Here is a 72,089-nt window from a genome sequence, read left to right as displayed (position 1 = left end):
CAGCGAGGTAGCCAGCTGGATCTGTCCGACCGGTTGAACTTCGTTACCAGTAAACCCGTAGAGCGGAGTTGTCATGGGTAACAGCTCGGCTCGATCAATTTGCAGCTGATCGAACGCCTTCTTGAATATGATGTTGACTGAGCTCCCTGTGTCAACAAATACGCAGTGAATAGTGTAATTGACTATTACCGCTTTGATGAGCAGAGCATCGTCATGGGGTACTTCAACTCCTTCCAAGTCCCCGGGCCCGAAACTAATTTCGGGTCCTTCCGCTCGTTCACGGCTACAGCCGACTGCATGAATCTGGAGCTGCCGGACGCTCGCCTTTCTAGCTCGGTTGGAGTCTCCTCCGGTCGGTCCGCCAGCAATAACATTGATTTCGCCTCGGGAAGTATTGCTTCTATTTTCCTCTTCCCGAGCGGACGGTAGGGACCGTTCTCTTGACGCTCGACGATTCTCTTGCCTTGGAGAACGATGCCGATCGGGAATCTGTTGCTGTGGCCTATCAGCTCGCATCCGATCGGCTTCATGAGTTCTTTGTCGCCTGTCGACTGAGGGAGACCGTCGTCCGGCATTCCGGGGCACAGGATGAGCCACGAAGGGAAGACTTCGACAATCCCTTGTGTTGTGCGTATCCGTCCGGTGGAAGGAGCAGAACATCGGGGTCCATCTCTTCTTTGGCTTGGGTCGGGCGGCAGCTACTTCTTGCACATGGGACCTGGCGTGGGGGGATCGGATGGCTTCGGCCCTTGGTCCTCTAGGCGGCTGATGAGCGGCGTGCTGTTTCCGCTCGGCAGGAGGAGCCCGCTCGGTTGGAGTTTCTTTTTTCCTGGCCGCTTGTGCTTCTTCCACGTTGATGTATTCACTCGCCCGGTGTAGCATGTGATCATAGTCTCGGGGCGGCTTTCGGATGAGAGATCGGAAGAAATCCCCATCCACTAGGCCTTGTGTGAAGGCATTCATCATGGTTTCCGAGATGGCCGTTGGAATGTCCATCGCCACTTGGTTGAACCGCTGGATGTAAGCTCGAAGCGATTCACGAGCTTCTTGCTTGACGGCGAACAGGCTCACGCTCGTTTTCTGGTAGCGTCGGCTGCTTGCAAAATGGTGGAGGAAGGCCGTTAGAAAGTCCTTGAAGCTTGTGATGGACCCATCCGGCAACCTCCGAAACCACCGTTGAGCCGATCCCGAGAGAGTGGTGAGAAAAACTCGGCACTTTACTCCATCTGTGTATTGATGGAGAGTAGCTGTGTTATCGAACTTACTCAGATGATCATCTGGGTCGGTTGTCCCATTATACTCGCCGATCATCGGAGGCACGTAGTGCTTCGGCAGAGGATCTCGCAGAATAGCCTCTGAAAATTGGCGATTAATCCTCTCGGGCGATGCGTCCGCTCGGGGGGCTTTCCCCTTTCTATCATCTCGTCTTGGCATTTCATCCGAAGAAGATCCCCTATCTCTATGAGTTGTTGCGGCTTCAGGGGTGCGGAATATGGCTCGATGAAATGCAACGGTGGCCGGCGGTGCCTCCGCTCGACCGCCAGACGCTGACGTTGCTTGCTGCTCCGGCCGCTCGGCTGGGGCTTTCTGTTTTTGTTCCACGAGCTTGGCGGCCCTTATCTCGATCAGAGCGTCGAGTTCCTCGTTCGAAAGCGCCACCATGTGTTGTCGTCCAGCCTCGTCCATTGTTTCCGCTCGGATGCAGGAGCGTTCCCACAGACGGTGCCAAATTGATCCTGTCCGAATCGCCGAACCAAAGGACGCTGGGCACGTGGCGCGCTCCTAGTCGATGGAGTAGGCGTTTGAAGCTCCGGCGAACCTGCACATAAGTCGGGCCGGGAAGGGATTCCCGGCGGCGACCCTCCGACGCTCAAGTCAGGCAAGCAAACAGTGGAAAAGAGTGGCTCCAAAGCTTGTAGAACGCGTACCTCTGGCGAAGTCTACGGCTCTTTATATAGAGCGGTGAAAGAGATGCTACACGTCCACCGAGGTGCATACATGTCCGCAGCCCATACCTCGGTACGTTTCTGTCAGAAAGCTTACCTGATACCATACTGCTACAGTCCGACCACGTCTTCGATGGGACAACAGAACACCTTGTTGTCAGACTTAGAGTATGGCCTAGCCATAGGACTTGACGACTGTCAGAAGATGTTCCTATCCTTCACCCACCGCCCGGCCGGGACGTCCGTCCGGTCGGCCGACGCGAAGAGCGTCGTCCGGACGGCCTTAATTCCCTGCGCCGGCCGGCCGGCGCGCCCATTATGTCCTGCCTCCTCTTAGGCCTTCCGCTCGGCCATTATTTAGTGTTTCATTGAGCATCGGAACCCCGACCCCTGTCAGGGCGTATTTTATTATCAGATGTTTACGGGCAAACTGATCGGCCTGCCCTTTTCTCATACGTCCGGTCGGCTCACTCTTCTTCGACGAACCACCTGGCCCTTTGACCTCCACGTGGCGTTGACCCCTCGTTAGGGGGTCCCGGGCTCTTACCACCGGATCAGCAAGCGAAGGGGACATTATCGGAGCCAATGTCCGAGGGGGAGGCAATCTCACAAGGACAAGAGACCGAGCACATCGATAGGGGGAGCTAAGGCAAACCCTAAGGTAATCTCTAAGGCACATTATTGCAATACTAGTAAGATGCATGCTAGTAGTTTGATTGCAATTGACAATAATGATAAGCATGATAATTATAGAAATCGATACACATGCTTAGGTGCCAAACATGTGAGCCTAGATAAGGATAACACTAGGAAAGCCAACCCTAGGATCAACTCATCTAAGGTTAAGGATAACCTAGGTAGAAATCCCAAAACAACTAGACATATGCCTAGGAATACCTCAAAGACAAATGACAAGTTAAAACTTGAGGCCTTAGAAAAGGAAAATCAAGTCTTGAGGTCAAGACTTGACTCTTTAGAAAAGACCCTTAAAAATTTGGAAAAGTCAAATATAGGGTCTAAGGGGCAAAAACCAAAGCCCAAGGACATGAAAGGTTTGGGTCACAAACCTAAGTCCCAAGTGGTCAAGCCCACTTATCACAATGTTCCATTAGATTATGGAACAAAATCTAGGGTAAGGAAGACCATCACCAAGGTCACAAGGGGAGTCACCCCTAGAGTTGATCTTGATGAGTCCCAAATGACCAAGGCTTCAAAGCCTAGGAGGGTCATTAGAAGGGTTGCTAGGGAAGTCATCCCTAGTGAATACTTAGTGAACCCAATGAGCTCCAATAGGTATTGGGTTCCTAGGAGCGTGATTCCATCACGCTGTGCCAACCTTACTTGAATAGGTAGTTAACCTAATCATGGCAAAAGGTGACACCTTAGGAATTTTCAAGGTCTAATCAAGCCTTGAAAATGAAAGTGAAAATTATTCCTAAGATAATTAGGATGTGCCAACCACATTTGAGGAATTTTCTAGAGTCAATCTAGTTGGCACATAGTGATCTAAAAATCTTTTGTATTTGATTTTAGGTCTATTACACTTAGGAATATAGAATTTATGGCAAAATGATCAAAATTATCAAAAATGGCAACTAATGCTAGAATTAGATATTTTCTATACCTTGACATGTTATTTGCCATATATTGTTTGCCATATGCCATGTCATGACATCATATTTAATCTATGATCATTTGAAATGTCATGATAATGCTTAGGTTATTTATATGTCATGCTTTATTTAAGTTTCATACTTTATGCCATGACATCATGACATTGGCACATGTTATTATGTATGATATCATTTTATGCCATGTCATCATTTATTGCATTTATAATCAATGAAATTGATTTAAGGTTAAAAACACAATTTGATATGGAGATCAAATTGATGTTTAGAAAATGCATGAGACCTTAGCCTAAGATAACCTAAACCCATATCTCACATCAAAATTGACTTGGATGTGTTTGATACACCTTAGATGTGTGTGAGATATTAGGATGATGAGTTAGGAACAAGGTGCATAGTTCTTGTACCTAGATGAGCCTAATTCAAAATTGGGGATCATAGGAAAAGCTTATGTACAAGTCATGTACATTTAGCCCAAAGATTGTGGTTCTAAATTAAATGGTTTAAAATCATTTCAAAATTGATTTGAAAAACCTTGATGAAGCTTTTCTAGTGATAGCATTCATCATTGAGCAAAGTGATACAAAGATGAGTTAACTTTGAGCTATTTCAAAGACTTTTGAACTTTGTATCAAGATTTGAAAAGGGAACTTATTTTCATAGAAAACTATTTTTCCATGATAGTATATGTTATGAGGAGTGTATCCTCAAAATTTTACAATTTTTAGAATTTTTTGTGATTTTCTAGAGGTTTCTGAATTTCGGGAGAAGAAATCAGAAATCAGAAATCAGAGTTGTGGACCGATCAGAGGGTGACCGATCCAGGGAATCCCTGATCGGTCTGGTGACCGATCAGGGCGTGCCAAGTTGCTGATTTTTCGACTGTTGTCTGAAATTTCAGCTGGGAGTTGGTGTTTTGGATTTCTAAAGGCTTGAAACTCTCCAAGACATTGTTGGCGCAATGATCAAGGGGGAGTTGACCTTTAGGGGGAGTTTTACCTATTAGTCAAGGGGGAGTTGACTTTTAGGGGGAGTTGACTTTAAGGGCGAGTTTTTACTCCTAAAGACTTGAGTGATATGGGATTATCACTAAGTTAATTGTTGACCTTAGTATCAAGGGGGAAATTAAGGGTTTCAATGAAAGGTATGGGACCTTCATTAGAAAGAAACTCTTGACCTTGATTCACTCTTTTTGATGTGTGTCAAAAAGGGGGAGAGTGTAGGTTTGGGGAGAATGTTCAAGGAAGAACATTAGAAAACCTAAGTTAGGTTATGGTTTTGTCAAACATCAAAAAAGGGGAGATTGTTGGTGCAACCTTAGGTCAAGGTTGACCTGGTTGACCCGACTCGAGTTGACCTGACTCGAGTTGTATTTTGATGTTTGACGAGAACATGATGGGAGATTGTTGGTGCAACCTTAGGTCAAGGTTGACCTGACTCGAGTTGACCTGACTCAAGTTGTATCTTGATATTTGACAAGAACAGAAACTTGGGAGGTTGTGGGTGCAACCCTTGGTCAAGGTTGACCTGGTTGACCCGAGGTGAGTTGACTTGGCACGGGAAAGTCCAAGCAGGGAGCTTGGCACGGGAAAAGTCCAAGCAGGGAGCTTGGCACGGGAGAAAGTCCAAGTATGGAGACTTAGCACGGAGAAGTCCAAGTATGGGAACTTGGCAAGTGGAAGTCGAAGAGGGCTCGGTAGCTCGTTCTCCGGACTAGGTCAGAGAGGGCTCGGTAGCTCGTTCTCTGGACCGGAAGTGAAAGACGGAGAGGGCTCGGTAGCTCGTTCTTCGGACTAGGTCAGAGAGGGCTCGGTAGCTCGTTCTCTAGATCAGGAAGGCAGATGGAGAATCCTGGTGAGTGAAGCCAGGTGAAAATCCTGGTGAGTGAAGCCAGGTGAAAGTCCTGGTGAGTGAAGCCAGACAGATGGAAAGTCCTGGTGAGTGAAGCCAGGGAAAAAGTCCCGTGAGTGAAGCAGGCAGTGTGAAATCCTGGTGAGTGAAGCGGTGAAACCCTAGTGAGTGAAGCTAGGTGAAAGTGAAAGTCCAGTGAGTGAAGCTTGGTGAAAGTCCCGGTGAGTGAAGCGCAAGGGAAAGTCCCGTGAGTGAAGCCGAGGCGGTTGGGAAGTCCGTGAGTGAAGCCGAGGCAGGAAAAATCCAGATGGATCAAGGATGATCAGACATCTGGTGTTGAGAATGTCAAGTAGGTCAAGGGAGTGACCGGATACTTGGCACGAAGAGAAAAGTCCAAGTGGGTCAAAGGGATTGACCGGACACTTGGTGGGGAGTCTTAGCAGGTCAAGGGAGTGACCGGATGCTAAGCATGATGTACCAACATGTCAAGGTTGACCGGATGTTGGTGTGGGAGACTTGGGACTTGATATTGGGAAAAACCAAGCTCTGGATCGATCTGGGGACCGATCCAGTGATACGGCTGATCGGTCTGGTGACCGATCAGTAACCAAACAGAATGCTTCTGTGGATTATCTGATCGGTCTGAAGACCGATCAGGAAGCAAACAGAAGAGAAGAAGGAGAAAGCCTGATCGGTCCAGGACTAGACGTTGTGAGTGACAACGGCTAGATCTAGGTTCTTCTGCTGTCTTTGGCCTCTGTTCTTCTCGCAGGTGGATGCAGGCTATAAAAGGGCTGAGGGCTTCTACAGTGGACTCTCCCTCTTACTCTTCTTCTTCCTCTCTGTTCCTTCTTGCTGCTATTTTTTCTCTAGAGCTTTGCTGAGCTCTCGTCTAAGCTTCGCGTGAGCTTCCTTTCGGCTGGGTTCTTGCTGTTGTAGGCGTCGCTTGAAGCTGCTGCTTCATCCAGTCGAAGAGAAGGCAAGTAAGCAAAGGTTTTACAGTTGTATTATATTTTGCTTCTTGCTGTACTTGTACTCCTTCTTGCTGTTGTAAGTTTTTGTGGCGAGGTTTCTCCACCCATAAGGAGTTTATATTAGCCGGTTTTCCGGGGACTCATCCACCGACGGATTGATAGGCTTCGTCCACCTTACGAACACGCCGAGGAGTAGGAGTATCATCTCCGAACCTCGTTACATCGCTGCGTGTTGAGGTTTGATCTTCTTGTCTTTGTTTCTTTGTTTTATTTTCCGCTGCGCTAACGTCAACTTGTAGAAAGAAACGAAGAATTTGAGGTCGGCTATTCACACCCCCCCTCTCTAGCCGCGTCCATCGATCCTAACAGCGTTCCCCGTAGAGGGAACAGTAGGCGTCGAGTCGACCTAGGGTTTCCGGTTGGGAATCCGAAGTCAGACTCGGACAGTCCGAAGACTGTCAGCTCTTTTTCACTTATGAATTATCAAATTCTAACATTGTCTTGCAGGGTATGAAATTGCTCGGACTAACCTTGTTTTGCAGGAGAAGCGTCTCCTGGAAAAAGGAGGTCCGGGCGCCCGGAACAGGTCCGGGCGCCCGGGACCAAATTTTATCCCCTGCGCGACTTCACCACGTGGAGCAACCTAGTTGGCTGGCCACGTCACACTCCAGGCGCTCGAAAAGTTCCCAGGCGCCCGTAACCTCATATAAAAAGAGGGTTGAGGTGCAGCTTCAAGGACAACCATCTTCTAAGCATTCTCCGTGCGACAAGCTGCTAACGTCTCGACTCAGAAGTGCTGCAACGACAATTCGGAACTTCAGCTTTATTCTTTTTATTGTCGGTACAATATTCTTTCCTGCTTGAATTGTACTTAGCGTGTAATAGATTTTACGAATTATAGTTGTTGCCCACCAGAAGCGATCAAGGATTGCGGGCCTTCGAGTAGGAGTCGTCACAGGCTCCGAACGAAGTAAATCCTTCGTGTCTACGTTATTTACTTTTCCGCTGCGTTATTTCTGAACAAGCTTTTACGATTTCGAAAAACGAAATAGCCACGAGCACTATTCACCCCCCTCTAGCGCTTTCGATCCATTAATTGGTATCAGAGCGGGGTTATTTTGAATCGGTGCAACCACCATTCAAAATATTTTTTTTCGTGGTATTTTTTTTTCGTGGTATTTTTTTTTCGGAGTCGATTAGAATTTAGCCTCATAGCTATATTCTAATTCTTTTTCCCTCGAATCGGTTTTTCTCGGAATTGGTGCAACACCACCCGAGTTCGTGATCCATTCTTTTTCCCTACCGCACTACTAAGCCAGGACCAAGTCCTGGGATATTTTTTTGGTTGTTTTTCGCTTTAGGTAAAACTGAAATGGCCCTTCAAGAAGGCTACAGTACTGCCCGCCCTCCGCTATTCACCGGAGACGACTTCGGGTACTGGAAAGGTCGGATGGAGGCATATCTCCAGACTCACTTTGAAGTCTGGATGATTGTCAAAATCGGATTCGAACGACCATCTGACAGCGCCGGCAAACCACTACCGTACGAGGACTGGGATGCATCTTTGATCAAGAAAGTGGAAGCTAATGCCAAGGCAACCTGCACCCTCCAGTGTGGCCTATCAAAAGAAGAACTCAACCGCGTCGGCCCCTTCAACAGTGCCAAAGAGTTGTGGGAGAAACTAATTGAACTTCACGAAGGGACATCCGACACCAAAGTAAGTAAAAGAGACCTAATTTTTAATAAATTATTTAACATCAAATTGCAGGAAGGTGAAACAGCTGCCCAACTCCATGCCCGGATTCAAGACCTGCTCAATAGGCTTCATGCAATTGGACAGAAGGTAGACAACCGGGACATCATAAGGTATTCTCTAAACGCATTTCCAAGGAACACCTTGTGGGCATCCATGGTAGATGCCTACAAGGTCTCCAATGACTTATCTACCATTAAATTAGATGAACTTTTTGCAGAACTCGAACTTCATGAACAGACTAATGCACGCCCGACCAAGAAAGGGTTGGCTTTGGTTGCAGGAACAGGGAGATCGCGTGAGTCAAAAAACAAGCGGAGAACCGAACCTGAGTCAGAAGAAGAATCAGATTCAGAAGATGACGATGAACTTACAACCGAAATAGTCAACTTAGTAAAGAAGCTCTGCAAAAAGAAGGGCTTCAACAAAAAGGATCTCAGAAAGGCCATTCAGTTTAAAGAATCCTAACCAAGCTCGAAGGTTAAATTCGAAGTGACCTGCTACGGATGCAATCAAAAGGGTCACATCAAGGCAAATTGCCCGAACCAGAAGGATCCAAAGAAACCCAAAAGAAAGAAAGCATTGAAGGCAACATGGGACGAGTCTTCTTCCGAGGAATCCGACGATGAAGAACTAGAACAGACGAACTTTCTCGCCTTGACAGCCCGGGACTACACCAACGGATCTAGAAGTGAGGACGAATCGGAAACCGAGTCCGAGAGAAGCCACGGATCCGCATCCGTTTCCGAAGGACCGAACCTCTCTGTAAGTAAAAATCGTTTATATAGCTTAATTAATTATTTAATGCATAAAGTAGCTAAGTCCAAGATTCGAATCAAAACGCTTCTAAAGGAGGTAACGCTCCTTAAAGAAACGACAAACAACGAATCCTTAACCGATCAAGTTCAGACTGGAACCTCAACTCAAGTTTAAAAACTTGAGGAAGAGAATTCCAATCTGAAAAGTCAGGTAAAGGATTTGAAAACTACCCTAGAACGATTCTCCTTGGGATCCAAGAATCTTAACTTGATTCTTGGAACACAAAGGGCAATCTACAATCGAACTGGACTAGGATATAAAAAGAAATATAAATCTTACCTATCCTTAATAAACAAACCAAATAGAAAAATGGTCCAAGCATGGGTTGCCAAGTCCAACCTGATCAATCAAGTTGGACTTGGACATTATTGGGTTCCTAAGGATCAAATACATTACCTCAATAAACCTTATCGAGGCTATGATCCAGGGGGAGCCAAAACAATAAAGATTCGAAATTAATCTAAAACTCAAATTTAAAAAATTCGAAATTAATCTAAAACTCAAATTTAAAAATTCAAAATTAATCTAAAACTCAAATTTAAAAAAAAATCGAAATTAATCTAAAACTCAAATTTAAAAATTCAGAATTAAAATTTAAAATTCAAAAATCAAATAGAAGGAGGGTCCAGAATAGCTGGCAACTTCGAAATCTATTTACCCGACAGGGTAACCGAACTTAATCTACCCGAAATGGGTAAACAAGAGTAGATTACCCGGATGGGTAAATAAGGATAGATCAAAAAGAGTTAAATTTTAACTTGAAGCACAGTACTGGTGAAGTTTTTGGATGATAGTACGTTGGGAAAACTTGGCCATCGCATGTCTAGGAAGATATGGCTTCGACCTGGTGCATTTGGCCAAGTGGAACTAACCGAAGCTACCCTTAAATGGATCCTAACTAGTTAGACCAAGGTTTAGTATTAAGCTCAATGGGTAGGACTATTTGGGAAACCTCGAAGGCATGGTTACTTTAATGAGCTCCTTGTGACTCACCATAGTCCAGAAGTTTATCCAAAGAACGCTTACTTGTTGAACCCAAAGCTAAACCCGAATCTAACATAAAGTTAAACAAAACCCTATAAATTGAACTAATTCATCTCACAAAATAATAGGATCCCCTGATTGAAAACATACATCGGGTGAGATGACTAAGTAAATTAAAATTTAAATATTCCTCCAAATTACTTAACTTAAACATCTTCAAATCAAATTAACTTAAACAATTTCAAAATTGAATTAATTTAAAACAATTCTCAATTAAACATGTTTAAAATCAAATTAACTTAAACGTTTTTAAGTTAAAACATTAAAAAAAAAAAAAGGGAACGAACAAACAAGGGTCAAAAACCGGGGGCGGGCGCCCCCGGTATTCGGACTCAGGGCGCCCGCAGAGAACCCGGGCGCCCCGCCTCACACGACCCCGGGCGCCCGGAACAGGTCCGGGCGCCCGGACTCCCTTATATATAGGGGGCAGGGGGCGCCCCCTACCCTTGCACCTTCAAGTCTTCCTTAAGCTTTTTGGCTTCCCTGCGAAGACTTTTAAAATTTAAATTTTCCGCGGTTGATACGGAGTCGTGACTCAACCGAGGTCGTCAGTTCAAAAATTTCTTACAATGGCTCCTCGGTAAAATGTCTATCCCCTCCTAAACTTTATTTCTTATAATGCTTGTTCTTTTCTTAGTGTAATATTAGTTTGAAATTTAGGAAGCGTTCTAAATCTGGTGTTGGGCCCTCTACACCTAGCATTGACCCTAGGTTTCCCACCGACGAACTTAGGATTAAGTTTATGTCAACAAATTACATGGCCATTAGAACCAAATGTATAGATAGATCGTTCTTTCTACGCTCTTGTATTCCAGTCACCGAGGCTATAAACCACTATAGGTTGCGAAACCTTGTTGAGTGCACCAGCCCAATAAACATAAGTTTATGTGCCAAATTTTACAACAACCTAGTAAAAGTAGACGACTTCACCTATACCACTAGGGCAGCTGGCACGGATATCACATTATCTCCCACTACCATTCGTGAGTTTCTAGGGTTACGAGAGTCACCCTGCACCTTTTTATGCTATCCTCCTAGGGAGCTACCTTTTGGAGATCCCTACTCACATATTACCCTCGATACAATCTATTCATATTTCTTTGAGGACCAGCGTGATCCCACTGAGACCCAGTTTAGGTCAGTTAACCTTAGAATTCAGGACTACGCCCTTTATAGGGTTCTAGTGCTTTGTATTCTACCGCTGACCACTCACGACATTGCGGTGATGCGTCCATTTCACTCCTTTCTTCTCTATGCCCTGTGTCATAGGTTAGACATAGACATCAGCCTACACATCTTTTCCACTATTATTTACGTAGCTGGATACGTGACCAGCAGACGAGTACATATGCCTTACTGTCACATTCTGACAGCTTACATGTCCTCATTGCACATTGATGTCACCGGAGGTGACATCCGCCACATGACCGAGTTTGACATCATAGGAGCTAGGAACTTTTCCCTAGCAAATATCCATATAGACGATGAGGGTACCATGTCCTGGCGTAGGGGGGCATAGCACCAGCCGGCGGGGGAGGCAGAGCAAGATGAGTTCATGTTGGCACTATTTCCTGAGGAGGCTGCTCCTGCCCCACCACCACCTCGAGCACCACACCCAGCTCCCCGCACTCTAGCTGATCGAGTTTCCGGACTAGAGAGGGCTATGTCGAGTCTCCAGAACGAGAGCTCCGAGTTTCATCAGGCCATGCGGCGTGAGGTCTCCGATCTTCGACGAGAGGTCCGACAGGAGGTCTCCGACTTACGACGAGACGTACGACAGGAGCTCTCCGACCTGCGTCGAGATCTACAAGAGGACGATCGGGCTCGTCACACTGAGCTCCTGACACTACTCCGGTCGCTGGGTTCCGGACCACCTCCCTCATCATCTCAGTAGCTCCGACTGTAGCTCTATTATGACTCTAGTACAGCATGTAGCAGCTCTATTATGACTCTTATATCTATGTCGACTGTTTAATCTAATAGACTGTTTTACTTCAGACTTGATTGACTATATCTTAATCTAATAGATCAGTCTTTTAATTACATTTCTGAAATTCTAGGCAAAACTGATTTTTCAAAATCCCTACTTTACTAGACTTTCAAAAGTTGGATCTAGCCTAGGATTTCCCCTAGAAATCATGTTCCCCCAGGACTCAGCCAGAGCATCTCACAAACACCTAGGTTTACCTTGATTGTGTTTGTAAAACATAGAACGGTGTGAGATGCATAGGGTACAGCCTGGACTTGAGAATGCTTATTTCTGTGCATCAATATGAGTCTGGGCGTTAAATACGTGATTAAAAGTAAATCAAGTCTTCCAGCCTTAGTCAAATCTAACTGGATCAATTGACTTGACTTGACTAACCAAGTGAACACTGTTGCCCTCTAGGCAATCAGAAAGTAGCTAAACGGTTAGACAGTTGGTGAAGGAAATAATAAGTTTAAGCATGTCTGTACTTAAGGGATCTGATACCTGATCAAAACAAATCTTGACTCATGCTTGGACTTTAGGGCTCTGATACCTTACTAAAACAAATGGAAAGCTATTAAAAAATAAGGTTATCGCTTCTCCTTTGCCTTAAGTATTCTTGAAATTCATTTCAAAAACATGCCTTAAGCAGCTTTCTCAAAAACTTTCTCCAAATTTAAAACTTTCAAGTGTCCTCTACTTTGAAAATTTTTGTTCTTGTTAGAAAGATATTTAAGCTGAACCTTTTTCGAAAATTCGTTAAGTTAAAAAAAAAAAGTTTTTTAGAAAATTATTTAAAACTTTGAAATTTTTTTTTTAAATTAAATTTTTTCTTTCCTTGGAAAATTTCTTTAAAAACCTGAATATTTTTTTCAAGAAAATTTCTGAAGTTGAAAATTGTGTTTTGAAAATTTTCCTGTGAAAATTTTGGAAACTCCTCAAAATACACTAAGTTAAAAAGAGCTCCTTTTTGCTATATCTCTTCAAGCAAAATCAATTCTAAGGTGTTGCCTTTCACTTGCTCCTTGCCTAAGATAAAATGTTTTCTGCTAAATTCTATCTTGAAAAGTTAAGTTTTTCAAAACTAGCTCATTTTTTATATATGGCAAAGGGGGAGAGTAGAGAAATTCAAAAAGAAAATATTTTAAAGGGAGCTTGTATTAAGGGGGAGCTATGGCCATTAGTAAAAAATTCAAAGAGAATAACTTATATTAAGGGGGAGCTATGTTTATGCTTATCTTGCTATCACGCTTATCGTGGTTCTTGTGCTTATACATAACTGCATATTTTTTACTTAACATTGAATTTCGGTTGCCATTATCAAAAAGGGGGAGATTGTTGGTGCGGGAAGCATCCGACGATCGAACCTTAGTTTTGATAATGGCAAAAGATTCAAAGTTAAGTTAGTGTGTGATCTAACATGTTTGAATGAGTGTTTCAGGAAAGTCCTAGCTGCGGTTAGGCAGGTGAAAAACCCTAAGGGGAGGTAACCTTAGGTCCTAGGGGGCGGTAACCCTAGGTGGAGGAAAACCCTAAGGGGCGGTAACCTTAGGTCCTAGGGGGCGGTAACCTAGGTGGAGAAAAACCCTAAGGGGCGGTAACCTTAGGTCCTAGGGGGTGGTAACCCTAGGCGAAAAGTCCAGTCGGTCTGGAGGACCGGACTGACATCAGGTAAATCTCCTGAGTGGAGTAGGTGAGGACGCGTTCCCTGTAGAGGGAACAGTAGGCGTCGAGTCGACCTAGGGTTTCCGGTTGGGAATCCGAAGTCAGACTCGGACAGTCCGAAGACTGTCAGCTCTTTTTCACTTATGAATTATCAGATTCTAACATTGTCTTGTAGGGTATGAAATTGCTCGGACTAACCTTGTTTTGCAGGAGAAGCGGCTCCTGGAAAAAGGAGGTCCGGGCGCCCGGGACCAAATTTTATCCCCTGCGCGACTTCACCACGTGGAGCAACCTAGTTGGCTGGCCACGTCACACTCCAGGCGCCCGGAAAGGTCCCAGGCGCCCGAAACCTCATATAAAAAGAGGGTTGAGGTGCAGCTTCAAGGACAACCATCTTCTAAGCATTCTCCGTGCGACAAGCTGCTAACGTCTCGACTCAGAAGTGCTGCAACGACAATTCAGAGCTTCAGCTTTATTCTTTTTATTGTCGGTACAATATTCTTTCCTGCTTGAATTGTACTTAGCGTGTAATAGATTTTACGAATTATAGTTGTTGCCCACCGGAAGCGATCAAGGATCGCGGGCCTTCGAGTAGGAGTCGTCACAGGCTCCGAACGAAGTAAATCCTTCGTGTCTACGTTATTTACTTTTCCGCTCCGTTATTTCTGAACAAGCTTTTACGATTTCGAAAAACGGAATAGCCACGAGCGCTATTCACCCCCCCCCCCCCTCTAGCGCTTTCGATCCATCACAAAATAGAAGCATATACTGGACTAACACTGATGGCGAATCACGAAGAACAAAGCAACTCAGAAGCTAGCATCTATAAAGGGGGAGTGACATCAGATGACATTATAAATTTCACAAGGGTCAAATCAGAAAAGTAATAAACAAGTATATTCCTAGAAAGTAATTGATTAATCCAGTAGGAAGGAACCTATATTGGATTCCAAAATCATGTTTAGACTAAATTTTTTACGTATATTTCTAAGTTTAATTTAATATTTTTTTTATTATCTAACTTTTTCAAATAAATTATTTCATACAATTTCTGGTCGAAATTAATTAGATCTAAATTTTTTTAAGAAAGAGCATCTCATTACTTAACTGTAGAAAAGCTTTCAAAAAATTTTTGACAGTTATATTATTTTTTATGAATTATTTTTTCAGAAGTCATATTTTTATTTTAAAAATACTTTACAGAATTATTTTTTGAAAATTTTATTTTTTTGTCAGAACATATTATGTTCTCTATCAAATAAAATAATATTGAAATTTTTTGGCCGTTATTGAATTTTTTTATCCAAATACTAAATTTAAATATTAAACATTTTTAAAGATTAAATTTTTAAAAAAAAACTATTTTTTTTTGTAATAATACGTGCTCTATTACATTCTCATAAAATATTTAAAGAATTTTCGAGCTTAGAAATTATTTTTAAATATTTAAAAAAAACATCTTTATGTAGAAAATAATTTATTTCTACTTGAATTAATTCCATTTTTTTGTGCAAATTTTATCACTACTTTGGATATGTCTATTTAACAGTTATAATTTTTTTAAAAAAATTTTTAACAAATAAAAATACTCTGTATAATTAATTTGTTTCAATTGCTTTATAAATCATAAAATTCAATTTTTAAATACTTAGCTTCTCTAAGTGTTAGTCACTAATTCTAGAACCCTTAGTTTATTTGACCCCTATTTTTTAATATGATCAAAGGGGAAGAATTATAGATTAAGTTTAGGGGTAGGTGCATTTTAATTGTGTATTAATTTATTTTTAGGTTTAACCCTAACTTAACTTAGATTGATCCATATCAAAAAGGGGAGATTGTAAGTACCCTATTATGGTTTTGATGTGATCAATCAAGTCAAGTTAGGTCTTATGTATTTTTGATGTCTTGTGTCTAAGTATGTAGGAACTTAGAAGCATAGAAAGTCGAGCAAAAGACGTAGCTAGTAAGAAGAACGACACGGGAGAGAGTCAATGGACTCGATGTGTCTGAGGGATGAAGTGATGCGGAAGAATACGTTGGCAGACAAGAAGGAAGCACACGACATTTCCGAGGGATGAGAAGCCAGAGCAGAAGCTTGCTCGAGGTGAAGACCGAAAAATAAGTTCGGGTGAACCCTATTCCTGATGGTCGAAATCACCCAAGCGAATGAAGCTGAAACGGAGTTGACTATTTGGTGCCTGGACTAAGTCTAGATGCCCTAACCGTTCGAGGCTCGAACTTGGTCTGGGTGCCCGGACCCCTTGGGGTAGCCTAGGGTGCCTTCTCACGCACCCTGTTTAAGGGTTGTGTCAGCACAGTTCGGGCACCCGAACCTGGTCCAGACGCTCGGACTAGAAAATTTTATCCTTAGCTGGCCATTGCAAACCATTTCAATGTGGATAAAGATTTATCCACGCCCAGATGCCCGAAGCTGCCATGTCAATAAACGGGCATATCTGACCAATAGGCCCTGGTCTTAGTAGTTCAATACAACACTTGAAAACGATCTTCTTTCTATTTTACTTTGTAATCTAGTACTTCAACTGATGTAAGAGGCTTCTTCGCTTGAAGGAGATTTGGTAGTGAGTTTCAATGTCTTGGACTGACAATCTTCTAATTACAAACCAAATAAAAAGATCTGCTTCTTCTTTCTTTCTTGTTAATTAGTTTTTATTAAACAAGTGTTTCCTAATTTAGTTTGAAAAGTCGAGAAAAGTTTTATTTTAATTTTCAGGGCAATTCACCCCCCTTCTTGCCAACCTCAAGGGGACCAACACTTTGTTTCATGACAAAGAAGGAATCGATTTTGTAAAAGGTGAAATCTGTCACTTTGACGACCCCCCATGACTGCCCCACACCATTGGGAGAAAGTGAATCAACAACCGAAGCCAGCAATCACATGGGAGGTTAATTCCTCATTCTTTATCGGGATTCAACCCTTGCTCAATTCTACAAAACTACCATATGATAACAAATTCGCCCTTGTCTTGGGGGCAATAAGGAAGGAATCAAGTGTTGGGACCTTGACGTCCGCTAGAGAGAGGGGGGGTGAATAACGTCTCATCCAAATCGATCACTTCCTATAATGTTAGTGTACAGCAGAAATATAAAAACAAATTTAACAAATAGAATGTTAAACCTAGAGGTAATAACCAAGACAATCAAACATCTAACACATTTATGTAACGTGGTTCGGAGACCACTTACTCCTACTCTATGGCTGTCCGTAAGGTGGATGATCTCGATCCGTCGGTGGATGACTCCTCGGAAAATCTCCGGCTAGCTCAAGCTCCTTGTCGGTGGAGAAACCTCGCCACAACCTCGTACAAGCACGCTAGATCACTTAGGCACTTGGAGACTCTAATTAGAGTTAATCACCACTAATTTCGTCAACATTAACCAAGCTTCCAATGCTTGGTTATATAGGCCACGAATTGAAAACCCCCGCCTGTCAGTCGACTGTCAAAATCATCAGTCGACTACCTGATGTGATTCTATGAATCAAAATTCTTAGAACAATAGAAGAATTTGTTCTTAGTCAGTCTCATTATGTGGACAAAATTTTTGAGAAATTCACCAAGGGTGATACTGCGTTGGCATGAACATCAATAGATATGAGTCAACATCTACCGAAAAATTAAGATGAAAGTATCTCTCAGATAGGGTGTTGGTGCAATCGATCTCTAGAGTTTCTATGTTTGACAATATACCTCAGTCTGGTCAATTTGACCAAGGGTTTTGATCCAAATAAGACTTAATATTTGGAAGAGAAAAGTCTAGTCAGGACTAGATGACTAGCAACAATAAGTCATAACTGAAGGTTAGATAAGGGGAAGTCCTAGTGAGTAAAGTCAGGCCCTAGTTAGTGAAGCTAGGTAGTGGAAGTCCTGGTGAGTGAAGTCAAGCCCTAGTGAGTGAAGCTAGATAATGGAAGTCTTGGTGAGTGAAGTTAGGCCTTAGTGAGTGAAGCTAGGTAATGGAAGTCCTGGTGAGTGAAGCAGGACCCTAGTGAGTGAAGCTAGGTAGTGAAAATCCTGGTGAGTGAAGCTGAACCCTAGTGAGTGAAGCCGAACCCTAGTGAGTAAAGCTAGGTGGTAGATGTCCTGGTGAGTTAAGTCAAGCAATGGAAGTCCTAGTGAGTGAAGATGAGCATCCCTAGGGGAAGGTAACCCGAGGTAATATATGATTGACCGGACCAGTGAATTATTAATAATGCTAACATTGTTTTATCTTTGCCATTTTATATCTATGGTGTTAACTCAGTGTTGTAGGCAGGTCTTAGTAGATCAGCTTGGTCAGATACTAAGTAATGCCAAAGAAAGTCTAAAAATGTCTGAAGGATCAGATGTTTGGCAGGTAAGTAAAGGTAAGTCACTCGAGGAGAGTGACTCAGTGAGGGTACATCCCAGTTGAGGGACAGTAGGCGTCAACCCAGTTTAAGTCCATTTCGGATCCCTATATTGAGACCTTGACTAGATCCTAGTCTCAGAGAGACATAATCTAATTATTACTCAGTATTATTATGCTAACACTTGTCTTGCAGGTTATTATTTGATTTATTGGACTAAAACATTTTGCAGGGCAAGAAGAGCACCAAAAGCCTCGGGTGAACAGTACCCAAGGCACCTTCCAGGAGATGAAAGGCGCCTTCAAGCAGTGGAAGGTGCCTTGGCACTGTTCATAGAAGGTGCCTTCAGTTCATGGAAGGCGCCTTCGATAGGATAAAATTAGACCTCGTTGCGGATAAGGGGCAACTCGTTTGAGATCCAATTTGTCGGGTTAGAGTCGCCTTCAAGGCCTTTGGAGGCGCCTTCCACAGCCTTTATAAAGAAACACAAAGATTGATAAGAGGATGGCACAATCTATGCCTCATTGATCAATCTAGATATCAAGGATAGAGGGACTGAGTCATACAAGATAATAGCCACGGACAGGTTAGGTCGGATCTCGACTTTCTCGTCACTTGGGTAGCAATGATGCATTGCTAGATGTCACTTATTGTTTATGTATCACAAATGTGAATTTGGATACGTTGCCAACGTTACGAGAGCCTATAGGGTCACACACAAAGAACATATTGGTTTGGAGATGTGTATTTTAGTTTGACTAAAATACTAAGGATATTAAGAATAATGGGTAAATCCAAAGTGTTGGTGCATCTTAGTGGTGATTGACATTAGTGCTAGTGGGAGATTGTTAGTAATTAGCCCTAAGAGACAATCATGAGATGATTAGGCCTTTTGGTTACTAATTGAGTTAGACTCAAATGAACCCACTCATTGGATTGAGTCCAATCCGAATTAGACACATTAGATTGATGGGTTAGACTCAATGGGTTAGACTTATTGGATTATTGGATTAATGGTTAATCCAATATAATAAATTCAACCCATTAAGAGGAATACAAAGGGACAAAAACTCTTGGTATTCATTAGATGAATATAAATAGGTTTTTGTCATTTATTTTTCATAAGATGAATTAAATGAAGAAAAGGTGACTCTTGATCTCCCTCTTCCTCCTCCTCGCTCCTTCCTCCATGGCTGATTCTTCAAGATTAGCCAAATCATTCTTCTTGCTAGCATAAGAAAATGGTTCTTCTCCGAAGGCTTCGTTCGTGCGACGAATGAAGGATATGTTCGTGTGGATACCGTAGAGGGGCGGACGCTTGAACGCGCTGAGATCTAGATCCAAAGAAAAAGTTGCTGGCGGGATTGCGAAGGGCACGCAACAAAGGTATAATTCTATCATATAGCTTAGCATAGATTATTTTCAGAACATGTTTCTTCCCTTCGCATGGATCTACTGGATAGAGGATCTAGTTAATTTCCGCTGCGCTTTCGCGTGTTTAGCGCGCTATATCCCAATAATTATTTGGTTTATTGGACTAACACATTTTACAGGACAAGAAGAGTACCAAAAGCCTCGGGTGAACAGTACCCGAGGCACCTTCCAGGAGATGGAAGGCGCCTTCAAGCAGTGGAAGGTGCCTTGGCACTGTTCATAGAAGGTGCTTTCAGTTCATGGAAGGCGCCTTCGATAGGATAAAAATTAGACCTCATCGTGGATAAGGGCCAACTCGTTCGAGATCCAATTTGTCGGGTTGGAGCCGCCTCCAAGGCCTTTGGAGGCGCCTTCCACATCCTTTATAAAGGCTTTTCGACCTAAGCTTTAATAACAACATCCATACAAGTTTCTATACGCCCATTTGAGGATCCGACTACTCCAGTTTCCTGCTGTGACTCTGCTACGATGCTGCTGTGCCCGACTACTACCAAGGATCCTACTGACACTGAGCCTAAGTTGATAATCTTCGAAGGTGTTGGGTAACAAATTTGTAATTTGTGCACTTTACTACTTACAAAAGGACAAGTGTAGGGTATTACACTTGTTCCGTCTTTCTGTGTACTGGATTCCCTTTTTCGGAAGTATTGGAAAAGGTATTTTAGTGGATTACCCATCAAGAGGTCCACGGGACCTGGGTCTTAGAGTAGGAGTTATCGCAGGCTCCGAACTAAGTAAACCGACTATGTTTGCATTGTTGTTCGCTTGTTCTTTTACTTCGCTTTCTGACTTCCTTTCTCTGCTGCGTACTTTGCTTTTAGTTTTAAAAAGAAAAGACACATTTTCAAAACCACATGATTCACCCACCCTCCTCTTACGTGCGAATCGATCCAACATAGAGTACTCTTGAGTGATTGGAAGTCTGATGTACCTGATGAGTTGTACACAACTATACTTGGCCTACGCAATAAGTAAACTGAGTAGATACACAAGTAATCTTGGTATTGAGCACTGGAAAGAGATAACAATAGCACTGAGTTACTTAAGGTATACTCGTGAATATGGACTGCACTAAACTAGATATCCTGCTGTGATCGAAGGATACAGCGATGCGAGTTGAATATCTAACATAAAAGACTCTAAGTTTATGAGTGGATATGTATTCACTCTGGGAGGTGCAACCATTTCAGAAAATCTTTTAAGCAAATGATAATAACCAGATCCACGATGTAATCTGAGTTTATGGCTCTTGATAGATGTGGTGAAGAGACTGAATGACTACGATAATTCTTAAAAGATATTATGAGATAGCCGAAACCTATACCAGTGATTTTCATACATTGCAATAGTCTATCAACAATTGGCTGGGCACAGAGTCATCTGTATAATAGTAAGTCTATGTATATATATTAAAGACATAATATCATTAGACAACTACTCTCAACGGGAGTTATCACTGTTGACTATGTAAAGTTAAAGGATAATCTAGCATATCCGTTAACCAAAGGGTTAAACAGAGAGTTAGTTGCACTCTCAACGCGAGGGATAGGCTTGATGCTAATGGGAAATGTTGGTACAAAGAAAGCCTAACCTATGCAGACTGGAGATCCCAAGAACTAGGTTCAAAGAGATAACCTAACTGCACCAATAAAGTTACTATGGGGGAATGACCCAATAGATCGGTGAAGGATGGAAGTTAAACATACGACTTTTAATGATCAGGTAAAGTAATATGGAATACTCTTAAGAGATCACTTATGTGAGAAAGAAGTAGGGTCATTTCGAAGAAAATTGGAGGTACAATTCTTAGAGATTCTCATAGAACCAGGTGTATTCATGGCCAAGAACGAATACACTCATGAGAACTGAGTTGTAACAGGGAGAGTCTTGGGTGAGATTTGTCAATGCTTATATAGAGGGCAGAACAGTTCAAAGACATCATGTCTACTGTCAGCCAATATGCAAACAAATCTTCATAAGAGAAGATTCAAAAGATAAAACCTACCTATCATATACTAGACTCAACTATTGAATGTTATCACATACCCTGTTTTCCATTCATTTGAGGAATTGTTGGAAATGTGAATGGAATAAAGAGGAGATGAAGAAACTCTATTATGCATGAGTTTTTAGTCCCACATTAAAAGTCTCTTGGCTTTATTGTTGGTTTAAATTATAAACATATACATGGGGAGAGACTCTCTCACGCGTGGGTGCGCAAGGGTAAGTGCAAATCCAGGGCCCAAATTGTACTGAGCCAAGGTTGACTTGTGTGCGAGCACGATTTGCACACGTTGAATGACGGACCGACCGAGGCAAGATTTGCCCAAGCGAACAAACCAATGTTTTGCCACATTTTTTTTGTTGCTCAGGTGAAATAGATGAATTAATTTCAATTAATTCAATCCAATTGAAACTGTCGATAATTAATGACAATAAATGGTCATTAATTCATTCAATTGAAACTGTCGATAATTAATGAAAATAATGATAATTAATTCATTCAATTGAAACTATTGATAATTAATAATAATAAATTGATCCAATTGAAACTGTCGACAATTAATGGTAATAAATGACCATTAATCGGTCATTTATTATGGCTAAAGGTTGAGCCCCTATATAAGGAGCTCAGAACTTGAGCAGAATAGAGAGAGCGAGAGGAAGAACATGAAGCAAACCTTTGTTTACCCTTGTTCTCTCATAAAAATTCTCTCAGTCGTGCATTCATTCGGCTGAACTACTCGTGATAGTACTCGGGTGCATTCTCAGTTCTCCACGAACAACCAGTGCCCACTGTCGCTCGATCTTAATGAATTTAGATATCTCCACAATTACATGATATTGTCCACTTTGGGCCTAAGCCCTCATGGTTTTGCTCTTTCCTCTTTATAAACTCATGATCTTTCCCATATGTTTTACAATGTGGGACTATGTTTGCAACCCTGCAAACCCAACGATCCCCCCCCCCACCTCAAACAAAGGACCACATGCTACCCAAGTCCGATCCTTCAACCCACCAGGTCCTCTGACCTCTACCCTTCGGTCCACCCGACCTACTAGGACTTCCTTTATCTGATGTCTGGTCCTCTTAATTCGAACATAGGAGCCCCCACTTTTTTTGTTCGAGGTAATATTGTACTCACATGGCTTAATCAAACCATAGCTGTTGTGCACAGTCGGCGGTTAAACCTTCTGACAGTACGGACTCTGATACCACTTGTAGGATCTTAATAAATTTAGATATCTTCACATTTATATAATATTGTCCACTTTGGGACTAAACCCTCATGGTTTTGCTCTTAGGCTCTCCCCAAAAGGCCTCCTTCCAATGGAGATATCTTTCCTCTTTATAAACCCATGATCTTTCCCATGTGTTTTACAATGTGAGACTATGCTTGCAACCCTGCAAACCCAACATCGGTATCTTACTCAGCAAATTCTCTTCACGACTCGACGATTGACCCTGATTCTACTACGCACTGCATCAACTTCGCAACTCGGAACACCGGAAGTTTGGCAGAATTAGCCTCACTAGCAGCTTGAGATCATCTGCTCATGTCATCTTAATAGATAAGTTAGAATTGATTTTATGTAATTTCAATTCAATAATTTTTTTCTATATCACCGGTAACAAATTGTCCAACAGATGATAACTAGATTTGGTAGATGCATCATTTGGTTTCATTTAGATGCATTGTAATGCTTTAATTTCTAAGTCCCATGTCATGTAAGTAGCCTCTCAATACCACCACAATTGTAAGTTTATATACTCTAATTTTCATTAAGCATGAGACGGGCAAGAACATGTTTCCTAGAGCATCGGTACACCTCTAATAAACATATCAAAATGATGACCTATGGCAGCACAAGCAGAAATATGTAATGTCCCTAATTTAATTGCTGAATTTGCTTCTAATTTCTCTCTTTTCCATCATTTATCTCTGGGGTATAAAGTATTCTATAAACTGAAGTCCAACAAAGCATTGTACCTTCAACAGCCTCCTACACAGGGAGAAACTTTCTTGGAGGGACTTGATTGAAACAAATTGAAAGGTTAGGGATTATCCACAAGAAGAATTGATTAGTACACTTTGGTATTAGCTACGATTTGCATTTGGTCCAGTTTCTGGAGAAAATATCAACGATCTGATTGCATTTGGGAGAGGAAGAGTTTTAGCTATTTAACTTAGTGTTGAAGATAAGAAACAACAGTATGGATTATATTAGGCAAGATTGTTAATCTTCTCGCAAAAAATGCACTGTTTTCTTCTCACTTATTACTACTACTATCGTTTTTAGTCATAGATTAATTAGTTTTCACCCGAAGTTCTATATTTTATTAATTCATAATGATCTATGCCTTCTTAGTTTGAACTTGATCCTTTCGTTTGCCTCATGTTCTTCATTTTCAAGCTACTAAATAATCTACGATTCAAGGAACCAGTCATCACATATCTTTTCTGATCAAGTGTCTTTTGGGAAGCCGACTCAGAAGATGATCTTGTAATATCTGATACCATAGAGATAATCATTTGCCCCTTTTCCTAAAGGTAGGAAAGAACCGTCCAGTGCACGAAACTCTCGACAATAATGAATTCCGGAGGAGGGATAGATAAATCACATTGGATTGGGTCTATTGTAAGAAAAGTATTAATTGAAACCAAAAGCTAGAAACTCTGCTCTGCTATCTTTTTCAAAGACGACTGGCTTTTCGCGTATCGCGACAACTCTACGGGTTGCTTTTGCGGCAGTGGGCCAAGAAAAGCTTGAGAGCCGTGTGCTACAACTCTTTGCCAATCGCACTAGGAAACAAGCAAATTCTGCATGCGTGATGCTTAAGAATCTTGACGGATGATTTTTCTTCTTATTCCATCGAGATGTCGACCTCATTTGAACTCTAATCCTCTTAAATTATTTAAGAGATTGATTTCATGTCTTGTCTGGATGGTGTGATGATTAAAATATATAATATTATCATATTAGATCATAGAATTAGTCTGAGTATATTTTCTCCTATGTCTTAATCATTGTACTAATGGTTAATAATTATCCGTAATATAATTTCTTTATATGAGTCTAGGGATGAATTAACGGAGGTGTTAGAACAAACGAATCACCTGATTTCACAAAGCGGAGGTTGAGATGTCATTGGCAGGCAGTGTGGCCATGTGGAGCCATGGACTCGAGCCTATATGATTATAGATGGGGACTGAGAGCACACTTTTAGAAAGCGTTGGAAGGATGAAACTGAAGAAGAAAAGCTCAATTATAGCAAAGAAAACTATATTTTGCCATATTAATCGTTGCAGTTGACTTTGTGTCGGTAACTTGACTGGTGCAGTTCGAAATAGAAAAAATATAGTCACAAAATTTAAGCGATGACGGTCCTTATCATGAAATTATGCTATTAAAAAGAATAATTATGTTTCGAATATTTGTAAAGCAAAAACACGCAAAAATAAAACGGTAATAATGCATTTTAAATATTAAATTAAGATTCCAAAAGCAACTTTAAAAACAAAAAATAAATGAAAATAAATATTGCTTGTTGCATATGAGCCCGCCCACGGCGGATGCTTTGCTTTAGACGACGATGAATTTCATGCTAGCCAAATATGGTCGTTGGGATCAAGAGAGTAAGGTTCTACTCGACCCATGAGCCTTTTGGAACATGTTATATCCAAACGTTACAAATAGTGTTGTTAGACGGTCGGCCAATTAAAAGTTAATTAATACGGCGTGCTGTGGGTGACTTGAAGGTAATATGAGGTCGATAATTAAAATTAAATGATAATAAAGTTAAAGGGAGATGATTGTTAAATTTAAAATAAAGTGAAAGTCAAATCAATAAGTCAGTTAGGATATATATAGTCAGATAAATCATTCACTTTTGAGGTTCAGCTCTTTATTCTTCTATGCAAGTCTTTCAATATATATCCGTTCGACCCTAGAGCCGGCCGGACATATAAACACCTCACTTTTCATGAGCAAAGTCTCTCAGCATATAGCCGGTCGGACACATAGCTTGTCAAATATTCGAGACTTAGCTCCCCATTCTCATGAGCAAGTCTCTCAGCATACAATCGGTCGGACACATAGCCGACCAGACATACGGAACTCAACTTCTCACTCTCTTGTTCAAGTCTCTTAGCATACAACCAGTCGAACACATAGTCGGTCCTACATTCGAGACTTAGCTCCCCACTCTCATGGGCAAGTCTCTCAGCATACAATCGGTCGGATATTCAAGACTTAGCTCAAGTTTCTCAGCATACATCCGCCCGACCCTAGAGTCGACCGAATATATGGGTCTCAGCTCCCCACTTCTTATGGGCAGATCTGTCAACATATAGCCGGTCGGACACATAGTCGGTTGGAGATACGACGCTTAGCTCATCACTCTCATGAGTAAGTCTCTCAGCATATAGACGATCGGATACATCTGACCATACATACAGGGCTCAACTCCCTACTCTCCTGTGCAAGTCTCTCAGCATATAACCGGTCTGAACCAAATCCAGTCGAACCTTTTGGACTTAGCACGACTCCTAGTTACATCTGCCCAGTGCTAGAGCCGGTTGGATCTCCTCTAGGAGATAGCATTGTCATGGAATTGTAACAATTTGTCAGAGAATAATAGCTACTCACCAGAGAATATTCTCTTATGCTAGCATATACACGCAATGTAACCTTCCTTTGCCTAGAGGGAGACTGTTGTACATACTCCATCACCCGACATATTTTAACACCAAACATTCTCTGATGTTTCATTATTGCATAGGTTATGAAGGTTAGTATAAAAAGGGGGATCCTCTCCGTTGGCCAGGTACACTTACATACGCATACTCACGCGTATACGTACATACACATTCACATTTACTATTCTACTATTCATCTTCTCCTAAATTTCACTCGGCTACTATTCTGAATTGAGCATCAGAGTGCATGCGCTAAGGACCCCCTCCTTGAGCTAGTAACTAACGCTTTCTCCTCTCAATTCTAGTTTTTGCTGTGCAGGTTAATCCGCACCACCGAGGTCTTCATCTTCTGGCGGTCAACATCGGAGCCACTTAGCTAACGCACCATCTTCCTCACTTTTAGACAGGATCAAATTTGGCATTGTCTGTAGAACATTCACCTGAATCTAAAACACGAAAATGGATGAGGTTGGACGATTCACGACAATCACTTTTTCACAAGAAGATTTGGAGTTACTCGTAGCTGCTTGAGCGGCTAAATTGGTACAACAACAACAAGCAACAACAGAGCATCCTTAGTCAAACAACCTGACCTTATCAGTGATAAGCCCATGTTCTGAGCAAAGGACCCAGATGGAAGGGCCGATTGGGTTTCCACCGACTCCTCCTCCTCCTCCTCCAGACGACTTTATCCAAGCGTTTGCACAGTCGATTAGCTTGTTGCACATGCCCCGTCTCCACTTGCATATCATCAGGCCTTGTTCCGTAAGTCCTTTGAGGGTGTGGGTCGAGTTGAGAGGCCCCAAGTATTATACTCTAGAGACACATCTGCTCGGGATCTTAGAAAGGGGAAAGACCTGATGACCAGTGGCTCCCCTGAGCAGAATAATATGTCGTTCTCCTAAGAAATTTTAGAGGACAAACTGTCGAGCCACTTTCGACCTTTAACGATCGAAGAGTATAGAGGAGCAACTGATCCGAAGGATCATCTACTAAATTTGAAAATACAGCCATCCATCATCAATACACGGATGACATCAAGTGTTGAGTATTCCTCACTACTCTCTCTGGCTAGGTACAAAGATGGTTCAATCGGCTCCCAGCTGAGTTTATTTGTTGCTTTCAGGATTTCCACAAGGCATTCCTTCACCACTTCGCTAGTAGTCGTTGCTACTACAAGACCACACTGTGTCTATCTTTTCTCAAACGAAGACCCAAGGAGACACTTAGAGTGCACATCAAAAGGTTCAACCAAGTGGCCATGGATGCCCCTTCGGCCACCCCAGAAATTTTAATGAGTGCCTTCTCCCAAGGGCTCACTGATAGGAACTTTTTGTAGGCCCTGATCAAGAAGCCCCTTAGAGACTTTGACCATCTGCTAAGGAGGGAAACCAATTACATCAATGTAGTGTTGGTTGCTACTCAGAAAACCTAATGGTTCCACTGTACAAAATTTTTGTACAAAGGTCTGAACCTTTTCCTAGCTACCATGTGTTCTTTTAAATTAAACTTGGATCGCCTGCGGAACTTAACACGTTTGATCCAAAATTTAATTTATTTGTTCTTTTAGGTTTAGACTTGGATCTCCTGCGGAACTTAACACGTTCGATCCAAATCACCTAGGTTATTAATTCCATTAAATATTAATTTTCAAAATTGGCTTCCAGGACTGCATGGCGAGGCACATGACCTTCTTGGATATGGGAACAACCACCACTGCCTAGACAAAGCCTTTTAAGGAAAGCTAATATTTAATTTCCTTAAATAACTTTAGGTCAACCAAAAGGAACAATCAAATCACAAGAAAAAGAAAAATAAAAGAACACAACATCGAAAACTAATTCGAAATACTAGAATCGCATGCCTCTTCTAACCTCGGGCGTTGTGTGGGCAACGATCTTCCGAGATGTGAAACCACCAAAGCACCTTCTTCTCCTCCTTGCAAGGTTCGGCCAAAACAAGAACACCTCCAAGGATGAAGAGATAACACCACCAATGCTCCAAGGGATGCAAGCTTTCTCTCCTTCTTCTCCAAGCTAGAATCCGGCCACCACTTGATCTCCAAGAGAGAAGAGAGTTTTGGCCACAAGGATGGAGAGAAGAGAAAGGGAAGAGCCGGCCACACCAAGGAAGAAAAGAGGGAGAAAATAATAGAGGTTGTTCACCTTAAAGGCACCCAAAACCCCCTCTTTTATAATCCTTTAGCCTTGGCAAATAAGAAAAATTTAATAAAAACTTCCTTAACTCTATTGCCATTGAAAAGGAAAATTTTAATTATTTAAAATTAAAAACCTTTTCTTAATGTATATGGCCGACCACATGGTGAGCAAACAAGGCAATTTTCAATCAACAATTAAAATTCCTTATTTGTCTTCGGAAATTTTAAAAAATAAAATTTCCGTTTAAAATCCCTTCATGGTTGATAAAAAGAAATTTCTATAATTTTAATTTTTCAACATGTGAATAATTTACAAAGAAGAAAAATAAAATATCCTTCCAATCTACAAATAATGAAAGAGATATCTTTCTTTAATCTTTTGTAGAGACTTATAAAAGAGATATTTTAATTTTTAATCTCTCTAATAAATTATATCTTCCACATAAGAAAAATTTAAAATTAAAATTCTTTTCTAATTTAATAGGGCCAGCCACCTAAGCTTGGGTTCAAGCTAGGGTCGGCCACCCATGGACCAAGGTTTGGCCGGCCCTAGCTTGGTCCTCAAGCTAGCTTGGCCGGCCCCTTATAACATGGGTATGAAGGTGGGTATAGGTGGGTATAGTACTCTATAAATAAGAGGCTACGATAGAGACCGAGAGGAGGAATTGGTTTTGGTCTCCCGATAAAATTAAGCATCCCGTGTTCGCCCCGAACACACAACTTAATTTTATCAATAATAATTCATTCCACTAGAGAATTATTATTGAACTACCGCACCAATCCCAAATTACATTTTTTTTGGGCTCCTTCTTATTATGAGTGTGTTAATCTCCCTGTGTTTAAGATGTCGAATGTCCACTAATTAAGTGAGTTACTGACAACTCATTTAATTAATATCTTAGTCCAAGAATAGTACCACTCAACCTTATCGTCATGTCGGACTAAGTCCACCTGCAGGGTTTAATATGACAATCCTTATGAGCTCTTATTGGGGACACTATCAACCTAGATCACTATGACACAGTTTCCTTCTATAATCAACAACACACACTATAAGTGATATCATTTCCAAACTTATCGGGCTTATTGATTCATCGAACTAAATCTCACCCATTGATAAATTAAAGAAATAAATATCAAATATATGTGCTTGTTATTATATTAGGATTAAGAGCACACAGTTCCATAATAACTGAGGTCTTTGTTCCTTTATAAAGTCAGTATAAAAGAAACGACCTCTAATGGTCCTACTCAATACACTCTTAGTGTACTAGTGTAATTATATAGTTAAGATAAACTAACACTTAATTACACTACGACCTTCCAATGGTTTGTTCCTTTCCATCATGGTCGTGAGCTACTGTTTATAATTTATAAGGTACTGATAACATTATCTTCTGTATGTGACACCACATACTATGTTATCTACAATATAAATTAATTGAACAACTACAAACAAATGTAGATAATTTGACCAAATGTGATTCTTTATTCAAAATAAATGTTTACAAAAGCTTAGGCTTTCAGTATACACTCTAACATGTAGAAGTGGCACAATCCGCTCGGAAGAAGGATGTTGTTATGTCGGTTCTTATCTCTGCCCCCAAGCATCGAGCCCCTCCACCTCCTCTCCTGCACAAAGGATCTCGAGTGGGACAACAGTCATACCATCTTAAGCCAAGGTTCCACGCAGTGTAGGATGTGAAAGCCGATCAGATACAATTCCATGAGCCCCATCGATTGACCCCACCATTTTGTACATACCATCAGTCGAGGACCAACAATACCAAGGATTGTTATTAGTATAACCAAGAGAAACACCGGGTGGCTAATCAAAGGTTTCGCCAATGTTCACTATCTCCCCATCACCAGCGTAATCATCGACCAAACAGTCCCCCAAGAAGAATACCCGAGGAAGCCGATCAAAATCAGTAGTGACCTCACCAACGAAATAACTAAGCCCTGATTCAAGCTCTTGTGGAGCCACCACAACTGGAAATCCATGATAATGTTACTCGAGGAGATATTGGTATGATACCAAGCGTGCCAACCAATGGAAATTCTAATTGGGCTCGAAAGTCACATGTTTGCCGATTGGAAATCTATGATATCGGATGTAGTCAAGAGTAAGCACAAGGGCCTGAAATCAACTTTGGTCTTAAAAACTTAGAGGGGGTAGAAGTACCCCATGACGATGCTCTAATCATTAAAGTTGTTATAGCTAATTATAACATACATCATAATTTTGTTGACACAGGCAGCTCCGTCAATATTATTTTCAAGAAAGCGTTCGAACATTTACAAATAGAGAAGAATGAACTTCAGCCCATGATAACGCCCTTGTACAGATTCATGGACAATAAATTTTAGCCACTCGGACAGATTAAGCTAGTCATATCCTTGGGGGAGAAGTCCCTAATGAGGATGTATCGATCGACCTTCATGATGGTTAACGCACCCTCGGCTTACAATGTAATCTTAGGTCAACCAACCTTAAATGTGTTCTGAGCAATCGTCTCGACTTTTGCTAGAAAATCAAATTTCTTGTAGACGATCAGGTAGGTGAAGTAAAAGGAAACTAGCTAGTAGCACATAAGTGCTATGTGGATGTCATCAAGACTAAGGCCTGAGCGGCGCTGAAGGTCCAGCGGACATGGGTAAATGCCATACAAGAAGCACCCTCGACTCTAGTTTACGAAGAAAAAGTGGAGATTTAGATCTACCTCGACAGACCAGAGGCCACCATTCAAATAATGGCCGACTTGACGCCGGAGTTCAAAACAAGGCTAGTTGCGTGCCTAATACGTAACAATGATGTCTTTGCCTGAACACCTCGAGAAATCACTAGCATCTCTCCAACAATTATGGATCAAGTGTTTCATTTCCGTTTGGATGCTCGACTGGTGAAATAAAGGAAAAGAGACTTCGGAGCCAAACAGGATAATGTCATCCAAGAGGAGGTGGATAAGCTACTGGAGGCTGGATACATTTGAGAGGTACAATTCTCGAGTTGATTAGCCAATATGGTCCTAGTATCCAAGCTTGAGAACAAATGGCATATTTACATGGACTTCAGGGATCTGAACAAGGCATGTCCCGAGGACTCTTATCCCTTTCCATACATTGATCAAGTGGTAGACTCAACCTCCGTCTATAAGTTGATCTGCATATTAGATGCATACCAAGATTACCATCAAGTCCATTGGCCAAAGAAGACTAAGAAAAGGTTAGTTTCGTCACCACTGAAAGAACTTAATGCTATAATGTTATGTCATTCGAACTAAATAATGCAAGGGAAACTTACCAACTGCTCATGAACAAAGTATTCCGGAAGCAGATCGAAAAGAACATGGAGGTGTATATAGACGATATTCTGATTAAGTCCCTTCGAGTGCCTGATCTGATTGCAGACATTGATGAAACTTGCCCAACATTGAGATAATAAGGACTCAAGCTTAACTCCAACAAGTGTCTATTTGGGGCTAAAAGTGGGCGCTTCCTCAATTATATAGTAACAGAGCAGGGGATCGAGGATAATCCAGGCAAGGTGTAGGCTCTCCAGGATATAGCTCCTCCACGCAACCTGAGAGAGGCTCAGCATCTTAGCAGGTGAATCATAGCTCTGTCTCGCTCCATTTTAATATTAGCCGACCAAAGCTTACTATTCTTCAAGATACTCCGCCGAGTGAACAAATTCCAATGGGATGACGAGTGCAACAAAACTCTGGAATAACTAAAGAATTACCTATCCACTTTGCATGTATTTGCTAAACCAATAGTGGGCGAGCCCTTTCGGGTGTACTTGCCTCCTAATGAGAGTGTCGTCGGGTCTGTGTTAGTATGTCATGAGGGGAGGAAATAATAACCTGTGTATTTCTTGAGTTATTTATTGAAGGATGTTGAGTGTCGCTACACTGCACTCGAGAGGTGAAGCGGAATATGAAGTGTTGATAGTTGGTCTACAAGCCATGAAGCATGTGGGAGCCACTCGAGTACTAATCTATTCAGATTTTTAGTTGGCTGCTCAACAACTTTCAGACAATTTTGAGATTAACATTGAATGACTAAGGTTGTATGCGAGGGTATTTGAAGAGTTGAAGGTAGGGTTTCATTAATTTATCATACAAAAAATCATCCGAGTGGAAAACCATAAGGAAGATGAGTTAGCAAAGTTGGCCGGTTCTATAATCTCATGGACGCTAGATAGGCTAGTGGAACAAATATTGTTGGTTACTAACATTGAAAGGAGGGCCAAGTTAGAACTATAGAATGACTGTAGAGCACCGTTAATTTTGTTCTTCCAGCAAGGAGTTTTACCCTCAAATCGAGAACAAGCACGTGTGATTAAGGAAAGGGTCGGTTAATTTACAATAATTGGAGACCACTTGTATAAGAGGACTTCCAGACTTAGTTCCTCATCTTTCTTGAGCACGACTCCCAATTACATCTACTCAGTCCTAGAGCTGGTTGGATCTCCTATAGGAGAAAGCATTTATAGGGGCTCGTAACAACTTGTCGGAAAATAACAACTACTCACCAGAAAATATTCTCTTATTCTGGTATATACACATAATAGAATTTTTCTCTACCTAGAGGGAGACTGTTGAATATACTCTATCACTCGACATTTTCTGACACGAGACATTCTCTAACAACTCATTATTGCGGAGGTTATGAGGGTTAGTATAAAAAAGGGTTCTCTCCGTTGGTCATGTACGCTTACATATGTATATACTCATGCGTATATGCACATACACATCCATATTTACTGTTCTACTGTTCATCTTCTCCAACATTTCGCTCGACTACTATTCTGATTTGAGCGTTGGAGTGTTTATGCTAGGGACCCCCTCCTTGGCATGATAACTAAGACTTTCTCCTCCCTGTTCCTGCTTTTGCTATACAGGTTAGTCTGCGCCACCGAGGTCTTTGTCTTCTCACGGTCAATATCAGAGTCATGTAGCTAGTGCACAATCTTTCTCACTTTCAGATAGGATCACCCATCATCTGATGAGGTTGGTTGACTAATCTGTCATTTTAACAGGCTGAGAAATTTACAACCTATTCATACTTAAAATGGATTACAAATTTAAAAATAATAATAAATAATAAATAATCAAAACAATTCATTCAATTTGATAATTTGATGATAAACATTTCTAAAAAAAATCTACAATAAAATTATTAATGTTTGATTTCACACTTTTCTAAAGAAATTGACATAAAAATTTACAACTTTCTAAAAAATACATATATCACTATAAATATGTACTCCATAATTTAATTTTATTTTTTTTTCTTTCTCAATCGACAGGCCAACCCAAATTCATCACAGATCGACCCACTTGGATCTGCAACCTGTGTGAGCTGGTTCGTTTATATTATGAATAACAATGAGTTGAGTTCGGATTAGATTCTATATCCTTCTTCTCTATACCCATTAGGGACAGAATATCCATCTTCATACATACTCACTAAAGGATCAAATATGTTATATACTAATAATTTTTTCTTTTTATTTAACTATCATCGTTATTCAATAAAAGCATATTAGAATTAACCTCATATTTAAAAAATATATATATAATTTAAAAAGTTGATTAAATATTTATATAACCTGCTCTTAATATAAAAAAAATAGTTAGTAAACTTTGAAAAAATTATCATCCCTAATTTATACCTACTTTTAAATAGTTGATGAAATTATTTGACTCCGCTTTGAAAAAAATCTGTATAACCCATTTAAGTTATTTGATAGGATGGATTAATCTATCAAATTCCATCTAAATTAATAGCTCCAGCTACAACATGTCCTTTTCTCTTCCTCTAAGGAATATATGGATCATAGAGTGGCTCGTTAAAGCAATTAAAGCTCACCATTGGGCATGCTAAAAAGGACAATATTATCAATTTCCTTTTCCCTTGGGACCACTCTAGACTGCAATTAAAAAAATATAGTAATTTGACTCCACTTTTTTTTAGCCCACCACAAAAATATATATAAAATAAGATTAAAAAAAAAATACCTGCGTTTCTACAAATTTAACGATACAGATTATTACAACTAGATCTCTTTCTTTCACTTTGCTTTTTCTTCACCTATTTATCTCTACTTTCCTCATCTCATCCTCCTTCCTCAACTTAATCTCTCTCTCTCTCTCTCTCTCTCTGCGCTACTGTTCTATTTATCACATGCAGATGGTTTAGTTTGTGCACCATGAGAGGCTGAAGCTGCCAGCATGATCTGATCTCCTTGATCTCTGCTTGGATCATGTTCAAGCAGCTGGTCAGGTCATCTGGCAGTTTCAACTGCTGATGGGAGCACAGGAGAAAACCTAACCCTAACTCTGTATTGGTTTCTGAAGCACACCGCGAAGTGTATTGATCTTTACAAATGCTGTTTTTTGTTTTTCTTTTATTTGTTTGTCTGTTTCTTGTCTTCTTTTCAAGGTTATTATTGATGAGCAAGTTGAAGGATAGAACTGGAGGTTTTAGTTCGAGCTAAATTATGTAATTTGGTGAGTGCTCTTTAATTAAATCTGAATTTGTGTTCTATATGCAACTTCAAGAAACTTTAGTTAACTTCTTTTCTTCCTTTTTATGTAATTTTTTTTTCAAGAATCGATTTTCCTTTCAAAAATTCTTCAGAAACGGGATGATTGACTATGTTTTTTTTAAATAATAATAATAATTGTTATTAAAAATTGTTAATTTGAACCTTCTTCCATCTCTCTATCTATATATTCATGTATATTTCTTTCCATGTTTTTCTAGCAATTAGCATGAAGATCTACATGCAATGATGCAGTAATAATTAATTAGATGGAAAGGAAAAAGAACTTCTGACCAAAGAACAGGGGGGAAATGAATGAACAGGTGAGTTTGATTGTTCTTCACTGGGGATGTATTGAAGCTTGCTTCTGTAGTTTTACTAAGGAGTTAGTTTAGTGAACACAATAAATAGTCATCTGCAAGTTTACAAATGATTATTTTTGTAATTAAGCTCCAAAGAGTTAATTATAACAATGTTAATATATATATATGTATAGATAGATCGATTTAATCATCTCGACCAGCTAAATGGAGTTGTTTAACTGCATCGAGATAGACTCAACTCAACCAATTAGATTAGACTGACTCGATTAGGTTGATCGATTTCTACGGTCTTCTTTGACTAAGGAACCAAGTTGACTTCACTTCTTAACTCCGGTCTAGTTTGACTAAGGAACCACTCCTATAGTGTGCAAGTTGATCAAGTTCTGATTGATGTAGCCATTAACACTAGTAGTATAATCGAATTACTTTTGCCTTGACAGATTAGATTGGCCAAATTAGCTAGGTTGATGATCGACTAAGTCTAAGCTAGTTGGATCAAGTTAACCTAGCTAGTTGTTGATCTACCAGACCAGACTAACTCAATTGCACCCTATTGGTTGAACAATTAACTTGTTAAACCCAACCAATGTATCAAATTGAACTAACTTGAACTTAATCAAACCGAGTGACAATTTGAGACACTCATCAAGTGGTTAGATCATGGCAACTTGTTCGTCCCTATCAGTCAGTAATCTGACCTTTGCAAACTATTGTCAGCCCAATCGTCTTGAATGGTGAGGCCAATCGATTCAATCAACCGCAACAATCAGAATGCTGCAATATATATTCACAGGCTTGTCTTCTAAAATACTTTGCTACATTGCTACATTATTCACAGGTTTGACTTCAAAAATGCTTCGTCGTGAAGCTTCAGGAATGAAATGAACGAGTTGTGTCAACAACAACTCTAATTCATAATGTTGAAGTCTATCAAACTCTTGTTTATATATGTATGCATACATATGCTAGTGCATACTGAAACACAACTAGGTACCCATGATTCGAATGAAGTGGGACAAGCAAAAACACAACTGGGCATCAATTTATGCAACTACCGGAGCAATCGAATCACTGTGCATCGACAAGTGGTTGGCAAACTGCCCGGAGTTGCACAGAGTTCTCCCAGCAGTGCTCAAAGCCATAATGGGGGTGCCTCTCGTACCATGTCTCCTGCTGCACATGTGTGTCCCAGTGCTCGCCGCTGCTGCTCTTGCCATACTTGTGCACCCATCCTGAGCCATTGTGCCCCTCGCCCCATGTGCGATTCCACCGCTCACCGTGCTGCCCTTCCCACCATGTTTCACCCTGCTTTACGCCATGGCCATTTGCATCAAAGTGTTCATCCCATTTATCTCCCCATTTTGACCACCTACCATCGCCTTCTGATCTGTCGGCCCACTTGTCGGTGTATTTCACGCTGCCACCTTTGCCATCAAACTTCTCCCCCCACCTGTAACAAAACAATTAATCATAAGAACATTAGTTTGGTAGCATCCATGCAGTGGAGTGGAGGTTTCAGTTCAAACTGTTTATTACTAGATAGACAAATACATGTGCCATGTGAAGCTAAATACAGGACAAAATTTTAGATATTTTATATGCATAAAAGTTAATCACACTGGATTTTTTTTTCTCATTTCTTCTTGTTTGATCCATCAAAGCACATCCCTACCTCATATTTGAACTTTGAAAGCATGCTAGAAGCTGTAAATGCTTTAGTTTGGTAAAGGTCGTCAACGCTTATGATTAAATGTTCAATGATGCAAAATTTCTCAAACACGTCAATCCTTATGGGTTTTACAATTGATCAATATGTCCAGCAGCCATATGAATTTACACATTATATCTCTTTTTTGGATGGCAATTGAGGGTACTTCATTTAATTTACCGACTCTCCTGCACTAAATTTGATAAATCATCTTTGTGCCCAAGTTATTATCTCAGAAGAAAAGCGCAACCTACTGTTCCTCTATATTATTTGATTACTTAAAAACATATAATATAATCCTCCAACATTGTTGGTTTGAACAAGAAATATAGAGAGATCAAATAATAAAGCAACAGAAAGTCATAATAGAAGTTAATTAATACTACCAAGTTGCTCGCCTTGTAGCTGATTCATATAACAAGTTGGTACATAAAAATGTAACATTTGTATGATAAGTTACTAACTACTCGGTTGTTTGCTTTTGTTATATATATATATATATATATATATATTATTTGTCCTATAAATCTGACTTCTAAAAACTGCATGATTGGAAGAAGTCAATGGTTTGCTGTTGAAGATGAATAGAATGAGTTGCTGCATTTCACAACTTTATGCTCATCTTTATGGTCCACTACTTAATTGGAAAAAAGAGAAACTCCATCCATGGAAATGAATTGAATAAGCTCATAAAGGCAGAGACAAAAAAGTTAGGACAGCACAATATACATCCTCAATATTTTAGCACCAAAATTAGATAAAAACAAATTAAATGGGCTTAGCTAAGAAGTTTCAATGAATACTACTGTCACTTTTGGTTGCATCAGAAAACAAATTTTTAAAAAAAGAATAAACGGAATAGCATTTGAACCATACCTTTCATGCCAAACATGAGCATGGCCAGCATCTAATGTTGTTGTTGGATCTATACTGCACCATTTATGAGCCCATTTCTCTGTTTGCCCAGAAGTGTCATAGTGCTCCCACCACTTCTCATGCCATTCATCACCCTTCCCATTCTTTCCCCACTTGTCAGCAGTCTTCTCCATATGGATAAGCCCGCTCATCATGTCCTAGGACAATCAAAAACATTTATAGTACGACATTTGCACCCAGTCATTCCAATATTGAAAAGACAATTAAGACACACCTGGCACATTGATTCCTTCCAATACTCACGCCAAACATTACCAAATGCATCACGACCAGACTTCTCGGAGCCTAGCTCTTTATAATCGTATTGATCAGCTGCCTCCCAGAACTTATCTTCCCACTCAATCATTTCATCAGCACTTACACCACGAGTCAGTGTCCATTTACAAACCACTCCATCAGGTCTTTGTTCTATGCCAGTTTCTCTCCACCATTTAGAGCCATCTGGATTGACACCAAATTCTGATGCCGCATTACTATTACTAAGAGCTTCAGCAGCCTCAGCAGCATGATTTGAGAATAAATTATCAAGCTTTTTCTCCTCTTCTGCAATTTTTATGTTTTCTGTGGTCTCTGTTTCCACTTTATCAACCATAACAAGGGATTGAAGAGGTGGAAGAGGGGGATTATGCAGGCCCTCTAGTAATGTGCTCTCTAGGGGGATTGCAAGAAAATCCATAGGCTTTTCTTTCTCAATCACTATGTTGGATGCATATGGTTTTGAGATTGTTTTCTTTGCAGATTTCAGGTCTCTTATACTGTCTGGAGGTGACCATGACCAAAAATCTGGGCCAGGAGTTGCATTTTGTTTAATATCCGATTTGTTGAGAGATGAATATCCACCCTGCAGCACTGCCATACCAATGGGTTCCAGTAAAAACAACAAAATGGTTGTTATTGGACACAGATTAAATGAAACACTTCAACAACTAACAAAGGGTAATTTGTTTGCATGCTAGGATACTTCAACAAAAAAAATCTAAATGCAAAAGTTTGGCCTTAATGACCGAGGAATATGAAATGGATAGCCTAATGTGCTGGGAAAGCATGGAGATTGTCCGAGTCTATGTTCTATGGTGAGTGGACTGTTTTTCAAGGAACCTGAAGTATGTACTATCAAGAATTACCAACTCAACAAATTCGAAGTGCTCATTAATTTAGCAATGATTTGTAGCTTCAATATAAGCTATTCTGATATTTCAAGGTAACTACATGAGCCCAACAGGAACTGAATCCTTCAAAAGGATCACTTCAAATTGAAATAGTATGATTCTCTAGAGTTGCATCACCTAGATAAAATTAAGAAGACCCGAATGAAGAAATCAAGCTTTGCACTCATCCATCATCCATTGAATCTAATGGACTTCCAAACAATTCCCACGCAACGCAAATAAACGTCTGTGGATCTCGAATCACTCATGATGTTGGGTCATCCCCGTCGCCAATCTGCGCTTCCCAGATTTACCCGATGGCGGGTGGGAAACTTCCGTAGGGCCGGGCCGACCACCTCCAGGTGAATGAAGGGTGGCAGAAATACCTGGACCGGGACTTTATATTTTTTAATGGACTTTTAAACAATTGATCCACACTAAACCAATCAACAAATAACATCAATTGTCCTACGAATCACAACCGCAGCCAATAGTACCACAATCAAATTTAATGTGCTGTTTTCTTTTCATCAAATGAACACAAATAATTTTTTAAGAAATTGAATTTTTCAAGTGTCATCTCATAAGAAAAAAGAGAAAGTATAACAGTGTCAATTAATTGCTACAAAATATTCATCTTTTAGGAGATAGTTCTGATTGAACAAATAAGAGCTGAGATCTATACACCTGACAAATAAAATATTCTTGCACCTAGTATCCATTAGTCTCAAATCTATAATATATCCAAACAATGCAAGAGTAGATTAACTAATATATATATTGGAGGATGTTCCAGATATTCCTTGCTTGGGTAATACTTCTTAGTACAATAAATGAAAAACATGGAAAAACAAATAAATATGTATAGCATGTAAAGTAAAGCAAGTGTTATTCCAAAGATGCTGAAATATGTTAGAATATATGCTGTCACAAGGTTTTGAAAGGCCAAGCAGTAACAATGACCAAGGAACTAAGAATTTTGAATGACATTGTTATGGAGAATGAATTCATAATAATTAAGACTAGCACAACAGGCACATCCTGTTCATAGCATGTCAAAAACAGAAAGCTACAACAATGAGATGCTGGCAGGAAGCAAAATGATTATCAGAAAGCTAGAGATGAGTAGGATCAGAAAACCATTTGGAATTCCTGAGTTCTTATTTTCATTTGCAATACTAAAGATGCCTAGTTCCTAGGTAGATCAGAATAAATATTCTCCATGCTTTGTATTCTTCATTTAGCCGACCTAGTGGGATAAAGACTTGATTGTTGTTGTTGTATGCATTCTTCATTTAACTATGAGTATGATGCTACTGTCTTGGATTACTAATACAACAATGTATAATAAAACGTCCACGGCTAAGATTATGTAAAAATAGGAAGTAAGCTATTCCACCTTATTTGACTAGAATAAATATCGCAATCAACAAAGCTGCATAACCAACAATGAAAGTGATTCCTATTAAGGGGCTACAAAAACCGCCAATGCTATTTCCAAGACTAAATGGAAAAAGTTGGGATCTGTGTTTGACCTCAGCCACTAGAATCAAAATTGTCTTTACCCCATGATCATAAATTGTAATCCTATTTTTTGAAAGGCTAGGTGATCTCAATGATATAGCCTTGTAAATAGCTCGACAAATGGATAAAATTCATACATATGACACCAAACAATTGAGACACACATGCCTTGATTGTGAAAGTATTAAAACAGAACAAGGTTTGATAAATAACACATGTTTGGTGTTATAGAGATCCAGAAATACAGTGGATTGAAAAGTTTGGAGTGAAGAAAACTACCACCAAGCATTTTTACAAGGACAGTATATAACTCCCTATCTAATCTTAAAACTAGTTCATCAATGCCATTTTATCATGACAGAATGGTAAAGGATAATGTAAAAGATGTCCAGTAATTCAATAATCAACACACGCTCCTTGATAACTCTGTAGCTCACACAAGTACTTGCATCAGAAAAAGTTATTTGATGCCAAGAACTAATGGGCATTATCAATATTGTGAGAGAACAGTTCATTATGCAGAGAATTATTCTTGGAACATCTTGGTGTTAAATTATTAAAGTTAATTTTTGGCAAACATTTAATTTTTAATTTTTTTTAGTCATTAGCTATGTCAAAGGTTATGCCTCTTGATAGAGAGTCATCTCCATGTTTATTCTACAGTCATGCCTTAGAGTCAAGGATCACCTTTTATCCATAAAATGGATGGTTAGGCCTGAAAATTTCTTCATGCAAGGTTAGAGAAATTTTTGTTTACAGTAATTCTTTTACAAAGGTTAGAGATCTTGGGCCATCGATATATTATTTACCACTGTTTGACAAAAGATTGCATGTTAAGATGACACTGTTTTTCTTCACAATCATATAAGCAAATTAAAAGAGCAGGGATTCGAATCACCTTCTTGAGTCGACAGATCAGAGATGTCCGGTGTAGACCTTACTTCAGAAGTGCTTGGGGGAGGGACTTCCTTGATGAGTGAACGAGCAGCGGCAATGGCCGCGGCGGCGCGGTCGATGACCTGGAGGCGCTGGACCCGGTCCCGCTCCTCGGCGGGCACCTGGAGGAGCTCGTTAAAGAGTTTCGTCTTGTCCTCCAGAGAAGGAACCGGATCCACTCCCTCGATTCCGTCGCGGCGGCGAACTTCAAGCGAATGCTCGACCTGGCGCTCGCGCTCCCGATCCATGGCCTTCTTCCACATGCCGAGGTAGGAGTCGCCGCCCACCTGGGCGAGGCACCGGAGCCTCCGGCATCGCCGCAGAGGATGGAGGAGTGGGGCGCCAAGGCTGGCCTGGGCGCGCGAGCTGCTAAAGTGCACCGACATCTGCAAGATTGGGGACGATGAAGCGTCGAGAGAGAGGGAAGAAGTGGAGGTTCTTATGCTGCGAATAAAAAGCCATTTCTATTCTCTCTTTCTTTTTCTTTATTTTTAAGTAATTATCAAATTGCTCCTAAAATTTAATAGTTCTTTCAAAAACCCCTCTCAAATTTCATGACTGCCAAAATATCTCATTAAAATATTCTTTATTATATTTTTAAATTATTGCTTATTTTTTTCATATTTAATATTCAAAAAATACTTTTAAAAAATATTTTGATACTGAGAAGACTTTGAAATTTCGAAATTAATAATAATCTTGGGCTATGTTGGAAGTTACCCTTATTTTTGTAAAAGAGAGTTATTACTTTATTTTACTTTTTTATTTCTTTTTTTTTTTAATAAAAAAAGGCGTTTGCTTCAGATGGAATGCGTGGGCGATGCTCACTTCGTCGTGATTCACGCAAAGGATTTTACTTTTATTTTATTTTGAAAAATATTAATTATTTTTTCAAAAATAAATAAAATATTAATCCTTTTTTCATTAGATAAATTTTCAAAATTATCAAACTAGGTATTTTAGTTTCAAAATCACCTTATCTATATATTTTTTTTTTTTTTACCTCTGTTATTATTCCGAGTATCTTTTATAGGCAAGTCGGATAAATTTTTTTTAATTAGTTTTGATTGATTCATATAAAAAAATCACTTCTTTTTAATATATTAGGTAAAATTGATATTTAATGATATTTTTATAATTAAAAAAATTAAATAAGAACTAATTTTGTATCATTCTAAAATCTCTAAATATATCAGTCAATTTCAGAGTCTAATTCTTTTTATTGTAAAATATCCTTAAATATCAATTTTATTTAATATATTGATAGCGTAATTTTTTTAACATGAATTATCAAAATTAAAAATCGGTTGATGGACCTATAGAGTTACGTGAAACCAAGTCCTATGAATTTGTCTAGTTCTTATGATTATATACATGTCTTCATCCATCGATTTTACCTAATATATTGAGAACAATTATTTTTTTAATAAGAATTATTTTTTTAACATATTATTTAAAAAATCATTACTATGAATATATTGAGTAAAATTGATATTGAGGATATTTTTATAAGAACTAGAAGAATATATAGAAATTAATTTAATATTATTCTGAGATCTAGGTCCATTTAAAATCAAGTGATTGAACTAGAGATCTCAAACTGACAACTAATTTTCATATGTTCCTCAAATTTTTATAATTATAAAAATATTCTCAAATATTAATTTGATAGTGAGAGTAATAATTATTTTAATCGATTAAAAAAATTCATGACTTTCTTTGGAAAAAAAACTGGAACAGGATGAAAATGAAAATGGATAAATAATTTAATTATTTTAAAATTAGGATACATAATTTTGAAAACTTATCTAGGTTCAATAAAAAACAAAGCTGAATACATAATTTCAATTCTTCCAGGCCGGGCGGCCGGGCCCGGCTTAGTTTGTTCCGGTCTGGTTGCGTAGGTTACGTTGTCCATTTTCCCGTCACACAAATTAAAATCCTGAAATAATTTCAACTCCGCTCCTCTGCAAGCCGACCAACAAGCAGCAACTTGTCCGCCAATGGCCGCTCCCGCGTCCGCCACTTCCTCACTCTCTCTCATCAACAATTTCTCCTCCTCTTCCTCCTCCTCCTCCTCCACCGCTTCCTCCTCTAAGCTGCCTTCCCTCTCTCCCAGAATCATCAGAGCTTTTGCCCCCAATTCCTCCTCCGTGCCCGCTCCTTCAAGGTTCGTCCTAAAGCGGTCTCACAGGTTGATCGCTTCCCCCTCCCGAATCTTTCTCCTCCTGCGGAGGTTTCCCTCGGCCGCCTCCAGTGGGGGTGTCGTCTTGTCCTCTGCCTTTGACTGCCTCTTCGCCTTTCTCACCTCCGTCGCCCTCTCGGCCTCGCTTATCCTTACCGACGTAGCTCCCGCTTCCGCCTTTGTCATCACTTCCCCGAGGAAGCTCCAGTCCGACGAGCTCGCCACTGTCCGGCTCTTCCAGGAGAACACCCCCTCCGTCGTCTACATCACCAACCTCGCCGCGCGGTAGACACTCCCGTCTGTTCTTTTGCTTTCTCAAGATAAGTTGGGCATGGCGGTGGTTGATAAAAATCGGTTCTTTTTTATTTAAGGCAAGATGCTTTCACGTTGGACGTGCTGGAGGTGCCTCAGGGCTCGGGCTCGGGGTTCGTCTGGGACACCAAAGGCCACATCGTGACAAATTACCATGTCATCCGTGGCGCCTCCGACCTCAGGTTGGCGAGGAGAGCAGATTAGTCCTCTATTCATGTTCCTGCTACTAGGAAATACTTAATATGCAGTTCAACTGTAGTTCAACTCGAGCTTTCTCTACAGAGCATCTTTTGAATCATCTCTCGTGACCTGTATTTGCTTTTCTTTTCTGATACTTTTTCTTCCTTCTTTTGCTCTGAATATTCTGTTTGGAAATTCAAGATTATGCTACACCTGTTTGGTATATACAGGGTGACACTGGCTGATCAGGCGACATATGAAGCACGAGTAGTGGGATTTGACCAAGACAAGGATGTTGCTGTTTTGAGCATTGATGCACCGAAGGAAAAGTTGAGACCGATACCAGTTGGCATATCGTCAGACCTGCTGGTGGGTCAGAAAGTTTATGCTATTGGAAATCCTGTAAGTGATTCAACAATTTTATTGTTTCAAGTGTCTTCTTTTGCCATAGGCTTCTGTCATCATACTAGGCATTCAAATCAGTATGAACATATAAGTTTTTTGAGAAATGTTTCATTCTGCAGCAGAGGAGAACTATTCAACCTAAACTGTCATGTTATTGGAGGATCACCAGAACACTAAACGTCCATTCATTTTGTTCCATTCAAATTTTAAAAAACATATGCAAGCGGTGTGCAGTCTGTCCATTGTGTAGCGTGTATAGATTATGTAAGGACATGCAAAAATATTAAAAATGCTAAAAAATACCTGTATTGATAGAAACGATTCATGTATATATAATAAATATTGATCAACGCATCTAATTGATACTGTCAATAGAAAAGAGCGTCAATCTTAAGATGCAAAACACATGAAATTTAACAAATCCATACTAATTAACAATGTAGAATAGATGTGTGCGTGTGACTCTCTCTCTCTCTCTCTCTCTCTTTATATATAACTAATACTGTTAGAATACATAACTAATATTTAGAATGTTCATTACTTGTAAGATAAATGTTACACGATATGAGATAGGGTACATTAGAGTTGTTAGTCTATTTGGTTAGCCTAACTCAGTTCAAATTTACCAAGCACACTCACACTCACACTCACATTCACACACACACACAAGCAGATATATTGAATGCATAGGGAGGTCATATATTTAATATGAAACCGAGCTGTGGTCCCTTCCAAATCCACCTAGGAAGCAAATATGCAGCCTTGGCAGCCTCTGTTCAAAATGATGGTTCCATGAACCAGGAAAGTCTATCATGTCTAACATGGAGGTTGTTGAATCTGAACTTAATGAAACTATAGTGTATTTTTGAGGAAAAGGGAGAAGTCAACCTAATTTTTTTTAATAGAAAGAAGGATGATATTTCACTAACATTCTGGATAGCTATCAGTACAATCTTCACAGTGATTATACAGCAAAAATCCCTATTATGCAGGTTTAATATTGTTATGTTGCTGAAGATTACAAGACTGAAGATGATGTGGATTTTCAAATTATTTTAAAAAAAAATGGAGAAGCCTCATTTTCCTTTCATGTTAGAAGTCTCAAAACTCCATTAGTTAAAATATCATTTTCTCTAAATATTCATTTATCAGGAATGCTAGCTTACATTATGTCCTATTAGTAGAGATACGAACAATCATGATTTATTATAATTATAATAGCTAGGGTTCAATAACTTACCTTAGTGTTTATTATGTTTTTGTTTTTCATTGCAGTTTGGCCTCGATCACACACTTACTACAGGAGTTATCAGGTTAGTGATCTCTTTGCTGTTATAGATATTATGACACTTGGCTACTGGAAACATTGAACTGCTTAATGCAGTAAAACAGTTGAATGTCATGATAATTAAAAGTCTCATTTTTTAGCTATCAAGTGACTAATGTATGGTCTATGTGACACTCTTTTTTCTGTTTTGTTTTATTTTTTTGTTCCCATCCCTATTATATCTCTTCAGTGGACTGAGGAGAGAAATAAGCTCAGCAGCAACAGGACGTCCTATACAGGATGTAATACAGACTGATGCTGCTATAAACCCTGGTAACAGTGGTGGTCCACTGCTTGATAGCTCTGGAAGCCTGATAGGTATAAACACAGCTATATACTCCCCTTCTGGAGCATCCTCTGGTGTTGGATTTTCCATTCCAGTTGATACAGTAAGTTGATCATAGTTGTCTATTGCAAAATCAATTAATTATTGAAGCTCTTAACTTTTAGTGTTATTATAGGTTAGTGGTATAGTAGAGCAGATTGTAAAATTTGGTAGAGTGACAAGACCAATATTGGGCATAAAATTTGCACCAGATCAGTCAGTTGAACAGCTTGGAGTCAGTGGAGTGCTTGTCTTGGATGCTCCACCCAATGGCCCAGCTGGAAAAGCGGTATAGCATTGATACTTTTAGAATAATTTTTCTCTTAGCCTAACTTTTGTAATACTATTTCTTAGATGCACTTTATGAATCTTTGCTTTAATGCTCAATTTTATGTTGATATTGCATAAGCAAACTGTGAATTCCAGGAGTCTAGTGATGAAGCTGAAATATTTAACATTAGCATTTGATGATCGAAAGAAAGACTATTAAGTGTCACCATTCATGCTGTCATTTTCCTGTTAATAACTAGTTGAGGCTTTTTGGGAATTGGCTTCTTCGAGTCACACTTGAAAAGCTGAACCATAAATACAGTCTTTGTTTCAGAAATTTGAGCTAGTCTTGATATATTTGTCAAGGTTTGCATAAACTATCACTTAATGATAAGGTGTTTTTGTGTTCTTCTATTTCTGTAAAATCATATAACCATGAGCATGATAAATATACTCTTTAGAAGAATCTCAAGTTGGTTAAGATCCCAAATATGGGCCTTGAGACGAGTTGAAAGAGTTTAAAGGTCAATCAAGATATCCAAGTGATGCTTCAATGGAAAAGTTGCATAAATGCTTGTCTATGTTGCACCAGAATGTGCATGCTATATAAACTTTATGTTTTTCCCTAAATTTAAGCCACCTTATTATATGATTACTAAAAAAGAATTCGCATTGTTATGGACTATAGTATTCCTAAAAGAATAAAGAAGTGTATCAGTAAAAGAATAAAGAAGTGTATCAGGCAAAGAAGTTTCTACGATTTTTTTTTTTTGCTCATGTATGTCTAGATGGAGTATTTTATTGTGATTTTAGATGTTGGAATATGGTGTAATCCTGCATATGCTTCTAAATTTGCAGGGTCTGCAATCAACCAAGAGGGATGCATATGGTAGGCTTGTTTTGGGAGATATTATCACGTCAGTGAACGGGAAAAAAGTCACAAATGGAAGTGACTTGTATCGGATCTTGGATCAATGTAAAGTTGGTGAAACGGTAATTTTTATACCATATAGAGAATTGATGCTTTTTATTGGCTATTACACAGTTGCAAATTTCTCTGTGATTTTGATGATGATTTTTTGCAAATCTATTGTTTTGTTGTCTGAAGTGCATACTCACTAAATTAAAAAAAAAAGGTCATGAAGCAGCTAACATGTGGAATTGACAATGCCGTGTTTCTTTAACATCTATGTTGATCAGTCTCAAGGTTTAGGAAGAGCAGCCAAACAGAATTTTATGCTTGCTTAAATAAATTTGGATGATTTCCTAGTCCTAATATGATCATGAGATGATTATTCACTGTACCCTCATTGTGCGACACAAATACTTTGTGTAGGGAGGTCATGATACAAAAATCCCCTAGCTTTATACAACATGATGCATCTGAAATATATAAATTTATGATACAAAGTGGAGTGGGATGTTAAATCCTCACCCAATGGTCGTGCCCTCAGCAGTTTTTTCTGTTATTTCTGCATTGAATCTTAGTTCCCTTAGATCATTGTTGAGAGTTGCCCTTTTCCTATAACATCAATATATAATTAGATTATAGCCGAGTTCTCTGGAACTCATAACCATTGAAATATTACCTTCTAACTATTTACTGTTTTGTTTGTCATCTTTTACCCCTCTTTTTGTTTCTTCTTTGGCAATATGTTTCCTTCCGTTGTGCTAATTTCTGCTGCCCTGATAATTTTATAGGTGACAGTGGAAGTTTTGCGAGGCGACCACAAAGAGAAACTTCCTGTAGTGCTTGAGCCAAAGCCTGATGAATCATAGGGGTCATCACCATAAACCTCATTTGGATTTTCATTCATGTCACTGCTTTGTATATGAAGTCTATTGGTTGCCATTGTATCATGTACTGTTAGGTTCATATCAAGGAAATTGCCCTTTTACGCAGATAGTGATTATCCTATGGAAGAGAAGGAGGAATTCAAGCGAAGGCAAAAAGAGAAATCCGATAGGTATTATATAGACTCTGGATCCTAAAACTTAAAAAAGAACAGAAATCCTAAATTTTAAATTTTAATTCTAATCTTATAAAGAATGAAAGGAAAAATAGGATGCATAATCCATGATCCATAAATGTTAAAAATACTTGAAATATTATAAAATAGAGATTACTAAAAATATTAAAAGGATTCTAAAAAGGGTCTAAAAGGTGAAATTTAAGTTCACAGTTATGAATTTCTCTGTTATTTTGATCCTGCATACAATACCAATATTTTTGTACTCATTTACCAATTGCTCGAAGTTTAGCCATACATAACCAAAGATCCATTGATCGAACAATACATTACAATTCTGCAGAATACTTAATTACAGCAAATCACTTAATTGCTACTAGGAGATCAGTTCCATTCGATCTCTGCCATTCCCACAAATTTTATTGGTAAATACACTTGTAAACTCCTAACTGGATAAGTCGTACAGCACATCTAACAAGGCGCAGCAGCTCCTTTCTACTGGAACTTCAAGAACTTGGACCTGCAAGATTTTGCAATTTGATTAATTAACGAATATACAGTTGAATAGAGTAGAGACTGTGATCTCCTCCTCTAAAGCTAAAAAGTTCCTTTTCGCACGTAATTTTTAAAATATAGAAATAATTCACTTTAATTTTTTATATATATTTTATTTTATTGCTTTAAGATTTTTGTATATGTATGTGAAGTATATATTGTACCGCTGATCCTGGCCGCCGGTGCCGTTGTGGCGGCGGCCGCCAGAGGCTGGCGGGTAGTTGTAGAAAGGCTCCTCGGCGGTGTCGATGAGGTTGATGTCGCTGACGAGATGCTCGTAGTGGCGCTTGACATCGTCGACGGTCTTGCCGCCGCCGACGGCGCGGGCCACATTCTGCCACCGCTGGGGGTGGCTCTCCTCGTAGCGCGCCAGCGCCATCTCAAACCGCTCGTTCTCCTCTTCCGTCCACGCCTGCTCCGCCTTCCTCAACGAGATGATCTTGGAGCTGGACGCCATCCCTCCACCAGCAATCGCAGCTCAACGAGTCGAGTGATCGCTCGGTTAATTGCATGGTGGCAGAGACGCATGAGGCAGCTCCTTATAAGGAGCGAGGTGGACGGAGAAGACTTGGGGAATAGCATATGCTAAAGGAGGAGGAGGAGGAGGAGGAGGAAACGGTGGGTGGTGATGGGAATCAGCATCCGCCATTAATTCCTTCATGGTAACTTGTATACGTACCTCCTCCAGTACTCTCCTTCACAGTCTTTGACCTTACGCCTGCAGATTCATTAAATTTTGTCACTTAGCTCTGTTTTCCAAGTCTTTGACCTTACTGTTGCAAATAAATAATGCGTTCGTGAATAAATTTGATGTTCGATTTGATAAGAATTTATTTATATTTGTTCAATATATATCAGATTAATTAAATAAATAAATTTAAATAATTCATCAAACTAAATAAATAAGTTTGAACACATATGTATTTAACTCGTTAAATTTAATTAACAACGTTCATGAATAATATTCACGAATAAAACTATTTCAATATACTAAATAAATAATAAAATAAAATAAAACAAATAAATAAATTTAAATTATCAAATTCAATGATCAATCAAACAATTAAAATTTTCAAACAAGCTTGAATTGAGAGATCGATAATATTTAAACAAAGCTCGAACCAAGCTCAAGTCAAGCTTGAATTGAGAACTCGATAATATCTAAACAAATCAAGCTCAAGCCAAGTTTCAAACAACCTCAAACTCATAAAACATAAATGAAGTCAAACTTGAACAATTATTTCAAAAACTTGATTCATTTTAAACTCGATTCGGCTTGATTTGATTATCAAACAAGCTTGAAGCTCAGCTTAGTTCGGCTCGTTTATAGCTCTAATCGCTTGGACGGAGTGGCACGCAAGACTCTTATCTGAAAAGGCATAATCTTTAATTTTTCATGTTCACGGATGGGATAGAGACGCCGGGGAACAGTAGATCCTTCTTAAAGGGAATCAAGGTTTAAGAGCTAAAGAATGAGTTTATAGTGAAAGATGTAAAGGTGATCGTCTTTATGTAAAGCTGCGGTGGATGAAGGACGGAATTCATCCGTCTCGGAATCTTGGTATCATCAACAAGTTGGCCGATCGAGAAGGCTGAGCTCTTTGGAATCTGCTGTTTTTCACGATCTTCACTGCACTGCTGAAAAATATTCCAAGAGCATGGGGAAAGTTAATTGCAGAGGGGGTGGGTGGTTTTGCAAGGAGAGGGACAACGGGAGCCAGCCCGTCGCCGGCCGGCGGAGGACGACTTGATCAATCACCTCCGGTCATGATCTAAAAGAGCGAAGAGTATTCGGTCCCTCGTTGTTTTCCAGTCATCCGGAAAGATGAATTCAGCTTTTGCTGATTCCTCCCTTCACCTTTCCTTTACAGTAACAAGTTGGCGGGGGGATTCAACAATCGGCATCTAGCTTTTGCTGCATGAGACATGCAAATAAAGGGGAGAAAAGGAGAGAAATCTTTGATCTTCCTTTGACTCTGGAGCTGATTGATCAAAGCCTTCCGAATATGGTTCTTCGTTGGAGGCGCACGTTTGGCTGAAGGTGTGGGGGGTTAAGCGCCATGGCCAACTTGCTCGAATGCTATTGGGGAATTTGTTAGTGGAATTAAAAGGCGCAGATTCTTGTTTTCTTAGCTGATACTATGTATCCATCCCTCAGACCGACTAATAGATGATTGATTCGATTCCATAAAAATTTTCGAAAGCACTTATAGTAGATAATCCATGATATAGTATGTTTTGAGTGGATCTAGTAGTGAGGTAAAAGTTAAAGTCAAGATGAGGTGGTGGTCAAGATCAGGATAAGGTAACAATCAAAGTCAGGGCTAGAGTATAAACAGATAGCCAAGTCACTTTTACTGAGACTCAGCTCCTCACTCCTCAATGCTAAGGCATTCAGTAGGGAGCTGGTCGGCCTCAGGTCAGACTTAAGGGCATCAACGCTCCATGCCTCAGTGTCAAGATACACGGAATAAACCTGGTCAACTCCTATAACGATCTAACATGCTTGTCTTTGAGTGGAATCCCTTCGGAGTCTAGGAATCAAGAAGTCTAGGACCCATTTGGAGTCGACGGTCTCTTCGGAGTCAGGGCCTTGCGGGGTCAAAAAATGACTCTCCATTGACTTTGACTGCCACTTCAACAAAATTATTGCTCCGGTGCCACGTGGTCACCTCTGATTACCTCCAGTATCATTAGTCTCCCCTTTATATCTAGTCGAAGGAGACGAGAGTTCGACTGACTGGACTGTTGTGTGGCTAAATGAGATGACTCCTAACCTCGACTACATTATCCACCTAGCAAATCTCATGCGTGATTCTGACGAGATTATGCATTAACTGCAGTCACGCCTTTAATATTATGCCTTAAATGCAGCCACACCTATTAAATGTGGATCATGCATCATTTGCCTTGATATTCGAGTCTAGACTGTACAATGTATCTCCGAGGTTGCATTGTATTAATGTGATATGACCTATGACAGGGAAGACTAAGCGTCATTCGAATTACAATGATTACTCAGATTTGATTTAATCATTGTACTCGATTGAATGGCTAAAAATTCATCCCTTCTTTGTAATGGCAGAGATCATACGACCATAGTATCACGAGTGAAAATATATTAGGTTGCGGAGAGATGCCATTGCATTCTATCGTGCAATCCTTGTTTTTGTGTTTGTCATTATTCGTCTATGAGGGTTCCACATTTTATCTCTCAGTAAGCTGCTTGGTTCTTCACTGTCTCCTCTGTTCCAATCAACTATTGATCATCTGTCCTCTAGTCATAGCCTCTGTCATCGTGTATTGTCCTAGAAATGGCTACGAAGTCTTCTTCTGCTCCATGGTATAAGTCCATCGAGTCAAGTTTCACCAGCGATGGGTTGGATCAACTGAGGACAACATGCAGGATCCCGACCTATCATCAGATAATGATTCCAAATGGTAATGACCATCCAGATCATCCCCCCCCCCCCCCCCCCATTTTGTGCCCTTCTTTAGAAGTTATTTATTTGTTGAGTGGGCTATGCTTTTCCATTCAGGCCTTCTTTATCGAAGTATCTTAATATTTTCATATTTCATTGTCTCAACTAGGTCCAAATTCGTTTTAGATTCTAACTTGTGTAGTCATCCTATTTCGATTGTATCGAATTCCCTTTTTTCTTTGCATCTTCCATTTTTTACTCTTACCCAAAGAAGATGGAGGATTGGTCATCTAGAGCCAGGCTCAGTCTTCTGAAAAGTTTCCCGTCTTCATACAAGAGGTGGAAGCCCTAATATTTCTTTGTGAAGCCCCCAACCCCATGTCGTGGCTAACTCGATGACAACTCGAATTACCCTCTATTGGTTGCTACTCGGAATACCGTCATAGTTCCCCTGTGCAAAAATTTGTACAAGTATAGAACTATCCTAGCTACTCATGTGCTCTACTGAAGTTAAATTTGGATTACAAACGATGCTTACCATTATTAATCCAAAATTATCCTTCAGAAGTTAAACTTGGATTGGAAATAATACTTAAACTTTTCCTTCAGAAGCTTAACCGATGTGATCTTCCTAAGTTAAATCATATTACACAAGTCAATCAAATATCTATTTCAAAGATTGGCTTCCAGGTTAAACATGGCGAGGCACTAGACCTTCTTGGGTATTGGATCATCCACCACTTCCTAGTAGGGGTGAGCAGTCAATCCGCCAAACCGACCAACCCGCTTATACCGACCCGACCCGAACCGAAAAAAAATAATCCGCCGGATATAGGGTCGGATGTAGGGTCCTAATATTGCATTATCTGATCTAGTAGGGCCGGATAGTTTTTTATCCCAATAACCGAACCAACCTGATCCGATCACCCCTACTTGTAGCAACTAATGTTGATAAGCTGTTATACGTTGTAGCAACTACTGCCGATAAGCTGCTACACATTGTAATAGTTATTTCCGATTAGCTGCTATAACGTGTAATGAGTAATGTCTATTATCATTTAAAAAAATATTTTTTTTGTTATATTTATATTTATATTTTATATTTCATTGGATATAGGGTCGGATATCCAAATAACTGACAACTCGTCGGATATCTGAAACATAAGAACCGCCGGATATAGGGCCGGATGTAGGTCCCGATTTTACATTATCTGATCTAGTAGGGCCGGATAATTTTTTATCCCAATAACCGAACCAATCCGATCCGTGATCACCCCTACTTCCTAGACAAAATCTTTCAAAGAAATCGGATATTTAACTTCTTACAGTAAACTAGGTTTAACTATAGAGACCTCAATAGAAGCACAATATCGAAACATGAAATCGAACAATAAAATCGATAAAAAGGATAATCTAAAATCGATAACCTCTTGTGTTTGGTTTTTCAAGATCTATACAAAAAATGAACCAGTTATGATGCGAAAACTAATAACTAGTTATACCTTTTGTAACTTATAGACCTCTTGATCTTCTGCTGTATTCCTTTCCTTCTCTTGGACGTCGTGTGGGCGACGATCTTCCAAGATGAAATCCACCCAAGCTTCTTCCTTTGCTTTCAAGATTCGGCCACCAACTAACCTCCAAGGGATGCTAAACAAGATAGCTTCCTTCTTTTCTTCTTCTCCTTCAAGCAACCGGCCACCAAGAAATTACCACAATTGATGTCTCCGGCCTCCAAGGAAGAAAACAAAAGGAGAAGAGAGAAGGAATAGGGTCGGCCACCAAGGGATTGGAAAAGAGGAATAGAAGATGTGTTGTGTCATGAGGCACCCCTCCATCTCTTTTATAATCCTTGGTATTGGCAAAAAAGAAAAGTTTTAAACATAACTAAAACTTCCTTTTATTCCTTGCCAATGACTAAAAAGGAAAGTTTTAAAACAAAAAAATTAAAACTTCCTTTAAAGCTTGTCATGGCCGGCCCTACTCATGTGCTCCAAACAAGGAAAGTTTTAAATATAAAATTAAAACTTCCTTATTTGTTTCCGGTAAGAAATTTTAATAAAAAAATTTCTCTTTTAAATCCCTTGTTGGTTATAAAAGGAAATTTTTATAAATTAAAATCTCTCTTTTAAAACATGTGGATGGTTATAAGAAAGGAAAGTTTTATCAAAAATTAAAATCTTTCTTTTGACTACAAATAAGGAAAGATATCAAACATTTCTCTTAATCCTTTGTAGAAAGCTATAAAAGGAAAGATTTTAAAATTTAAAAACTCTCTTTTAAAACCATGGCTTCCACAAAAGGAAAGATTTTAAAATTTAAAATGCCCTTTTATTTTAATGTAGTCGGCCACCTTGCTTGGGCTCCAAGCTTGGCCTGCCACAATCTTGGCTCCAATCTTTGGCTTGGCCGACCCTAGCTTGGGCTCCAAGCTTGGCTTGGCCGGCCACAACAAGATGGGTAAGAAGCTTGGCTTTAAGTGGATATAAGGCTTTATAAATAAGAGGCTACAACAGGGAACGAGAGGAGGAATTGGTTTTGGTCTCCTGATGAGCTTGAGCTTCCCGTGTTCGCCCCGAACACCCAACTCAAGTTCATCAATAATAACTCATACCACTAAAGAGTTATTATTGCACTACCGCATCAATCTCATATTACAATATGGGCTCCTTCTTATCATGAGTGTGTTAGTCTTCCTATGTTTAAGATATCGAATGCCCACTAATTAAATGAGTTAGTGACAACTCACTTAATTAATATCTAGCTCCAAGAGTAGTACCACTCAACCTTATTATCATATCGGACTAAGTTCACCTGCATGGTTTATATGACAATTCTTATGAGCTCCTCAAGGGGACATCATCGATCTAGATTACTTGGACAGAGTTTCATTCTATAATCAATAACACACCATATAAATAATATCACTTCCCAACTTATCGGGCATATTGATTTAACGAACTAAATCCCACCCTTTGATAAATTAAAGAAACAAATATTAAGTATACGTGCTTGTTATTATATCATGATTAAGAGTACGTACTTCCATAATAACAGAGATTTTATTCTTTTATCTATTCAATATAAAAAGAAACTACCTTAAATGATCATGCTCAATACACTCATAGTGTACTAGTATAATTTTATAGTAAAGATAAACTAATACCAAATTACACTACAACCACTCCAATGATTTGCCCCATTTCATCTTGATTGTGAGCTACTATTTATAATTTATAAGGAACGGATAACATGATCTTTTGTGAGACACCACACACCATGTTATCTATAATATAAATTAAATGGACAACTGCATTTAACTAAATGCAAACATGACCAATGTGATTCTTATGTTTATACAAAAAGCTAGACTTTTAGTATATATTCTAACAATCTCTCACTTATACTAAAATACTATGTTGTCATAAATGCTGTCATACGTCTGATTCTCATCCCCTCAACATGTCGATCAAAAGCTTTCGCCGGAAGAGCCTTAGTGAAAGAATCTGCCAGGTTATCAGCTGATGCAATCTTGGCAACAACAACTTCTCATCGTTTTACGATGTCTCGTATCAAGTGGTACTTGCGCTCAATGTGTTTACTCGCCTTATGGGTTTGTGGTTCCTTCAAGTTTGATACTGCACCACTATTATCATGATGATAATTTTGGGCAAACCAAGAATCACATCTAAGTCCATTAATAAGTTTCTAAGTCATACAGCTTCTATGGCTACCTGAGAGGCTGCCACATACTCAGCTTCCATGGTTGAGTCTGAAACGTATTTCTGCTTAACACTCCTCCATGCTATGGCTCCATCTCCTAAAGTAAACACATAACCTGAGGTAGACTTACTATTGTCCATATCTGATTGGAAGTCAGAATCCGTGTAACCCACATGGAGCAAATCATCTGCTTGGTAAACCAGCATATAATCTCTAGTCCTTCTTAGGTACTTTAATATATGCTTTACTGCAGTCCAATGCCCCTGTCCTGGATTACTTTGATATCTGCTAACCATGCCCATGGCAAAACAGATATCCAGTTTCGTGCATAACATTGCATACATTAGGCTTTCTACAACTAAAGCATAAAAAACTGTCTTCATTTCCTCTATCTCTTTTGATGTTTTAGGAGACATCTCTTTAGATAAAGATACTTCATGCCTAAAAGGTATAAATCCTTTCTTGGAGTCTTGCATGTTAAAACGAGCTAGGATAGTATCGATATATGAAGCTTGAGATAAGCACAAGATTCTTTTCTTGCGATCCCTTATTACTTTGATCCCAAGATTCTCCCAAGTCCTTCGTATCGAATTACTTGGACAACCATACCCTTACTTCTGACAACACTTTGACATTATTGCCAACTATCAAAATGTCATCTACATATAGTACAAGAAATATCACCACGTTTCCGTCACACTTCTTGTATACACAAGACTCATCCGGACACTGAATAAATCCATAAGACTGGATTACTTCATTAAACCGGATGTTCCAAGATCTTGAAGCTTGCTTCAGTCCATAAATAGACCGATTGAGCTTACATACAAGATGTTCTTTGCCCTTTGCAATAAACTCCTCTAGTTGCTTCATATGGATGTTTTCTTCAAGACTTCCGTTAAGGAAATCTGTCTTGACATCCATTTGTCAAACCTCATAATCCATATGAGTAGCAATAGATAAGAGTTTCCGGATAGACTTAAGCATAGTTACTGGCGAAAAAGTTTTCCTCATAATCGATTCTCTCTTTCTGAGTATATCCTTTCGCAACAAGCCTTGCTTTGAAGGTATCCTCCTTCCCGTCTGTCCCTCTTTTTTTTTTGTAGATTCATTTACATCTAATAGCTTTTACACCATTTGATGGTTCTACTAGCTCCCAGACTTTGTTAGAATACATAGATTCTATTTCTGAATTCATTGCTCTTTGCCAAGATGCTGCATCTTTATCTTGGAGTGCTTCGTCATATGTTTACAATCTAAGTCTATTTCAATCAATTTCAGACTGATTGATCAAACTCAGGTCCGTTTGATCAAACCAATGCTCATTGATTTAAGTCTGACTAATTAGAACAAATCTAATCATTTGATCAAATCTGACCCAATAGAACAAATCTGTTCATTTGATCATATTTGGTCCATGAACAATTAATTAACCCAAATAAATTCCGGTTTTAATCAACCTGGTTTAGTTAAACCAACTAATGGTTTAATTTAAATCGGGCCTAATTTGACCAAATTAATTTGGTTAAACCAACCGAATTAAAATTGGACCAATAATCCTAATTTTAATTAATTCCAACCTGCATATAATATATATATATATATATATATATATATATATATATATATATATATATATATATATATATATATTAAATACATAAGCTTAAAAAATAATTTTGCAAGAAAAACAATTCGGAATTTTTTTTATTTAATTGCATGCGCCAATCTTTTTTTTATAAAAAAAATCCTTAATCCTATTTCCTTCCACCTTGTCTCTGTGAACATATCACAGCACCTCCATGTTTTTCGGTTTTTATTTTGAAAAAATCAAAACAGAAACTTGATGTTCATCTTTTTCCCGTTTTCTTTGCCGCACGATCCCATGCACGCCACTTCAACAATTGCACACCACCTTACCCACGACGAACACGGGTCGCAATGAGAGGTGGCCATGAGCAATCCGCGGGCCAATCTTGATGTCATCGCCGGAATTGGATCGTTGCCGCCATCCACCATCGGAGACAAAATTGGAGACAAACTCCGTGGGTGTCTCTCAAAGCCTACGACGTTAGCAATTGGGGAAGTTTGTGACATGGACCCGATCTTGCCATGTGTTGGCAGCAGGCAATAAAATCGATCGAAGCGACAGTAAACAAGAGCAAAAAGAAGGGGCAGCGATTTTAAATAGGAGATTTATCCTGCATTTAGAACTAACTATGCGCTCTGATAACATATAGATAATTCTAAATGCATGAATTAAAACGATAAATGCTTACAGCGATCTCCTACAAATCTGCAATTGGTGACGACAAGACTCGCTGTCGGAAGAACGATCACGGGATCGGAAAGTCCTCCGCAATTCCACGAATCAAATCCCACCGTCTTAGATGTTCTCTTTCTTATCTCTCCTCAAGATTGCCGAATGATCCTTGGATGCACCCGTTATAAAGGGAAATAACCCAGGGGTATAATGGACTTTTCCATTAAAAGTAGTGGGGAACGTGGGCATGTTCTCACGTTCCTACTTTCCCCATTTCCTACAGATTCTTAGTGGACTTTGTAACCGCCTTGGATTAACAACCACCTAAGTTGTAACCAAGTCAATCTCAAGTCTCTTCCTTATTCTTGTTACTTTTATTTTATTATTGTTATTGCATTTTAAGTAAGATTTGAAAGTACAAGGAGGGTATTGTTTTTCTATTTCAGGTAATTCATTCCTCCCCTCTTGTCGGCCCCGCTGCGCTAGCACTCTCTAGATGGAGAGATGGTTTTCATGTGACAATCTACCATATAAGCATCAATTCAGCCATTCTTATGAGGGCACATAGATTCTTGTCTATGTTGTAAAAAGGTAAAATCGTCACCTTAACGGCTCCTCCAGGGTGACCCTACATTTCTTGAAAAGGGCTAAATAATGGGAGGTTTCATTCAACAATAATAGTGTATACAGAGGTGAGACAACCAACGGAACATTCCATATTTGCTAAGAATCAGTCCCGAACTTATCTATGGCAACCCCTCTATATGAACCATCTGCGTAGGCCCGGGGAGGCCACGCAAATTCTTGTATCATGTGGCAAAAAAAAAGGCGATTTGCTCGCCCTTAACGCCCCAGCACCCCGGTCAACCCGTCCATAGGCCAACACAGAAGAGGTAAATCACGGGTGGCTACTAGCCATTAGTGCAGGTGACCAAGGCATAGAGGAAGGCATGCTCGAACACGTCGAGTTTCGACTCCAAGACCTCATGTAACAAAACCCCATGTCTCAACCATCACACCACCTGGAGGGGGCCCACATTCTTGTATCAAAAAAAATATATATATATATATATATATATATATATATATATATATATATATATATATATATATATATATATATATATATATATATAATAAACTCAGTTAGCCTCATTTACTAGCCCTGAGGTGATCGGCCTGGTCACATAAAATTTTTTTACCGATCATTAAGATAAATCAAGAAGTGCACATAACAGGTAGCTAATAAATCATTCTTTGATTGTGCGTCCCGTTTAAAAGAAAAATTCTCACAGATTCTTGTATCGCAGATAGAACCGATTGCTTTTTTAGAATCATTTTCATTAATTTTACAGTGACGCACACCTCTAATTAGGGGTGTAATCGAGCCGAGTCGAGCCGAACTCTTGAATATTTGAGCTTGACTTATTTATAATTGAGCCGAGCTTGAGCTTTATTTAGCGAATATATTCATGGCTTACGAATTTATTCGAACTTTTATCGAGCCTAAACAAGCTTAATAAATATAAATCATAAATTTAAATATTCATTAAAAACTAAATTATATATTTAAAGAAAATTATAATACTCTTATTAGAATTTATAATTTTATTTTAATAAATAAATTTAATATATTTATCTATATTTTTCATAAGTAGAGAGTAAATCTATAAATTCAATATCAAAACTATTATTTTTTTATTTAAAAATTGATTCATGAGCTTAATGAACGTGTTCACGAGCTAACAAGCTGAGTATTGCAAAACTTGAGTTTGGTTTGTTTATCTTAATGAGTCTCATTAAACAAGCTCAAATGAACTTTTATCGAATTGAGATTCGAATAACTTATGAACGACTTGATTTATTTATATTCCTACCTCCAATCGCCCGCTATTGCTTCCTTCCATAGGGACCACAGGGAGAAAGTGGCCTGTATGGCTCACTCAATGTGATCCGATTTATTTATTTAATTAATTAATTCACGATCCACCTTAAGAAAAAAAATTAATTTATGATTTTTAAAAAAAATAAGAAAATTATTATATTTGATTTATAAACAACTGGATTATAAATTTAAATTTACTTATTAAAAACTATTAAATATATAATTTTTTTAAAAAATATTATTTTTCTTCAAAAAACAATGAAATATGTGGCAAAACATAAAAGAATCTTGCAAGTCAAATTTGGCCTGGGCCTTGGCCTCCGAATCCATGCTGTGTGAATATTACCAAGCTGTCGCCCTGCAGTTTGTCATTTATTATTTTTTTATTGCTAAAAACAATTCCTTTAGAATTTTATAAAAAGAATATTGTATATCTCCAGTATCCTATCAGATGACTTAAAATAGCAGTCATATCTATTTTACAGTACTTAAATATAGATCAGTTACATTAACGATCGTTTAGTATCGACTTCATAGATATAGAGAGAGTTATATACAAGTACACAAGCATCAAGTGTATGGTGAGATAAATCTCAGATCGTCAGTTCTTGAGAATCGACCTCTAACCATTACTCCAGAGATGTCATGCGTCCACCGTCTATGCTACACCCTGGGGGCCTATTTTAGATTACTTAATATATCATATAAAGGTGTTATCAGGAGTTATGAATGGATCTAGAGATAATGTTGTTGGGCGTTACACTTGACAGACGAAAGGATTCGTCCCTTTCACTGCTACAAAAGCCAGGGAGACGAAGGGGCGTCCTTTCCCCTTCGTCTTCCTCAGCCTTCTTATAAGAGGCGTCCAAGGCAATCAGAGGAAAAGGAGAGCTTCTGGCGATCAGAGGCGCGAAGAAGAGCAGTGGAGGTGATCGTGTGAGCAAAGGGAGAACATCCGTAGGGACGGGATTTGGTTTGTGGAAGAGTCCGAGAAGGTTCCGTGTGGTGATCTTCTCGGCGACAGCAGCAACGACGTCTCCGGCGGTTCATCGGCGACTTCATCGACCGGCGTCTTCGGTTGCGGTTCTTCGGGAGATCAATGTGAGTGTTTATGGTTTCCGCATTATTATTTTAATTACTTCGTTTAAGTTTTCATGCTCTCAAAACTACCAACATTGGTATCAGAGCGTGCTAGATTTGAAGCATGAAAATCGACGCGAAAAAATTCGCGTTTTTTTTTCTTCTGTCGCGAAGAAGAAGATGAACAGTAACACTATTCATCAATTGAATCGATTAACCAATCGATTCAATTGAATTGAATCGATTGAAATTTTGATTCAATCGATTCAAATTCGTGAATGCAATTTTTGACGAAGTACAGTGAGAAAACTCACTGAATCGATTCAAGAATCGATTAAAGGTGTGCACAGTAAATTTTTTTTCGAAGCACAAATTTTTTTTTATTATGAATCGATTCAATGCCGAATTTGAATCGATTGAAGTTAAAAAAAAAAAAGACATTGAATCGATTCACGAATCGATCAAAACGCATGAACAGTATGTTTTAAAAAAAAAATTTAAAGCATGCACATGTTTTTCTTCTTCACGTTATAAACAGTGGATGCTTTAAAGTTTTAATTAAATATATTTATTAATTAATTAAATACATATAGAAATGTATTGTTAATTAATAAATAAATATTTAATTAATTTATAGTTTAATTTATTGAAAATTGAACCATACCAACTTGATCAATCAAATAACTCAGGTCTGGTTTAAATTATTAATTGATTTAGGCAGACCAATTTGATTCAATGATACCTAAAGCTGGTTTAAATCATTTGTTGGTTTAACCAGTCCGGTTTATTGAATTAATTGGGTATACTTGATTAGAGAAGTTGGGCTGATCAAATATGACCGGATTAGTTCCGTTGTGTCAAAATTTGATCAGAAACATTGGATTTGTTCTAATGAGTCAGACTTAATCCAATGGATAATTGGACGAGTCAAACGAACCTGAGTTTGATTAATAAGTCTGTGATTGACTCAAATGGGCTTAAACAAAAACAGAACATAGGTCCAATTAGATTAGTTCTAATGAGGACAATAGATTAAGCTTAAGATTCGGATTTATGATCGACCAATCCAATGTGTCAGTCACATAAGACTCCCCAAAATAAGGAAATTTGTTTTTCTTAATTGCTTGTGTATACTGTATATTTTGTTCTTTATGTGGGAATTGAATTTGACCGGTTTTGTACTGGTCAGTCGGTTTTGTACTAACATCATGTTTTTCAATTCCAGATACAAAGAACGATATACACGATGACTGGTCGCTATGAACGACAACATGAGATGTGGGAGGAGATCAAGAAGCTGGAATATGACCCGGATCACGGAGTCGGTAGGCTTATTGGTCAGCTCGATTGGTTGTTCTGGAATCTCGAGCAAGAAGGGTATCCAGTTCAGGAAACAGAAAGAAGATTTTCTCTGGTTTATTCATTATCGGAACATCTGAGGCAGATAGCATTCCAACTTTGGGATGATTCTGATGGGCACATCTCATACTCAGAGATGTGCAGACAACTACTTCATCTGCAATGGGGTCCTGATGAATCTGAAGAGGATCCAGAAATGGAGTCTGAAGATTTAGAGGAGGATCCAAATCCTGTAGAATCTGAAGATGATCCTGAAATGAACCTTGAAGAATTTGAAGAGGATCCAGAAATGGATCTTGAAGATTCTGAGGAAGATCCAGAGATGGATTCCGAGGACGATCCAGAGATGGATCCTGAGGAGGATCTAGAGATGGATCCTGAAGGATCAGAGGAGGATCCTCAGGAGTGTCTAGAAGATCCAGAGATGGATCTGATGGATACATCTGAGGCTGATCCACCTATCATAGAATCTGGGATAAACGGGATGCAATTACCCACTACTCTAGCATTTATCCTAGTGGGAGTAGTGCTAGCTTATCTAGTTTATTAGTGTTCTGTTACTGTCGTTATGTATGAACAGTGTAAGCTCATCTAGTTTTTGAGTCATGTAATAATTTCTGTTGTTTTGTACGAACAGAATTATATAATAAAAGTTAAGTTATATGTTAACTAACTTGGAAATGATTAGTTCATTTCATGATATGATTAGTTCATATAAATATGATTCGTTCATATAAAATGATTTGTTCATTAGTTGGGATATGTGTAATATAATTGATCAGTGTTGATTAGATTAGAACATACAAATGATGAGTGGAAACAATGTTATCACTTGATTTTGTAAACTAACTCTAATTTACACTAAGTCAATAAATAATTACACTGAAATAATAAATAATTTGTTTATTTATGTAGATCATGGCAACTAAAAACATCATAGCTGAACTCAATAAGGGTGACAAATTATATGGGGATAACTACAAAATCTGGCACCTCAAGATACAATATGTTCTTGAGGAACAAGAAGTTCTGGAGGCTGTAAACCAAATCATGGAGGAACCAGTTGAGGGTTCCACAGCACAGCACAGACGTGACCTTGATGCCTATAAGGCATGAAAAAGGAAGGACTCCATTGCTAAGGGCATATTGATTAGTTCAATGATAGATGACCTAGTATTTGAGTATGAGCCATTACCATCGGCTCATGCTGTCTGGGTAGCCCTTAGAGAGAAGTACAGTGGAGTCAGTCTGAGTAAGCTCCGTCAGCTAACTATCAAATTTGATAGTTGTAAGAAGCGCTCGAATGTTACCATGGCCCAACATCTCAGGGAGATGGGTAACATTATTCGAGAGCTGAAGACTGCAGATTATACGTTGACCGATGAACAACAGGTTCAGGCAGTTATCCGTTCCCTTCCTGATTCTTGGGAAACGATGAAACAAAACCTGACCCATAGTGAGAGTATCAAGACTTTCACTGATGTCTCACGCCATGTGGAACTTGAGGCGTAGAGGATTGAATCCGCAAGGATTTCGGGTCAAGCTTTTGTAGCTGAAGGTTCTGGTTCCAAGAATAAGAACAAGTGGTTCAAGAAAGGAAAGGGGAAAGGAAAGGAGGTTAATGTTGTTGCTGCGAAAAACCAAATCAAGAAGAAAGGAAAGAAAAATGGACAAAAACCTAGGAGCAAGTTGACCTGCTTCAACTGTGGCAAGAAGGGTCATTTTGCTCGGGATTGTACTGAGCCTAAAAAGGTAAAACCATTTTTGTCTTCTTTCCACGAGCAATATGTTGCGAGTACAGTGTTGTTAGCTGATTCGTATCCTTTGTGGATTGTAGATTCAGGAGCAACGAACCACGTAGCTCGTGATCGAGCTACATATGTGGAGTACCGTCGGGTACCAGCTGGCAACAAATGGATATATGTAGGAAACAATGCAAGAATTGAAGTCAAAGGAATTGGCACTTGCAAGCTCAACCTACGTGGTGGAGGCACCTTGTTTCTACATGATGTCCTGTACGCTCCTGAGATTCGACGGAATCTGGTTTCCGTTATTTGTCTTCTTGATTTAGGTTACAATGTAAATTTTTATAGCCGTTGTGTGGAACTTCGAATTAACTCTGTGTTAATTGGATATGGTTATGTAACAAATGGTTTTATGGTTCTTGATGTAGAACCAAATAATAATAGTTGTTTTTCAAACATTGCTCTTACTAGTAATGCTGATGTTAATGATGAAATTTGGCATGCTAGATTGGGACATATAGGACAAGAACGAATGAATAGATTAGCTAAGGAGGGTCTATTAGGCACTCATGCTAAGATTAACTTGTCTATATGTGAGCATTGTATTGCTGGAAAGGCGACTAGGAAACCATTTGGTAAGGCTATTAGGGCTGATTCACCATTGCAATTAATTCATTCAGATATTTGTGGTCCAATGAATGTGAAGGCTAGAAATGGGAGTTCTTATTTCATTACATTTATCGATGACTTCACACGTTTTGGTCATGTGTATTTGATTTCTCACAAATCCGAAGCATTGGATTGCTTTATTCGTTACTTGAACGAAGTTGAGAATCAATTGGAACGTAAGGTTAAAACCTTGCGCACTGACCGTGGAGGAGAATATTTGTCTGATCAGTTCAAGACAATGTGTAATGAGAAAGGGATTATTAGACAGCTAACTATCCCTGGAACTCCACAGCAAAATGGGGTTGCTGAAAGAAGAAATATGACTCTTCTTGAAATGGTTAGGTCTATGATGGCGCAAGCTAATTTGCCAATCTCCTATTGGGGAGATGCATCGCTAGTAGCGACCTATATACTTAACAAAGTGCCTTCAAAGTCAGTTCCATCTACCCCACATGAACGTTGGACAGGCAGAAAATCGGATTTGAGTAATCTGAGACCTTGGGGGTCAGCTGCCTACGTTCATGATAAGACTCACGAATATGGAAAACTAGGACCCAGAGGTAAGAAGTGTATCTTTATAAGGTACTCTGAGACCTCTAAAGGTTATGTTTTTATTGGTGAGCGACAAGATTGAACCATCTCTGAAATAGAGTCAAGAGATGTTACTTTTCTAGAAACTGAGTTCCCAACACGAGGTGAAGTTGATAAGACAATTCCTCTATATGAGATAGAGGAGGAGGATAATGTTCCTTTATCAACAAATCAGGAGATGCCTGAATCTAGTCAACCGAGTGGGAGTAATTTGCCACTGAATGAGTCAGTTTCTCAACAGTCTAACCTTCGAAGAAGTAGTCGTCAGATTATTCCACGAAGAAGGTTTGATATTGAGAATGAGGCATTAATGGTTCTCCCAGTTGACGATGAGGAACCTCGAACAGTTGAGGAAGCTATGAGCAGCTCAGTTAGAAAAGAATGGAAAGTTGCAATGGATGAAGAAATGAAGTCAATGAGAAAGAATCAAGTTTGGGATTTAGTCGATCTTCCTCCAGGCCGAAGGGCTATTGGGAATAAGTGGATTCTCAAAGTAAAGAGGAAAGCAGATGGATCGATTAATCAATACAAAGCTCGATTAGTTGCAAAAGGATATACCCAAATGGAGGGTATTGACTTTGAAGAGACATTCTCCCCAGTTGTAAAGTTTGTGTCAATACGTGTCATCCTAGCTATAGTAGCACACTATGACATGGAATTACATCAGATGGATGTAAAAACGGCTTTCCTTAATGGTAATCTTGACGAAGAAATCTATATGGTACAACCAGAAGGTTATGTTGCTGAATGCCAAGAGAAAAGAGTATGTAGACTTCGGAAGTCTATATATGGGCTAAAGCAAGCGTCAAGACAATGAAACATAAGATTTAATGAAGTAATATTATCTTATGGTTTCGAAATGATCAATGAGGATCATTGTGTTTACCTAAGGAAGGAAAAAGGAAAGCTTGTCATTTTATCATTATATGTTGATGATATGCTAATAGCTGGAAGTGACATAAAGTGTGTAATAGAAGTCAAAAGTTGGCTTTCATCACAATTTGACATAATAGATATGGGAGAAGCAGAGTACATCTTAGGAGTGAAGATCGTTAGAGACCGATCAAAGAGGCTTTTGGGTTTGTCTCAAGAAGCTTATATCACTAAGATGCTACAATACTTCAATATGTCAGATTGCAACATTGAACAGACGCCTATTGCTAAAGGTACTATCTTGAGCAAAAGTATGTATCCCAAGACTCCTGAGGAAATAGCCGAAATGAAGAAGAAACCATATGCCAGTGCTATTGGTAGTTTGATGTACACTATGTTGTGTACTCGTCCCGATATAAGCTATGCTGTTGGCTTAGTTAGTCGTTTCCAGTCAAACCTAGGATCGAGACACTGGAAAGCGGTGAAGAGGATATTCAGATATCTTAAAGGAACAGCTGATTATTACCTCTGTTTCCAAGGATCAGATATGAGCCTAAGTGGCTACTCAGATGCAGATTGGGCTGGGGATCTTGATGACAGAAAATCCACATCTGGCTATGTCTTCTTGCTGAATGATGGCGCCATCTCATGGAATAGCAAGAAGCAGGCTTGTGTAGCCTTGTCGACAATGGAAGCTGAGTATGTGGCTTGTGCAGCGGCTGTGCAAGAGGTTGTCTGACTAAGAAGGTTCCTGAAGCATCTGAGGATTACTGAGGATAGTGGGAGTCTTGTTATTGTGTACTGTGACAATCAAGCTGCGATAGCATTTTCCAAGGATCCCAAATATCACAGCAAAGGCAAGCATATAAAAATTAAGTATAATTTTGTAAGGGATATTGTTGACAAGAAAAAGATTATTCTTAAGTACATCCCTACACGGAATATGCTTGCTGATCCTTTTACTAAGCCATTGACTAAAGAGTCATTTCATGGTCATATGAAGTCTTTGGGACTTCGGAGAATGTAACAATTGTAAAGACATTTTGATAAATAAAAAATTTCATGATCTATTCAGTGTATATGTCTTGGTTACATTCGAATAAAAGTCTCGATAAGGATGTTGGCAGATTGGGATTGGTCCCTCACATGGACAATCATCTCTATTTGTTAAGTACGAATAGAGGTAAGACCGTTGCTTATGGGACAGCTTTTGTAGCTGTGAATAGAGACATACCCATAAGTTAAAGTCGCCTTGATATTTGGGTCAAGATGAGATCATTTGTGTAATGATTGGAGTAAATGCACCCACCATTTACTGAATCTGCTTGAAGCCAGATTAGAATTCATATGTTGAATTCAGGATTAGACATTGGGAATGTCTAGATCGAAATCTGTACGATGTTAAATTTGGGAAAAACATGCGCTCTTTTTGGTAAAGAGAATAACATCGTAGCATGTGATTCATACCACATGTGCTATGGCGACAAGAAGGGTTGTAGGAGAATGGATCCCTGCTTTTCTACTATGTGAGGCCCTTGAGATTATAAGTTAATCTCGATTTTACCCTAAGTGACTATTTAGATGTCTACTTGAAGTTCTGATCAGTGTCTGCTACTTTAGCATGTTTCCTATTGACTATGGATGATTCGGTCTATGGAGCATAACTAGGAAAGCAACTGATTAGAGTGAATGGATTCTAGCTAAAAAGGAAGATTAAGATTGATTTACATCTGCGACATTTATTCACTAGTACCGGTTACATTTTTAGTTCAGTACATAAAATGTAATTGTGAATAATTTGTTTGATTGGAGGTGTTGAACATGCTCTTGACATATGGTCAATATGAGGGATTAGAGATGTTCATGATGATGTAAATAATTTAATCTGGGGTAAAGGCAAGCCATTTATGTCTATGATTTGTTCTATGGACATTTATGTCTCTGATTTGTTCTATGGAGCAGCTAAGTAAGGTGTGACAATCTTCTTAGCAATTGAATGCTCACTGTGCTTGCTGTCGCACGAACCATTTTCCCTAATGTATGGAATGAATGTTCTGATCTGGTCTTTGTGACTTGATTCTCATAAAGTCTGTGTGACTTATTTGGTCTTTGTGACTAAATTTTGCTCAAGTCTTCGTGACTTATTTGGTCTTCGTGACTTGATCACCTTGTAGTCTATGTGACTAACTTGGTCTATGTGACCATATGGATTGACTTGGACGAGTGGGAGATGTTGGGCGTTACACTTAACAGACGAAAGGGTTCGTCCCTTTCGCTGCTACAAACGCCAGGGAGACGAAGGGGCGTCCTTTCCCCTTCGTCTTCCTCAGCCTTCTTATAAGAGGCGTCCAAGGCAATCAGAGGAAAAGGAGAGCTTCTGGCGATCAGAGGTGCGAAGAAGAGCAGTGGAGGTGATCGTGTGAGCAAAGGGAGAACATCCGTAGGGACGGGATTTGGTTTGTGGAAGAGTCCGAGAAGGTTCCGTGTGGTGATCTTCTCGGCGACAGCAGCAACGACGTCTCCGGCGGTTCATCGGCGACTTCATCGACCGGCGTCTTCGGTTGCGGTTCTTCGGGAGATCAATGTGAGTGTTTATGGTTTCCGCATTATTATTTTAATTACTTCGTTTAAGTTTTCATGCTCTCAAAACTACCAACAAATGTGATAGTTAAAGTTAAAGTAAAATGGTGGTCATAGTCAAGATAGGATGACAGCCAGAGTGTTACCTTCATCATAGCTTAGCTCCTCACTCAGCGCTAAGGCCTTTGGTATAAGGACAGTCGGCCCCAGAACTGGTCGAACTTGAAGGATCTAGTGCTCCACTTGTAAATAACCGACCAGTATAGAGGTTAGTCGAAATTATATATGACTCGCACTACATAACTATGTTATATAGTCGGTCGGCTCAGAGGCTGACCAAGTTAATCTAAGCTTAGTATTCGCTAGTCTCTCAATATATGGTCAAACGACGCATAAGCCAGTTGAGCATATGAGATACAACTCCTCACTGCTACAACATATTCTCCCAGTATATTACTAGTCGACCCAATAACCGGTCAAACATATGGATTTCAATTCACTCCTCATGTGCCAATCCTCCTTCGTACAACCGGTCGTTCATGAATCTGATCGGGTTCACAGGGCTCAACGCCCCTATCTCCTACACAAATCGGTTGGTTACAACATTGGTCAAAATAAACTTGTTCGATTTTAATGCACCGACCGAGCATATGGGGTTTAGCTCCCCATTTTTGCAATATTACTCAATATACATGCGCAGTCTTACGATACTACCTTCAGTATAAAGTCGATCGGTCTCAGGGCCAGTCAGACTTACGAAGCCAAGCTTCCTGCTCTTCGAGAGTCAGTCTCCCTTCATATTAGCGGGTAGTCATAGAACCGGCCAGACCAACGAAAATTAGCTCCCTATTGCTTTAACATCAGATCCTCGGCACCGGGCGTAGGATATATAGCTGATCGTCCTTATGGCCGGTTGGATTTACAAGACCTTGTTCCCCGTTCTTCAAGGATATAAATCTCCTAGTATATATAGCTTGCCAAACATAAGGCCAGTTGGATTTCCTCCGAGAGATAACAGTGTCAGATGATCACAACAACTCGTCAAAGAGTAACAACTATTTATCAAAGAATATTCTGTTGTTCCAACATATGCAATAAATAGAGCATTCTTCGAAAGTGGCTATACACCTTCCATCAGCCGACACACTATGAGAGCATATTCTCTTAACTATCTCATTAATTGTGTAAGTTATAAAAGACAGTTCAGATGTGAGTAACGGAAGATTCCTTGGAGAATGATTGTTACTCAATAACTTCTGACACCGAATATTCTCTATCACCTCATTATTGGGGAGGATATGAGAGGTGGTATAAAAAGAAGTCATCTCCGTTGGCTAGGTATACGAGGCAATATATTTTTTACATACTACACGCATCTTCAATTGATCTTCTTCCCTTTTCACTCTATCACTATACTGACTTAAGCGTCAGAGTGTCTGCGTCAGGGACCTCTTCCCTGTTTCTTGCTCTAACGTTTTGTGCGCTCTCTCTTTCATGTGCGTAAAAAAAGAGTCACCGGAATTCCCTTTTGCTCTAGTTCAAAACCCTTCCTCCCGTTCGGAGGCTTCTCTCAGTCAACAATTAGTTTTCACACAAGATCGAAGGTGAATGTTGACCGAGCACAATAACAAAAAATAAAAGTCCTAAAAACTAATCTTATAAAGTTTCATGATCTAGTAGTATAGATTATAAGAAGAGTTGTAATTTAAGAACTCATTAAATAAACGGTCGTCGAACGAGGTAGTTGAATCTTTTTCACGTGCATGGATGAGATAGAGATGCCATGCAAGAGGTAGCTAGCTACCAAATCCTGAGCAGGAGGATTAAAGAATGGAAGAGATCAGTGATGATGAGTGGGATCGAGAACAAAATATGGTATAATTTGTGAGAAAATCCCTGGCTCGAACGCTTTTCAAAAGAACGGATCAACTTACTGCGAACTTGTCCCCAGAATATCTGTCATTATTGCCATTGCTGCTGCTGTATTTGGGCCTAGCTCGGGCTGGCCTAAACGAAGCCCGTGCTATTATATTGCTGTTGGCAGTTACTGCAGTAACTTCACGTAGTGCCCCATGACTGCACCGAAAAGTATAGTTTTGAAACGGCACAATAGCTTATGAATAAGGCTTGCGTCCAAGGAAACAAAGTGAAGATGATCGGTTCATCAAAAACAAAGAACAAGGAATTTGATTCAGGGATCTTCTATCTTGTAAGTGATCTTTTGACAATAAGCACAGAGATTTCAATATCTGTCATCGTCAATCCTTGTTTACTGTTTACTGTTTACATATTTGCATATTTGTATTTGATGCGTTCAATCAACAATTGCTACAGTGGTGCTATTGCATTTTGATAATCGTTTTCAACAGTCAGGATAAATTCGGAAAGCACACTTTGCATTTCACTGTTACATGAAGTGCAAGAGTCATCGTCGCACTAATATTTCATACGTGTTTTTATTTGAAAATTAATTAAAAGAAAAAAGTGGATGGAAATAATCTCCACTGTATTTGGGAGTTTAGTTTCACATTGGAAAATGAGAGTGACTTTTAGGTTGCTTTATATTGAATTATAACAATAAAATTGTGAATTTGTGCCGGAAGAGGCTCGTTTTTCACCTGTAGGTTTGTATCTGAATTCATTCCTTAACCATTATCGGAGAGAGATCTATTTTAAAACAAACTGTATCTAGCACAAGCCTTGACACTGACCTTCCTAACTCAGCACTCGGCATCACAACTTGATACTCTTCCCACTCGAGCTTGGTAGCGCTTGGTATTCATCCAACGACATATAATTTAGGCTAACTTTGGGCAGTCCGCTATTCGGCCAACTAAACACTTAGTACTCGGATAACAAGGCTGGCCTCCAATCTCCTCAGTCGGCACAGGGACGTAGGGAAGTGGGGACCGAGGGGTGCGACTGCCCCTGACATTTAGAAAAATATTA

The 72,089-nt window shown here is 39.3% G+C and overlaps 3 protein-coding genes across 3 annotated transcripts; 1 reads left to right on the top strand and 2 right to left on the bottom strand.

Annotated features, from left to right (window-relative positions):
* Positions 1-36,046: 36,046 nt before the first annotated feature.
* On the bottom strand, positions 36,047-41,887 carry LOC121983991. Its single transcript, XM_042536729.1, has 4 exons — positions 41,384-41,887; positions 38,028-38,662; positions 37,754-37,950; positions 36,047-36,619 (listed from the first exon to the last, which is right to left on the bottom strand). Exons 1-4 carry the CDS (start codon positions 41,805-41,807, stop codon positions 36,238-36,240), a joined length of 1,638 nt encoding a protein of 545 aa, XP_042392663.1. The 5' UTR covers positions 41,808-41,887; the 3' UTR covers positions 36,047-36,237.
* Positions 41,888-43,373: 1,486 nt separating this feature from the next.
* LOC121983990 (protease Do-like 1, chloroplastic) lies at positions 43,374-48,327 on the top strand. The gene is made up of 8 exons (XM_042536728.1): positions 43,374-43,891; positions 43,978-44,100; positions 44,329-44,500; positions 45,779-45,816; positions 46,021-46,219; positions 46,292-46,444; positions 47,284-47,418; positions 48,127-48,327. The coding sequence occupies exons 1-8, from the start codon at positions 43,425-43,427 to the stop codon at positions 48,202-48,204; spliced, it is 1,365 nt and encodes a 454-aa protein (XP_042392662.1). The 5' UTR covers positions 43,374-43,424; the 3' UTR covers positions 48,205-48,327.
* Positions 48,328-48,738: 411 nt separating this feature from the next.
* On the bottom strand, positions 48,739-49,444 carry LOC121987224 (protein RADIALIS-like 4). The gene is made up of 2 exons (XM_042541113.1): positions 49,115-49,444; positions 48,739-48,915 (listed from the first exon to the last, which is right to left on the bottom strand). The coding sequence occupies exons 1-2, from the start codon at positions 49,405-49,407 to the stop codon at positions 48,891-48,893; spliced, it is 318 nt and encodes a 105-aa protein (XP_042397047.1). The 5' UTR covers positions 49,408-49,444; the 3' UTR covers positions 48,739-48,890.
* Positions 49,445-72,089: the final 22,645 nt, after the last annotated feature.

This window comes from Zingiber officinale, chromosome 5B (genome assembly GCF_018446385.1).
Source record: "Zingiber officinale cultivar Zhangliang chromosome 5B, Zo_v1.1, whole genome shotgun sequence".
In the NCBI taxonomy this organism is placed as follows: domain Eukaryota; kingdom Viridiplantae; phylum Streptophyta; class Magnoliopsida; order Zingiberales; family Zingiberaceae; genus Zingiber; species Zingiber officinale.
Note: the sequence above shows the minus strand (reverse complement) of the source record. Positions and strands in the feature narration are given on the sequence as shown.

Excerpts from the sequence above, each read along its gene's own strand:
- LOC121983991 (XM_042536729.1), bottom strand. The coding sequence starts at position 41,807 with ATGTCGGTGCACTTTAGCAGCTCGCGCGCCCAGGCCAGCCTTGGCGCC. Across the intron at positions 38,663-41,383 it reads TGATCTGTCGACTCAAGAAG|TGCTGCAGGGTGGATATTCA; the intron begins GTGATTCGAATC and ends TTGGTATGGCAG. Across the intron at positions 37,951-38,027 it reads GGAAGGAATCAATGTGCCAG|GACATGATGAGCGGGCTTAT; the intron begins GTGTGTCTTAAT and ends TGATTGTCCTAG.
- LOC121983990 (XM_042536728.1), top strand. The coding sequence starts at position 43,425 with ATGGCCGCTCCCGCGTCCGCCACTTCCTCACTCTCTCTCATCAACAAT. Across the intron at positions 43,892-43,977 it reads ATCACCAACCTCGCCGCGCG|GCAAGATGCTTTCACGTTGG; the intron begins GTAGACACTCCC and ends TTTTTATTTAAG. Across the intron at positions 47,419-48,126 it reads AATGTAAAGTTGGTGAAACG|GTGACAGTGGAAGTTTTGCG; the intron begins GTAATTTTTATA and ends ATAATTTTATAG.
- LOC121987224 (XM_042541113.1), bottom strand. The coding sequence starts at position 49,407 with ATGGCGTCCAGCTCCAAGATCATCTCGTTGAGGAAGGCGGAGCAGGCG. Across the intron at positions 48,916-49,114 it reads ACCGGCGGCCAGGATCAGCG|GTCCAAGTTCTTGAAGTTCC; the intron begins GTACAATATATA and ends AAAATCTTGCAG.